Source organism: Lynx rufus, unplaced genomic scaffold (genome assembly GCF_022079265.1).
Source record: "Lynx rufus isolate CCGP_SWC_20201006 ecotype Redwood Valley unplaced genomic scaffold, mLynRuf1.p SCAF_5, whole genome shotgun sequence".
NCBI lineage: Eukaryota > Metazoa > Chordata > Mammalia > Carnivora > Felidae > Lynx > Lynx rufus.
Window position 1 is genome coordinate 86641815 of NW_025814867.1, and position 72089 is coordinate 86713903.

Here is a 72089-nt window from a genome sequence, read left to right on the forward strand (position 1 = left end):
TCATGTTTAGACTGAGGTTATGGGTTTTGGAAAGAATGCCACAGAGATGAAGTGCCGATTGCATCACATCATGTCAGAGGAGGCATAATATCCACACGACATGCCTGTTGATGTTAACTTTGATCCCTTCAAGTAAAATCTACCACATCTCAGGTTCAAGTAATATCTACCACATCTCTCCACTGTAAAGTTGTTATTTTTCTCTCTCCATCTTCTTTAGAAGCCAGTCACTAACGCTAGCCCGCACTCAAAAGCAAGGGGGATGAGAGGGGCTGAGTTTTGCCTTTTGGAGTGGTGTATATCTACGTGCATTATTTAGAATTCTTCTGTGGGGAATACTTATCTCCTCTTCTTCATTCACTTATTCAATCATTTCTTTATATTAGTGCAAATAGATCCAGAGCAAAACAGGGAAGGGTCAAGAATGGATATGAAACTACTATAAATAGGCAGTTGGCTGGCACCAGGGCTCAAGCCAATATTACTTGTTTCCTAGTTTCTTTGAGATTCTGAGTCTCAGAGCCTGGGCTAAAGTATCTTTTGGATGACTGGATCTGTGATGGGTTAATGTCTATGTCCCCCAGCTTTAGAATCAAGAGTAAAGAAGTGGCCACTGTGCAGATCTGTATTATGTGGCAAATAAATGGCTGGCACAGGAACAGAAACTCTTTCATCTTTCAGGAGCACATTAAATTAAGAAAACTGAAGACACAGAAAAGACTGTATACTACACTGTGATACTCTCTTTTTGTAACTGCCCAAATATAGCAAGGAGTACCTCAGCCCTGTACTCACCAGAATAGTCCAGGACTCAGCTCTCATGGATACTGATGAGAGTCAAGAACAGTGGAGGGCTGAAGAGAGGGAAGTGAAGAAAAGTATTTATTTATTTTTTTAACATTTATTTTTGAGAGACAGAGAGAGACAGAGCACGAGCGGGGAAGGGGCAGAGGGGGGCAGGCACAGAATCCGAAGCAGGTTCCAGGCTCTGAGTTGTCAACACAGAGCCCAACGTGGGGCTGGAACTCACGGACCGCGAGATCAGGACCTGAGCCCAAGCCGGCCGCCCAACCGACTGAGCCACCCAGGCACCCAAAGAAAATTATTTATAAATGACAACCAATGAGAAGAAAAATAGCTTTGTATATATCCCAAGAAGTAAGTAATGCCTGGCACATAGCAGAGGCTCCCTAAATATTTGCTGAATAAATGAATGGCGTGGGGATCTGTGCCCATTCTTTCACTGTGGAACACTGAGGGGCATGGAACAAGGAGTGAGGTATTTCTTCTGGGCATTTGAACTTGAAATAAGCCCCAAGCAAATGAATGACTATTCTTAAAAGTTAGCAAAACTAAAAGGTCCATGATGTTGAAATCATAGGGAAGACACTGAGCTATAATTCCCTGATTCGGAATTATTAGGAATTAGGAATTTAAGGATGTGGCAGTGGGGTGATGAAGCTGGGGTTTTTTTGTTTTTTGTTGTTTTTTTTTTAAACTCCAGTTGACTGATACCAAGAAACCTGTGGGCAGTTCTCTAGCAGAGCACCCCTTGTCATGCTTGGTAGCTTCTAACCTTCCTCTTGCCCTGTTCTCCTCAGTTGCTGTCAGTTGGTTTGTGTGCAGAGGGGAATTCCGGCCCATTTAAGGGGTATTAAGCAGGAAGTTTCTGGTCAGTATCCCTTAGGTGGATCCTGGAACCCTGAGGAGAAAGGTAGACCTGAGACACACCAGTCTCAAAGGGTTACTGGATCAAAATTGGCCAAAAGGCTCATAGACAACAAGAAAAAAAATCCATGTGTTCTCAAAATTCTGGAAGCTCACAGTTACATGCCATTAGATAAAAGTGTGTAGCAGAAGCTAAGGCTGCTTCATTATCATCTTTGGGCCATTAGCAAACCAGGCACCTTTGTATCACTCCATTTCTGACCTAAGCTGACCCCCACTGTTTCTAATTTTATTGTAAAAATTAATATTTTATTTACAAATATAATAGTTGCAGGCTTCGTTAACATAGTCCAACAGAAAGCTCCTTAAGAACCATGGAATGTTAGATTTGCAAGGCACTATAGAGACAATCTAGTTCAACCTCCTTATTTTCTAAGTGGTGAAGGTGAAGTCTGGGAGAGAAATATGTGATTTAAGGGGACACGTGGAGTTAGAAGCCACGCTGGGACTATAACCTCAGCTATAACTCCGAGTTTAAAACTCCTCTGTTATCCTAGTACTGCTCCTCTATCATGAATAACCTCAAAGTAGATTCAACAGCCAGACCTGAGACTGTCCTACCTTCCTACTATCAGAGCTCAGGAACTGACAGTGGAAAAATTTATCATCAAATGATTAGTTTAAAAATCATTTATGTAGAAGAGAATGGTTGGGATTGGGAAGAAGACCACGTCCCATGAAAGGTAGAAATTGTTAGCCATCGAGGACTCAAAGGAGCAGGATCATTCAAACAGCAACCCTCCCTCATTTGTTATAAGCCCCCAAAAGAGACTATACTCAGTCATCTCAAAGGAGGTGATGAGCAAGCACTGTCATCCGCCACCAGAAATTAAGCAGGACCTAGAATTTAATATTGAAACCCAGTAATATGAGAACTAGTAGTTTCATTTACCAACTCAAACTTCAATTGTCCTCTAAAAATGAACAAACTTTACGGACATGAAAGTTCAGACATCAGTTAAGTCTTAACAAACGAGCCATGGTAACCATGCAACAGAAATACATCTCCCTAAATGACTCAGTGATTAAAGCTACAAACAAAATACAAAAATAAACAGTAAGTCCAACATTTTGCCAGGGTTCAGATACTTACATTTATGGGACAAATAAATCAACACTGGGAAGTTAAGTCCCCCCAAAAGAAGCAAAATTTGGTCATGAACTCACAAAAATACACCCAAGAAGAGCACCTAACAATGGAAGAAGGGAAGTGAGGAGGTACAAACTTGGGGGGGGGGGAGATTAAATAAATCAGGAAGAGAAAAGATGATAAATTCAGTGATGACCAATGGAATTCAGTGCCAGCGACTAGAGGCTGAGCTTCTCAAGTAATTCAAGTATCAGCAATATTCTTCCTTTGAGGACTGAGAAATGAATTGTATCTATAATACAAGATCTTAAATGCTAAAAAGGGGGAGTACTCAAGTTAATAGCTATCAGAAGAAAATAAAATCCAGCTGTCAAAAGATTTCACCATTTGTCTGAATAAACTCAAGTACAAAGTTGTTCTACCTCCTACGGGAAGTGGGTAGGGCGTTGGGGCCCCCCAAACGTAGAGAAAGCTGAATAGTGGCAGGAATGCCTTTCTCCAGGATTCTATTCAGGGAGTGACTTCACAAATACCAGCTTCTTGTTTGTGAACACGGTCTTTTTTTTTTTTTTTTTAGGATTAAAAAAAATGTATTTATTTATTTAAATAATCTGCACCCTATGTGGGACTTGAACTCACAACCCCAAGATCAAGAGTCCCATGCTCCTTCAACTCAGCCAGTCAGGCACCCCTGTGAACACATTCTTTTTGAAAACCATCCTTCATTTCTGAACGAAAACTGTCTTTATGAAATCGAATATTTTTACTTTCTTCCCTCTTTTTCATCTTCTTTTGTTATTAATTTGTCCCATTGATAATATCTTCACTGAACTATTCATATTTTTTGTACACTTTGAATTTCTACTGTTCTGTTAAGCTTTTGTCCTTTAGTATTTATAAAATGGGGATCTCGCACTTTTTCTATTTGTGGACCTTCCTGTTTTTTGTTTTTTTTTTTGTTTTTGTTTTATGTTTGTTTTTTTTTTTGATTATTTTATCCTTTAACTTAAATTCTAGTTAGTTAACATACAGTATAATATTGGTTTCAGGAATAGAATTCAGTGATTCATCACTTACATACAATACCCAGTGCTCATCCCAACAAGTGCCTTCCTCAATGCCCATCTAGCCCATTTCCCACCTCTTTTATTTTTTCTTCACATGCAATTTCTTCATCTGTCTATCCTCATACACATATCCAAATGGCATTGAAATCCACTTGAAACCAGAACTTAGGTAAAGGCCTGTGTGACTTTGCCTTATCTTGGGCAACTACTCTCTCTAGATGCATTAAATAGACTGATTTTGCTCAAAATTTGTCATGCTCATGGGTTGCACTGTGTTTTCATTACTACCCAATCCACATAATGTGAAACTTTTTTTTTTTAATTTTTTTTCAACGTTTATTTATTTTTGGGACAGAGAGAGACAGAGCATGAACGGGGGAGGGGCAGAGAGAGAGGGAGACACAGAATCGGAAGCAGGCTCCAGGCTCTGAGCCATCAGCCCAGAGCCTGACGCGGGGCTCGAACTCACGGACCGCGAGATCGTGACCTGGCTGAAGTCGGACGCTTAACCGACTGCGCCACCCAGGCGCCCCGAAACTTTTTTTTTTTAATGTTTATTTATATATTTTGAGAGAGAGAGAGAGCGCACGTGCAAGCAGGAGAGGGGCAGAGAGAGGAAGAGAGAGAATTCCAATCAGGCTCCACACTCAGCGCAGAGCCCAAGGCGGGGTTCGATCTCACAACCATGAGACCACAGCCTGAGCCAATATCAACAGTCAGATGCACAACCCACTGAGCCACCCAGATGCTCCACCTTTTTTTTTTTTTTCCTACGTCATGATCATGGAAGCTTTCAATCCCTGTATCTGTACAGTCTTTCCTTTCTTAAGGAACCACTTGCATTGTATTTGTTTCAATTAATGCTTTAGCAGAATTTGTAGCCATTTTTGCAATTCGTGACAGTTTTTTGTGTCAACAGTGAAAAAGAAAGGAAAACTTAACTTAGTCTTTGTTGCAATGCTCTCCACTCCCAAGGAGAACCAGCTGAGAGAGCTGGGCACCTCCCTCTGCACTTCAGGTTGTCCCTTGACACGTATATCAGGTCTTTTCTCTGGGATGTGATTCATATTGCAGAATATCTGATAATCTTTCAGAACTGTCAGTCCAGAAGATCATTTAAATACCTTTGGAGCTTCTAGTCAAAGAGAGTAGAGAGAACTAGGAAAACTTTGTCTTTAGAAACAAAACTGGATGTAACAAAAAAAGAAAGTAACATGATGTTAGCAACGCAGATGTCTGTGCCCCTTTGCCTCTGTCACCACGTGTCACCTAACTTGCCTGCTAGGAAAACTGTAGGACTTGCAGTTGGGGATGCAAAACTTATTCCTATTTCAAGGGGAAAGTATGACATTTTTGAAAAGTTAGAAAGCTGGAGGGAGTTTCCTTTTCTAATCGACTGTTCTGATCAAAGTGGAATTTTTGTTGTTTTTAATCTCTTTAAGAGGAAGGATGTTCTGTGATGTGAAACACAGGCAATAGAGGAAGATAATATTGTTAAAGAAATCTAGTTCAGGAAAGTCAGGGTTGGCTTGAAAAGTTTAAGAGAAGTTTCTCGCATCATCCCAGTCTTAGAGGAGGTGGCATTAGCCAATCGCAGTTTGAAAACAGCCTTTCCCACAGATCTCCAAAAAACATTATCCAAGAGCAGGGCTTGGGGAAGGTACATGGCCAAAGATTTTCATGGGGATAAAACTGGCAAGGGTTGACTATTTTGCTAAGTGATATGTTATTTAATGATATAAATAAGTAAATAGATGATAGATAGATGGATAGATAGGTGTATGACAACCTGTTGTCCCACCTGTTTAATCCACCCTGGAGGCCTGGGTGTTATTTCAGCTAAATCTCACAAAGTATCTCCTAGATAGCTAAGGTTCTCGTTGCAGCAAAACAAAACGGAATCTGATATTAAAACTATTCTTTCCAACACTGTAAAACTTTGGAAGTAGAGTCTCACAAACAGAGGGATTTTAAGGGCATTAACGCAGGGGATGGGTATATTTTTCTGGCAGTATCTCCCTATACACATTTCTTTATTCTTCCCTTCAAGATCTTCAACTTTGTTGTCTGTTCTGTTGTTCCTCATAAAGTTCCTTTTTATATGGAGAGATTATTTGCTGGATCCCGACTGATGTGAGAAGCAGCTGACGTCTAGGATGTGCCTTTTCCTCTACCCTTCCAGGAAAAGAGGAGCTAGGTTTCCTCCTGGAAATTCCTGACCTAGCCAGAGGCTTCCCATTTCTTCCTCTTTTCCCCATTTTTCTTTATTTCTACATTGCATTTTGCAGCACTGGTAAGACAACAGGAAGCTCGGGGCTTCCTCTCCAGGGCATTCAGCTGAAGGGATGTGCTTACCGCATCGATAACAGTAGCCGGAAAAGAAAGAAACACACCCACCCTCCAGAATGCATGACCCTCCTGCTCCTCTGCACCCTCCCCACGTTGGCCCCCCTTCTCCCTTGGAGGCTTAGAGGCCCCTTTGGGGTTGCACTTCAGGCCAGTCCAGTGTTCAAGCCAATTTTATCCCCATTTCAATTTGGTCTGGCTGTATACCTTCCCCAAACCCTCCTCTTAGGTAATGTTTTTTGGACATCTGTGGGAAAGGTTGTTTTCAAACTGTGATCTGCTAATGCCACCTCCCCTAAAATGGTGAGATTATGCAAGAAACTTCTCTCAGTTTCAGCAACATGTGAGATACTGTTGCTTAAAGTAACTAGGGATTAATCATTGCGATACAGACCCAATTGGTATCAGTATTGCTGTGCATGTTCTTATACATAAAATGGTATGTGCTGCCCTTTATAAGCTAAACATTCTTGAAATAAGCAAAGGGAGGGACTGTTTTGTCAAGGGATAAGAGTTTTAAATAGGATAGAAGTTTGGAATCTAGTCCTCCATATATGGCATATTAAGGGATCTGAAGGTGGCAGGAGTGTAGGACTGAGCACCTGAGGAATGTCCACAGGACCAAGAACAGCCCAAAAGGCTGCTGAGGACGGTCATTGCACTGACATGACGATGGGACAGTTAAAAGTGTGAAATACACAAGCAGCTCTTGGGAATAGTCACTAAATGTTTTAAGAGCCCTTGATAAGTATCATGTGAGAGAGACTCCATGTGGAATGTCGAGGCCTGAGTGTGGCAATTCTCCTCTGTTTGTCTTTTCTGGGGTTCAGGGGCCCTTGTCTACCACACATGGGAACGCTGAGACCAAGAGGTGCCTGAGCACTCAGAGGTCTTCAAGCACTGTGGACTTCCTCATCTATGCCCCGTATGAACCTCCCACATCCGCCATTTAATCAGCCAACCTGTGCTGGTCAGTAGCCACCAGCCACCTGTGGGGTGCTGTCCTTAGTTCGGTGAACTTGATAAAGACAAAGTTGCCGAAGCTCTTTTCTCTTCTTCAACTTAATGCTAATAATGTCTTTCCACAGTTCAGTGCGACCTTGGGAAAACTTCAACTGCTCTCAGTCTGAGGTTTTCCCAAATGAAGTGAAATTATCCTTACAAAAGCTTAGCACAAAATAAGCACTTAGTAATCGTGGGTGACGATGGAATAGAAGATGACTAGTTAGCGAGGAGTATTTTCCTTTTTCTTTTCTTTATAACACTTATTTCCTAGTCCCATTGTCTGTTTTCTTTGGCTCCATGCCATCACAATACTCATACTTTTTATTTTATTTTATCTTATTTATTAAAATTTTTTTATTGTTTATTTTTTATTTTTGAGAGGGAGAGAGGGAGGGAGGGAGAGAGAGCGGGCAGGGGAGGAGCAGAGAGAGGGAGACACAGAATCTGAGGCAGGCTCCAGGCTCTGAGCCGTCAGCACAGAGCCCAACTCAGGGCTTGAACTCGTGAACCGTGAGATCATGACCTGAGCTGAAATTGGACACAACCAACTGAGCCACGCAGGCGCCCCTATTGATTTATTTTTTTAATGTTTGTTTATTTTTGAAAGAGAGAGAGAGAGTGCAAATAAGGGAGGGACAGAGAGAGAGGGAGACACAGAATCCAAAGCAGGCTCCAGGCTCCGAGCTGTCAGCACAGAGCCCAACTCAGGGCTTGAACTCATGAACCGTGAGATCATGACCTGAGCTGAAGTCGGACACTTAACCAACTGAACTACCCAAGCATTCCTACTCATACTTTTAAAAGAAGGTCTCCAAGGCTGGAAACTTCTTCATCTCCAATCTGGGCCACATCTGAATTTATTTGTAAAATGATGAGGTATGCCACCTTCCTCATGTCCAGCTTCTTCCTCATGTCCACTCACAACAGATCACAAGGACAGCTGTCTCCAAAGGATTGGCCTCTATACCCACAGGCTGCATCCTTAGCCTTCTGTGGGTTTCTGACACCAGTACTGAGACTTCTTTACTTCAGTATTACTAAATAAAATAACAAACTGCATTGCTCAGGGTTCCAACAGAAACCAGATGGGTAAATGTGGGAACCATATTCAAACAAGGGTAACTGAAGGAGGATTTATAAGGAGACTGCTTACAAAGGGACAGTGGATTTCCGTCAGAGGGGCTCCTGGTGGCTCAGTCGGTTAAGTGTCTGACTTCAGCTCGGGTCACGATCTTGTGGTTCATGAGTTTGAGCCCCACATCAGACTCAACTTGAGCCTGCTTAGCATTGTGTCTCCCTCTCTCCCTGCCCCTCCCCCACTCACATTTTGTCTCTCTCTCTCTCAAAAATAAACATTAAAAAAATTAAAAAACAAAACAAAGGGACAGGCAGGGAAAGGCAAACCTGAGACGTAATGCAATGACATGGGACTGGTAATGACAAACCTGTTACCCGTCCCTAGTGGCTCCTAGAACCTCAAGGCAGAGGTTTGTGTAGAAAGGACCACTTTCAGAGGAGTATGAACTTTGGTTCTGAGTGCAGCCAGTTCGAGACAAATCCATAGGGAACGGACAGGAGAGTGAACACCCTGACCTCACTATCTTCCTTCTCTCTGACCTGCCAAGGCTCCTTCTTAGCCAAGTACAATCGGAAACCAGAGAGCAAGGAAGCCCATTAGGTTCACCTCCTGGGGCAGGACAGAGAAGGGTGGAGAGTGGATCTGGGGCAAATGCAAGATAACTGGCACATTAAACAAACAAAAGCGGGCTCTGTATGGATCAACGATGACCAAAGATGACCAGTGATATGAAACAAGGTTATAGTTTACCCAATTTTTTGCAGTGAGGGTCCTCAAAAAAAAAAAAAAAAATCAGTTGACCTCTCCTAGTAACATTTTGTGCCTCTAGAAAAATCTTAAGCTTTTTTTTTATGACTGAGTTTTCAAAGTCCAAATTACTATTACTCGTGTTGATAGTCTGATCTCTGACATTATGTATCTTTGATTCTGTCTATTCTGGCATGTAGCAGCTGGAGGTGCCCCCCCACCCCCTTCCCATCCACTGAGGAAGAACCACTTGGTGCTCATTCTGGCTGTCTGGGAGGCCTTAGGCAGACACCATTCTGGTCCCGCCAGGGAACTCAGTACAGGCTCTGTGGGTCCTCGTGCCTATCACCCACCCAGAGTGGACAGTACTCTTCTCTGCAGGTGGAGGGAGGGGTGGGCAAAGGAGGATAAAGATACAGAATTTGCTGGTGAATCAGCTCAGGACTGGCTGCGGAAGTCCACCTGCTGTTGTCATTCCTCTCACCATACTGAAAGAAACCTAGGAAATCACCTTTGGACCCTAGCGATGGACCAATCAACTTAGGAAAGGCCACAGCCTTCTGAAGTTACTACCACAGGCAGGAGTAGAGCTCTGTCCTAACGTCCTTGCAATTTGCCATTCTCCAAGACTAGGCCCTAAGGACAGGTAGAGTGGGTGGTGAGCTACACGGTGTGACTTGAGTGGCTTCGAAAGGCCTGCCAGACCCCAGACTATCTCCCTTGCTGGCCTGAAGGCCTCCCTGAAGTTTCCATTACTTGAGTCATTCCTTTATGCTAAGAATTTGCTTCAAGAAGTCCTCTGCTAAAATGTGCATGCTGCTTGAGGGTGTGGTGCACATTTGTCTTTTTTTTTTTTTTTTCCGTCTTCTCAACATTGAACTTCCCTTCCTGTTTTGAGAACTCCACCCTGTATAGTACTTATAGGAAGCAGAACCCATTTTCTACCACCAGGGCAGGGGCATATGACCTAAGGTCAACCGACCAGGTCCACTTGCTCCAGACCGTGCATCAGGAGCTAGTGATACAAGAGAGCAGAATTTGGGAGGCCACGTATTTTGGCAGTGGGTGCCAGCTGTGGCAGTGGCCCTGTCCAGAGCGGTCAGTGGCGGCAGGGCAAACTGTGGTGCCCAGCAGTAAAGGGGTGGCCGCAGTCATGTCTTCACATTTATTGTCTGTGGCATGATTTGGGCTGCAGTCAGAACGGCTGTGTAGCATCCGGGTCTCTGCCCATTTCCCAGCTCTGTCCCTCAGCCTTCCCAGAGAGTCCGGAGCTTCCCAGTATCCCTTTACTGAACCCCCATGCTGCTTAAATCAGACAGAGTCATCTTCAGTTGCAAGAAACTAAGATCATGAACTGATAGGAGGGGTGACACGTTAACTCAAGAGAACCGTAAATGTACAAGCTGCAGATAGACTCATTTGTCTAATTAGCTGGTTGTCACCCTGGGAAACAGCAGAATCCCTGGGAAAAAGTGTTTGTGTTGATGTGGGAAGAAATTAGGGGCGGCTGGTCTTATGGACATGGGGTGACGGGGCTCGCCCAGGACAGCGCCGGAGGCTTCAAGGAGACCTGAGGGACATACGAGGCTCGAGGCTGGGACAGTGCCGGCTGGAGAGAGGCACACTGGCAGGAGAGATGGAGGGGCAGTACCGGCAACATCTAACGCAGGCTGACACAGTGCTTGGGTGCGGAGCCTGACTGGGATGGCCTTTTCTGCCCTTGTAGAGCGGCCAAGGGAAGTTTCTGCTTTGTCAAATTAAGACCACTGTTTTTCTCTCTCTGATTTGCCTAAACATTTCTGCTGACATGTAGTCTTCACGGTAATAGTAATCAACTCGTGGGATTTCCATCCTCTCCCCACCTCCTCCCCCCTCCCCCCACCCCTGCATATAGCCCCTTTATGATTTGATAAACAGGGCTAAAAAGTGCAAGGACAGCATAAATTCTAAACTACCGAAAGGGCGAGGCCTGTGTCTTCATTGTCTTTTCCTCACAGAGGAGCACAGAAATCGTTCCCTGTTCGCTGAGGGAAGGAGGCGAAGGAAACTAGGAATGTAGTGAGTGCACATATACTCAAAGTTGGCTGAGTAGTTGTCTGTGGTTTTTGTGAAGAGTGGGGGCTGCCTACAAGTTAGCAGAAGTCGCTCCTTTCTACATTTCTCTTCACTTTCCCTCAAACAAGAGCTGCGCCTGGTGTTCAGCTCACTACATGAATGAACTCAGGGCCCAGGTGTTGTTGTCTTTTTTCCATGAAAGGGTCGTGCCTGCCTGCAGAGACCACAGGTGTGAACCCAGGGCACTCAGACAGGACCGCTCTGGCTGCAGGGACAATGCAAGCCAAGACAAGAGGTGAGAATTCTCACCTGACTCCCAGCTCTGCTCTGAAATTCTTGTTCTTGGTGAACTGGTGAACCCCCAGGGCACTGTCTCTCGCCACCCACAGGACATGCTCTTGGGGTTGTTTTTGCCTGAACTGGCACCCTTTCTATCCAGCTCCATGGATGTCACCAAGGGAAGGACACTGCAAAGTAATCTAAGTGAAACTACCAAAAAACATTAAAGAAAGAAAAAACACAAGGCGAGTTTGATTTAAAAAATATTTATGAGACACGTGTTTTATTTTCACAGAACATCACTTAATAAATATTTTACCAGGATGATGAGGATGATTCACAACGATGGAAGAAGAACGTGGGGCAACTAAGGGCTGGAAACATTTTAAACTTTCACTTAAACCTCAATTCACTGGATTTGTTCTCTGCGTCAGATCCGGAAATCTGGCAGAGAAAGGGTTCTTCCACGCACAGACCCCATTTCTAACCTTGGCACGTGGCCAGGTCAGTATATGGAAGACCAGTGGCAGCGGCTCTTGATGACCTGAAGCAGGGGCTTCTTGAAAGTGAGGAAGATGACGGTGCAGGCCACCAGCAGGGTGAGGCAGCTGGGAAGAATGAGCACGAGGTACAGCAAGCCCATGTCCACCCGCTCCCATTTGCAGTCCTGAGGCATGCCTCCGGGCAGCTCAATCAGGCGAATGACCTTGGAGGAGAGGTTGCAAGTGACCATGGCCGAATCGGCAATGGCGTGCAGGCGCTGCAGGGACCCCCAGCCCTCCACCCCACAGCAGTCATACGGATTCTGACTGAGGTAGATGGTCCGCAGACTTCTCGTGAGCTGCTCAGACACGGCCCCCTGGGGAAGGGCTGTGAGCGAGTTTCGGCGGAGATCCAGGGTCTGCAGGGCCAGGCTGCCCCTGAACCGTGGGAAACTGGTCAAAGAATTCCCTGACAGATCCAAGTCTCTCAGATTCCCAAACCCAGAGAAGTCCAACTCCCTGAAGCTAGAACTGAGGCCCACATTCCTCAGAGACAGGACCTGTAACGTGGGGGCGATACCCCGGAGAGGGGCGACGGTCCCATTCAGAACCCCCCAGTTGCCAGACAGGTCTAAGTGGGTGAGGGCAGTCCCCTGGAACGAGCAGTCTTGTAATGCCCCCAGCCCGCAGCCCTTGAGAGAGAGGCTCCTCAAAGACGCCACGTTCCTAAAATCCACACAGCTTGGGGGGGCCGGGAGGTCCAAGCCAGCTGGCTGGGGACAAAGTGAGATCTGATTGTGGCTCATGTCAATTGTAGTGAGGTTACTGGCATCAGCAAAAAGGCCAGTGGGGATACCCATGAGCTGATTGGAGCTCAAGTTGAACGACCGGAGGCTCCTCAGGCAGCCGGGGAGCCCCGGGGCCAAGTGCAGCTCTGACAGCTGGTTCTGGCTCAGGTCCAGCTCAGTGAGTGCCCCTGGGGGCTCGTGCTCTCGGATGTGGAGCGTCATCAGGCAATTCTGGTTGAGGTTCAGGTGGGAGAGGGAAGGCATTTTCTTTAGGAAGCCATCAGGCAGGTATTGGAACTGGTTCTGGCTCATATCCAGGAAGTGTAGGTCCGCAAGGTCACTGGACGCAAACTCTTCCCAGAGGTTGACAGTGGTGATGTTGGTCACATTGCCATCCACAAGGAGGAACTGGGCCACCATCTCCCGCGGTGAAGAGGTGTTGTACAGGTCCCCGTAGAAGCCCATGTTGTTGTCCCGCAGCAGGAGCGTGTGCAACTTGCTGCACTGGGGCAAGAGTGGGAAAAAGAGCAGCTGATTGTGGGAGAGGTCCAGCGTCTCCAGCTCAAAGGCAGCCTCTCCCCCTGATGCCAGGAACCATTCCAGGACGTTGTAGCTGACGTTGAGGAACCGTAGCTGTGTGAGGCTGAAGTCCACGATGCAAGGGAGGTTGTTATAGGCCAGGTTGAGGTGTCTCAGCTCAGTCAAGCCATCGAAAGCGCCACCCTCAATCTCAAAGATGTAGTTTCTCTGCAAATCCAGCTCCCTGAGGTGCCCCAGGCCCTCAAAGACAGAGTCGTCGAGCCTCATGATGGTGTTCCTCGCCAGGGACACAGCCTCCAGCGAAGAGAGGTTCTGGAGCATGAGGGCCACCATGTCTTCTGTCAGGGAGTTCCCTGACAAGTCCAGCCTCTGCAGAGCCTGCAGGTGGTGGAAGGCAGCTGCTGTCTCCTTGTAGTTCTCTGAGAGGGAGTTGTCGGGCAGCTCCAGGCTGCGCAGACGTCCCTGCCCTTGGAAGGCGCCGCGGCCGATGCGCTCCAGGTGGCACCTGTGCAGACTGAGGCTCTCCAGGAGAGGGTAGTGCTGGAGGGAACGGTTCCACAGGATCTTAAGCGGGTTGGCATCCAGGATGAGCATCTGGGAGTAGGGAGGGAGATCGCTGGGCACTGATGCGAGGTTCTGCCCTCGGCAATTGGCTACTCCATCAACCTAGGATCAGACAGACACTGGTCAGCAGGGAGGAGGGCCTCTGACGCAGACAAGTTTATGTACAGAAATGTGACTCATCCACTTGACTTTTACCGCAGCTTCTGAGAGTGACTCTAGAGATCATAATTTAAAAAAAAAAAAAAAAAGGCTAGGAAAATGTGGAACAAAAGGGAACTTTTCTTCGTTCTCTACCTTCACACTGAAACAGTCAGCTAGGAGCTGAGTTCCAGGCCTCACTTAAAACACACCTCACGTCAGAGAAAATCTGAGCACCTGTGTCGTGGGTTCTGCGTGGTGACAACTGTGCTTGCAGTTTGGTTTCGACTGTGAGAAGGACTGAGGACCAGGGCTGTCTGCCGGTTTGAATCCGGGTTTGAATCCCACCTCTGCCATTTGTTTCCTACACCACCTTGGGCAAGTAACTTAACCTAAGTCTGTTATTTCCTCTGAAAAAACAGAGATGAAGATAGAGAGTAGCTAGCCCAGAGGATTGCAGTGAGATTAGGTGAGAGGCTGCACAGAGCCTGACACACAGCAAACACCATTAATGTAAACGGTCGCTATTGTATTGTTATCGCTATTACCCTAACACCTGTGTGTCCAACAGGGTTAGCACAAAACAACCAACATGCTGTGGCATCTTCATGTCACCCAGAGGAGTTTTGCCTGGGACGCTCCTCTACATTCTGGGTTGATAAATATTACAGCTTAAAAGGACTTTAGTCCTCAACATCTCCCTGAATTGTACAGAGAAGTGGGGTCTGGAGCAAAGCGAAGAGCCAGTGGCATTGCAGGGACAGGAGTCCAGAACTTCTAATGCCCAAGTCAGTGCTCTTCCTGGATGTGTTCTACCACAGCTGTGCAACATAAGGAGGCAGGATGGATGGGACGACCCTGTTCTCATGGCAGAGGTCACGCAGGCCTTAGGATGCTTTAACGCATCCCAATGTTCTACAAGACTGGCAAAAACAATCAGTCACAGGGTGTCAGGTGTCCAGGAAAAAAGTTTTAAGTGATCAGATAGAAGAATAATGACATTCCTTTCCCAGGATTGGTCAGTAGGACAAAGTCAATGATTGTTGAAAAAAAAGTTTTTTAATGAGACCATACTCCACAAACTGTCCAGTGATCTACTTTTACCACCTTTGTTTGTTTACCACTCAGTTTGTTGCATGAATAGCACGGTGGCTAAAGGCAAGAGTTCTAGGGTCAGTCCAGTTTGGTTCTGCTTTTTATCAAATGGGTGACTTTGGGCTGGTTACCTGACCAGTCAGGACTTTCATTACTCCACCTGTAACATGGAAATTATACTTGTAATTTTCTCATAGGGCCTTTTTTTTCCCTTGTGATTGTTTACGTAAAACACTTAATACACAACCCGGCACATAAGTGCTTCATAAATGTTAGCTATAATGAGGGGCGCCTGGGTGGCGCAGTCGGTTGAGCGTCCGACTTCAGCCAGGTCACGATCTCGCGGTCCGGGAGTTCGAGCCCCGCGTCAGGCTCTGGGCTGATGGCTCAGAGCCTGGAGCCTGTTTCCGATTCTGTGTCTTTCTCTCTCTCTGCCCCTCCCCCGTTCATGCTCTGTCTCTCTCTGTCCCAAAAAAATAAACGTTGAAAAAAAAAATAAAATTTAAATGTTAGCTATAATGATTAGCAAGATCTGATTAATTAATCTCTGTTGTTGCACGTTTGAGTTGTTTTTAATTTCCAGATGAACGTCAGAGTGAATTTGCCAAGTTCCTTTCACACTTCCCCTCCCCTCAAAAGTCTTTGGAATTTTGACAGGGATTACATTACAATTATGGGTTAATTGGGGGATAACTGACATCTTTACAAAATTGAATCCCTCCATGCAGAAACAAGGTGCATTTCTTTATTTGTGTAAGTGTTGGTCTCCCCCTGACAGGGACTCTCTGGAGAATGTTGTGGTGAGGGGCTTTCCTCAAGCCACGAGACCCTGTCTCGCCACAGCTGTTGTAAGCATGGGGTCAACCTCTGCAATTCCCTGTGGCCCCACCAAAGAGCTGCAAAAGGACGACGTGGCTGTCAGAGCCCAAGAAAATCTAGCCATGTCCACTTTATGATAATATGTGGCTTAGGCAAGGCGGGGCACCGGAGATACCTGGACCCTCAAACTCTCAGCCTTCCAAGAGCCATGGGTGATCCACTCTTTGAACCCCCTGGCAGCTGACCCCTGCTCTTGCCCACCAGGCTGGAGAGGGTCAGACAGGCAGTCTAGCCTGAACCCTGAAAGGCTATCAAAGAACTCATACTTTCTGATTCCCTCTTGATTTAGCTACTGTGAAGTTAACCTTTAAATGTTGTTTTTAAGTATTTATTTATTTATTTTGAGAGAGAGAGAGAGCTGTCAGCACGAAGCCCGATGTGGGGCTCAATCCCATGAACCATGAGATCATGACCTGAGCCAAAAATCAAGATTTAGATGCTTCACCAGCTGAGCCACTCAGGCGGCCCTGAAGTTAATTTTTAATAGCCTCTGTAAGGAATTAATGGAAGTCTGTAGTAACAGAGACTAACAACAATAATGACAGATAAAACACATAGCTCTTAGTACAAACAAGGCCCTGTTCTGAGTGCTTTATATACACTAGCTCATCTAATCATCATAGCAATGCAGTGTTATGGTATTATTGGTTGGTGCCACTATTCTATATTTTACAGATGAGGAAACTGAGACACAGAGTGCGCCCCCCCCCCCCATGTCACCAGCTAGCAAGCTGGGATTTAAATTTTTTTTTTTTTAATTTTTTTTTTCAACGTTTATTTATTTTTGGGACAGAGAGAGACAGAGCATGAACGGGGGAGGGGCAGAGAGAGAGGGAGACACAGAATTGGAAACAGGCTCCAGGCTCTGAGCCGTTAGCCCAGAGCCTGACGCGGGGCTCGAACTCACGGACCGCGAGATCGCGACCTGGCTGAAGTCGGACGCTTAACCGACTGCGCCACCCAGGCGCCCCTAAATTTTTTTTTAATGTTTATTTACTTTTGAGAGAGACACAGAGAGACAGAGCACGAGCAGGGGAGGGGCAGAGAGAGAGGGAGACACAGAATCTGAAGCAGGCTCCAGGCTCTGAGCTGTTAGCGCAGAGCCCATCGCGGGGCTCGAACCCACAAACTGTGAGATCACCACCTGAACTGAAGTCAGACGCTTCACCGACTTAGCCACCCAGGTGCCCCAAGCTGGGATTTAAACATGGTCTGGCTCATAACCCCCACTCTGTACTAGAGTATACTACAGCATAGTGGTCAGAGGTTACTAAAGGTGGTTAAGAACCATGACCAACTGGGTTTTTAAAATTTATCAGCTTTAAGAATACAATTCTGATTGTAGGTATTAACCCCGACATCCAATTTATCTTTCTAGTACCTAGTATATAATAAGACTCAAGGAATGTTTATGAAATATATGTTTCTCAAGCAGACTTTTGACTTATAGGCAAGGGGGAAAATTTCCAGAAATGTGCCCAGTTGTTATGAGCCAGGTCTGTTTCCAGATAGAGGCTGAAAGCCCTGGAGAGGGTAAACTGTAAAAGCTCAGATATCCACTCCCTTGATCGTCTTCAGCCTGAATGTGATCAAGAATGTTGCTCTGCAGTACAGCTGTTTGAGCATTTGCTATTGGCTCATATACAAGCTCTGAGTCAGGGCTTATCCAATTTTACTAAGCCCTACTCAGGGATTCTGATACCATTAGTAGAGCTCAATCATCCAGATTTTTAACAGGGTGCTCTTGTTTCAGGTGACTAACCTGTGCCTGTCTCTGGGGCCTCCTGGCTTCAGCAGGTATGAGGAAGATGGGCAGGGACTGCCTGGTCTTTCTCAGATGTCATCTGAACCTTTGGTTAAGGAGCAGCTTGCACATGGCCTCATGCTAGGCAGCTACAGAGTGATTCAGACTCTTTCATTCCCTGCCCTCTGTGACTGACAATACATCAGTCTTCCAATAGACCAGACCTTGTCAGGACAAAACCAACAGACAGAGTTTCCTGGAAAACTCACCAACTCGCAGCCCCCTTGGGAAGCTGCCGTGGCCATTCCACTTTGATTCCTCCATTCCACTGTCAAGAAGTGAAAACCCAGGCACAGCCAGAGGGGCAGTAACTCCATCTCAAGTGCAGCACTGTGGACAGAGGGCAAGGAAGAAGTGAGTAAGAGAAGGACATCCCAGAGGGCTGCTTTGCACTCTTGGTAGAAGGAGCCAGTTCCCAGCTATGTCTGGTCTTAGAGGCCCACAGCTATCAGGAGGTGGAAACCCACAGATCATTCAAATACCTCAAGTTAGCCAACACTTTCAACCTTTCACTACAACTGTTGACAAGAACTTATTTTTGTTTTGCCTCTACCACTTGATGGACAGGTGGCTGAATACTGAAACTTCTAAGAGCCCACCAACAGAAGACAGAGGCAAAGGACTTGAGGAACCGGATCTCAGGTCACCCAGAGTTTGCCACATTTTGTAGTTCTGTTGAAGTTTTCCTCCCAAAACTCAAATCTGCCTGATGCATTGCCTGAACTCAGTAAATATTTGCTGCATGAATGAATGAATGAATGAACAAAAGAATGGTGAACCAGGACTGAAATACTAATTGTAGCTTCTGGTCCTGTAGAGTTACTAATTGCTGTGTTGACATGAGGCTTTTAGGAGGGTAGGTCTCATTGGTTTTGACTCATTTGAATACAACCTTTTGCAAAAAAGGACTTTGATAGTTTGCCTGAATAAGAGAAAATACTAAGGGGCAAATGAAAAGTAATCTTCAGGTATAATAAGGATTATTGATGAGGTGTGGTTGCCAGCCCTCTTACCTGGCCAGTGAACACAGAACAGGAACCATGAGAAGGCTTAAAATTATACATATACCAATATAATTTTAGAACTAAGCAAAACCATAATGGAAATATATTATATTCTCTGCCATTGCATTTTTACAGGAGAACATTCAAAGGCCCAGAGACACTAAGGGCTTATTTAAGGTTCCAGATCAACTTAGTAGCAGGGCTGAGAGCAGCCCCCACCGAGGTCCCCTTCCCTGAGCTCCAGGATGAGTAACCAGCATAATTTCTCTCCCCGAGGGTGCTGTTGAACTGACTGCCCTCCTATTGGGAGGGCTTATAGCCCAGTGACATTCCTTTCTCAGCTCTGCTTCCTCACAAACAGATGCAAGTGCCTGGCCCCAGCATTTCTTCTGCTCCATCCTCTCCTTGACATCTCCCCAGAAGGGACCACAGGGCCTGCTCCCTAGGCTTCTCCTAGGCCAGCAGCACCAGCACTGAAATGAACCTCCTCACCCATTCCATGGGACCCACAGACCTTTCTGCCTCACACACCCAGGCCATCTTGGGCCCCTTCCTCTTCCTCTTTCTTTGAATAAGTTTACACATCTCTGAGGCTAACTTTAACTTCATGGTCAGATTTTAATACTCACCAGTGAAAACAGACTAACAGAAAAGCAAAGCGAAACCAGGTAAATCAACTTTAACCTTCACTTCAGGTCAGGTCAGCGCTCCTTACCACAAAGGGAACCTCCAATTGAGAATTCATCAGTATTTGCTGGACACTGGGAATCCCCTTCCCGGCCCTCCTTCCATTTCTGCACCTGTGCAGGAAGTACTACCTCATGGCATGTACAGGGCACAGATGGCAGAAGCAGAGCCATATGGGCTTTGTCCTTAGGATCTGCACAGGACACACACACACACACACACAACAACCTTGGGATCACTGCCCAACTGGAAATAAGGCTGCCAGACTTAGCAAATTACGAGATGCCATTTGAATGTAAGATAAACAATAAATAACTTTTTAGTGCAAATATGTCCCATGCAATATTTGGCACACACTTACACTAAAGAAATTCATTGTTTACCTGACATTCAAATTTCACTGGGTGTCCTATATTTTATTGAAAACAGACAGGGAAATGGAAACCAAGGACTTTCCCCACTGCCTTCCTCCCTCACCCCCTCTGTCAGGCTTGGGATGGTACATGCTGCTGTGACAATGACCCTTCTAGAACAGCCATTTCAATTTATACTGAAATGCCAAATCTAGATATGTACAGGGAAAGATTGTGATTTCTTCAGGGAGAATATAATTCTTTAGACTGGAATGTTAGATAGGCCCGAAGTCATGCCCTGAGCATAATTTTAATTTCTGGGTCAATGAGAAAATGTTTGCAAATTTAAAATATATTTTCTCCTTCCTCCTAAAATCAGCCAACCAGCCCAGAAAAACTACTGTTGTTCCCTCTGGGCAACTCCTTCTTTCATGAGGCAGCATGGAAAAATTATCAGATTTAGAGCCAGACAGACCAGGGTTTGAATTCTGGCTCCAGGATTTGTTTTTCAATTCATATAAAGTCTCCAAGCAGACTTCATATAAAGCCTCCAAGCAATTCATATAAAGTCTCCAAGACTCCGATATCCATAAAATGGGGATAATAATAACTATTCAGAGTTTTTATGAGATCAACCAGTATATGTGAAAGTGCTTCATTAACTGTGAAAGTAGTTAATGACATAATTATTATTTATGAGTTTCAAGCACCATTGAGCTGGTTGAGTGGCTGTTACGTGTCATCTCCAAGGTAATTCAAGTTACACAAAGAAGGGAAAAGAATGAAAAATCTGGATGTAAGAATGAATATATCATTATACCAACTGGTGTGTGAAAGGTATGCAGGAAGATTGCATTAAAAATTCTATGTTAATAAATTCCAGAACAAGGTTAATTCCTGTAACAGAAGACTATGCTGGTTGAGAGCTGTTTGTCCTCAGATAGATGCCTTACCCTGCTCTGTATCATAGGGAACTGACTTCTGAAGCCTATTTCCCAAGCTCTGGGTGTCAGCTGGCCTCCAGCTGGTTTGGTCAATGGGAGGAACTATGGGAAGTTAGACAGCAGAAGAAGGACTGAATCTTTCCATCTCTCCCTGCCTTGGACTGAGAAGTCCTTGAGCTTCTATTGGTGACTCCTAGACTCTAGTAACACCATCCTTTCCCTACTTTATCCTTCCCCTACTAGGGAAGATCATAGCTTCCTGAAATTGCTAACCTCTGGGTTGATTGTCTATTTGCTGGTTAGCTTCTTAGCCTCTTCATGTGTAGCCAATTTCCTGCACTAAATTTTCTCTTTAACAAATAATCTGGGTGTTTCTGTTTCCTGGTTGGACCCTGGCAGATACAATGATGTTAGTGAGAATGGCTTTGGATCAGTCCTAAACAAAAAAGGTATATAGTGACCCTGAAAAGAATAAAATGCTTTTTATTCTCTCTAAACCAGTCAGGTTGAGAAACACTATTCCAAGAGTATGCAGAAGGATTCCTCAGAGCCATGGAGCTGCAAAGAGTACAAGATGAGTTTGGATGGCAAATCTCACTGGAAATCATATGAAGCCTCTGCTGTGTGCACAGGACTGCTTCCCCTCCTCACAATTAACCTTAGTTGGGTGAGCTATAAGAGAGCAACTAAGCTTGTGGCAAATAAGTAACTGTCCCACTTCACTCCAATCTTTCTGGCATCTTCTAGAAAATACATCCATTCTTTAAGCCAAATCACCTCAACTACACTTTGGGTAGAGAAAGGGAAGTGAAAGGAAAATAATTATAATGGAGGACACACGAGTGTGGCATTAATACTTTAAAAAATTGTTTAATGTTTATTTTTGAGAGAGAGAGAGAGACAGAGCGCTAGTGAGGGAGGGCAGAGAGAGAGGGAGACACAGAATCCGAAGTAGGCTCCAGGCTCTGAGCTGTCAGCATAGAGGCCGACACGGGGCTCCAACTCTCAAACTGTGAGATGATAACCTGAGCCAAAGTCAGAAGCTTAACCAACTGAGCTACCCAGGCGCCGTTTGAAATTAATAATTTAAATGAGGTAACCTGGAACCTCCCCTCACTATAATTAAAAGGTCCTGGATTCATGGTTTCCATTTCATGGACTATGACCACTGAGGAACTGGAGCCATAAGAAACTGCAAATCATTCCCTAAGTAGGGTCTGAATAAGTATGACGTCTCCTGGTCTGGGTGACCACTGGAAACTCCCCTATATGAAAGCTGAGATCCTGACATGAGAGGCAGATGGCATTAACAGACTCAGCTCGTATCTTCTTAAGCCAGGTAACAAAATTGAAGAGTTCCTTCTCAGTGTAGAGACAAAAAATGGTAAGTCCTGTTCTCTTCTATATAGAATCTACAATCCTACATTCTTTTATTCAGTTAATAATTTCTATAAGGTCTCTCTATGTCTTATCCAGTCACAGTTTCCCTGATCATGGCTAATGCCAGAGGTTGTCAGCTTCTAATCAGTGAAAAGCTTTCAAAGACAAGGCACTATTGACTCAGGTGCTAGCAGGACGTAAGTACTGTACTGTGTCTGTAACACATTTGAGTTGGAGATATTGAGATTATAAATCCTACCCTTCTGTTAGAGTGAAGTCCTCGTAGTATTGAATTTACATTTCTTCTTTATCTTCTAACTATTCTGTTTGTGTCCAGTCATCACAAACTTCTCTTAGAAGTCCTTGAAATATCAGGACCTCCGATACTTAACGGCATCCCCTATGCAACCAATGGTCTTGAGACTATGCATTCTAATTGGTTATCATGGAAAACTGTGACTCAATCCACATCAATCCCATGTGCATACAGTGTTCCTTTTTTAAAAAAAAAAAATTATTTATTTATTTTAAGTAATCTCTGTGCCAAATGTGGGGCTCAAACTTACGACCCTGAGATCAAGAGTCTCGTGCTCTTCTGACTGAGCCAGCCAGGCTACCCTACACAGTGTTCCTTTTCAGGCAGAAATACAATATGGCTTTTTGTCTATTTTTTCTCTGTTCGTACCTAGTATGAACATAAATAAGTGGTGAAAACCGATCCACTTCACAAAAACAACATGAATCGAGACTGTATTCTACAGCAAGAGAACACGAACAGTGAGGAAGAAGAATGCACATCAGCTGTAAAAGTTCCTCCTTGTTTTAGAAAGTGTGCTTGTTTGCTTTTTCTATTTCCACAAGGTAGGAGGGAAAAGGTCCTGCTTCACTGAGCCAAGTAAGGTCAAAGAAGACTGAGTAGGTGGCCCTGTGGGCTGAAAGGGGTGGGAACATTTACTCCTTTTGGACAGGGTGTCCCGATCCTGCCAGCAGCAGCTTGACTGTATGCTGGGTGAGCGCTTTCCATATCCATCCCCGTGACCACATCAGTTCTGGGCTCAGGACGGCTTTAGTGGAAGAAGGTGGCGGCATGCAGGGCAACGAATGGCTTCAGCAAGGGGACGTGTGGGAGATTGCTTGCTTTTAGGAAGGACAGAAGGAGAGGGTGAGTGAAATCTTTTGACTGGTCTCTGCTTCTGCAAGTCCTGAAACTTCCATGTCCCTGTCCTCACAAAAATCAAAACCATCCAGGGGTGCAGCAGCACACTTAGTATTATTAGACCCCCCTGACACTTAAACATATATGTACACTGCTTGTTTTCCAAATGCATGTCGATTTTCCTGTATTAATCAAAAAAAAATAAAACTTTTGTTTTTTTAAGTGTTATTAATTTCAAGTAGCTTTCTGTCATGATGTAACGTCTTAACCAGCTGGGAGTGAAACACAACCACAGGTAAAGGCTAATCTACAGGTATTTTTGTCCATAAAAAGATCTCCTCGTACGAAAAGTTTGGGAATGCTAAGGAGTAACCCTGACATGAATGTGGGAGAGCTCCGCTTCATTTTCAGGCAAGGATGCTGGATTTCTAACATTCAGGGGCACCCCGAATATCACCTCACTCCCACACTCTCACCTCCCCACCTCCCGTCACCGCTGCTACTCTAGCCGCTGCCCCCAGAGCTGCGACTGCACACTGCGCGCGCTCTTTGCTAAAGGCCCGATCAGTCAGTGTTAAGAATGTGATACATACATTAGCATGTCATTGAGAATTTCCTCCTCAAAGTAATCAAATAGCTGAAAATGCTTTAAAGAAAGAGGACTTCGGAGAAAGATGGTAACTCTCAGAGGTACCAGTCTCAGAAACAAATATTTATAGACTGGCCTGAGGGGAGGAAATCTCTAGAGGCAGAGCGTGGGGTGTGAATGTGTGACGTTGACACCCTTGAAGAAAGGTACAGTTGCTAGCTAGAGGGTTCCACAGGAAGGGAGTCTGCCTTTGTTTAAAAAGAAAAGAGCAAATCCCACCTGGGATCCTGGGAGAGAGGGAAGGGCAGCTGGTCACACACCACAGAGAATGGATAATAAAAAACAGAAACACCAGTCTGTGAACACTTCAAATCATTCCTACTACCAAGAAGTATTTGAAAGCCCCAGGCAAACAGCTTTGGTCTCTTTGATCGTAGCAAAAAATTGAAGTGACTTGAGCCCTCACCAAATGTTCAAACTTAGCATCTCCCGTAGTGAGAATACCTGACACTCTGAGCCTCCAGATGTGGCACCCTGGGAAACACAGAGCCCCATCTTGGCAGTACGCTTGCCAAAAACGTTTGCCCTGGACCCAGTCATGAGGGGACAATCAGACAGATCCAGGCTATACATCATCCTATAAGACAACTGGCTTGGGCCCTTCGAAGAAGTCAAAGTCTTGAAACAGAAAGAAAGGCAGTGGAGGTGTGGCGCCTGGGTGGCATCCGACTTCAGCTCAGATCATGATCTCACAGTGGGTGAGTTCAAGCCCCGCTCTGGGCTCTGTGCTGACAGCTCAGAGCCTGGAGCCTGCTTCAGATTCTGTGTCTCTGTCTCTCTCTACCCCTCCCCCTGCTTGTGATCTGTCTGTCTGTCTGTCTCTCTCTCTCAAAAATAAATAAACATTAAAAAAACTCTTTTAATTAAAAAAAAAAGGCAGTGGAGGAGAAAAGGGGGAGGTTTGATTACAAGTGAGTAAGAAGCTTAATGGGCTTCTGGGTGGCTCAGTCGGTTAAGCATCCATTCGTGATTTCGGCTCAGGTCGTGATCTTGCAGTTCGTGAGGCTGAGCCCCACGTCGGGGTCTGCGCTGGCAGTGTGGAACCTGCTTGGGATTCTCTTTCCCTTTCTCTCTGCCTTCCCCCTCTCACGCTCTCTCAGTGTCTCAAAATAAATAAATAAACATAAAAAAAAAGAAGCATAATAACCAAGTGTAATGCATGTACCTTGAGTGGATTTTGGATTTTTAAAAATCTCTAAAAGAAAAATTTGAGACAACTGAGGTACTGAATAATGTGCTTTCAGATGGTATTATGTACAAATGATACTATCGAATTATTGCTGATTTTCTTAGGTGCGGTGATGATTTTTTGGTTATGTAGGAAAGTGCTCTTACTCTTGGGAAATGCACGCTGAAGTATTTAGGGGTGAAGTTTCATGATGTCTACAACTTATATAACCTACTTTCAAATGGCCTGAGAGAGAAAGGGAGGGAGAGAGGAAGGAAGAAAATTAAAGAAAATATTACCAACTGATAAATTTAGCATGATACATTCTTTTAACCTTCCAGTGAGTTTGAAATTTTTCAAAATAAAAATTAATAGGGAAAATGAAATAAATGTTGGGGTTTCTAAAGGGAGAGGGGGAATTATGGTAATTTTCTGTCTCAGCGTTTTCTGGAACATATATTTTTCAAATATTTTTCTCAGAAAGGTGTTCAGTAAACATTTGTTAAGTTAAAAATGCACATACACATCAACCTTAAAGATATCCTGAAAATTGGAACATTTGACATTCAAATGAGAGCTTCTAGGCTGCTTCTCTCTTATCTGAAAAGAGCCCTAGAGTGGTAGATCACGTGTTCTGACCTGAAGTACTAATATAACTTCCACTGTCCAGGTCGATAGCTCTGTCCACCACACCTACAGTCCCTCTGGCGAGGCAGCCCTCAAGGGAGACACATGACCTCACCACCATCTCTACCTATCCCTCCACCTCCACCTCCAACAAGCTAATAGAATCTTGGGGAAGCATCTGACCAGAGGAGGTCAATCCTTACATGCAGCCAGCACGCTATGAGTGATCCCAACGCAGAGACAAGGGAGACAATTAGGTCATTGGCAGTGGAAATTGGAACCAAAAGCCACAGAGAGAAGGTAGAATTGAATTTTTGAGGGATCTTGCTGTGAGGAAGCAGAAGCTATGAGTCAGATGACAAGGTGTGTGAACAGAAAAGAATGAAAACAGTCAACATTCATCTCAACAGAGATCAGAGAAGGGAGGATAGGAAGAATGACAGGAGGATGGGCCCTCCAGGCTGGGTGGTGAGAATGGGCTCTGAGGCTGCCTCTAGGGTTCCTGATGGTTCTCTGCAGGGTCAGATCCATTTCCAACCTCCATGTTTTCTCATGATAGTACCCCGCAACACCCCTCAAACGCTGGCCCTACTGTTGCATCTTGCCAACAAAAAGGAGCCAACTAAAATAGGACTTGCTCTTTAATAAGTTTTAAACCCAAAGGACAAAACTAGATAATAGATGCATGCAAGGTTCATGATGCTACCTGAAAATTAGAGACAGTGGCTGAAATCTGAAAGCTAGCAATGTATTTTTCCAAGTGCAATCTATAGGCAAGACTTATCAAGGAAAAGGAAAACTGAAGAGCAAAAATTTGTTGGGAAACAAGACAGTAGTCTTAAACTATCTCTCTACAGATTCCTTACTAATTTTGCAAAGGTGAAAATAACAGTTTTATGGTGGAGATCCAGTTAAATGTGTGGATTTTGATTACATTTATGTAAGAGGCTATCCTTATACTTAGAAAATATACACTATATTATTTAGAAGTAAAGGGGCATCCAGTTAAATGTGTGGATTTTGATTACATTTATGTAAGAGACTATCCTTATACTTAGAAAAAAAACACTATATTATTTAGAAGTAAAGGGGCATAATGTCTGCAACATTATTCTCATATCATTCAGAAATATATATATATATATTTTTTTTAATAAATAGAGAGAGGGAAAGAAAACAAATATGACAAAATGTTTAACAATTGGTAAACAGAGGTGAAGAATTTATGGGCATTCTTTTAGTTGTGTTGCAATTTTTCTGTAAGTTAGAAACGGTTTCAAAGATAAAAGTTATGGGGGCACCTGGGTGGCTTGGTCGGTTAAGCGTCTGACTACTGATTTCGGCTGACAGTGTGGAGCCTGCTTGGGAGTCTCTCTCTGCCCCTCCCCAACTTGCATGCTCCTGCATGCACGTGTGCTCTCTTTGTCTCTCTCAAAATAAATAAATAAACTTAAAGCTAAAAATTATGAAAAATTAACACATAAAAACACAAATGGTTTTTAAAAGTGCACTCTAGGGACACCTGGGTGGCTCAGTCAGTTGAGTGACCAACTCTTGATTTCTGCTCAGGTCATGATCTCACAGTTAATGGGATCCAGCCTCCAGTTGGGTTCTGCACTGACAGCATGGTGTTGACTTGGGATTCTCTCTCTCTCTCTCTCTGTCCCTCCCCCACTCTCTTTCAAAATAAATTTTTTAAAAAGTGCACTCCAAAACTAATTAGATTCTTGTTACAGGAAAACTGACTTATTTTGAGTACTGACAAATCATCATGTTAGATGACTGTAGACATTATTTCTCCTTTATAAGAATCTGCACATAAAACTAACTTGATTTGCAAGACTTTTGCTTGGAGAAATTGTACTGACACTAAGCAAATGGTTTAGCAAGATATATTTATTGCTTAAAATGTAGTCTGGAAAAGGAAAGAAGAAAGGGAAGGAAGGAAGGAAAAAAGAAAGAAAAGCAAGAATGACATTTTGGCTCAAACTTTATGTTGGTTTTTTGTTGTTGTTGTTTTGATTTGTTTGAGATTTTATTTTCAAGTAATCTCTACATCCAATGTGGGGCTCAAACTCACAACCTCAAGATTAAGAGTCGCATGCTCTAACTGACTAAGCCAGCCAGGTGCCCCATTAATTCAAACTTCAAATTCAAGATGAGAAGGCGGGGGGGTGGGGTGGGGAGTCATTCTGATTGAGGCAATAAGTAAGTAAGTTAATGAATAAATAAATCAATAAATAAGCAAACAAACACATAAATTCAAGATAAAAACTATTCAACTTTTGAATAGTTTGGATTACTTTGATAACTAGCTATCAAACTAAACATATCTAAAAAAGGTTTAAAGATACTCTGTGCTCTCTTTTCCTGCAAATAAGCCACAGATATACTTTAAAAATTGAGACATAATTCACATACTATGTAATTCACCAATGGTTTTTAGTATATTCGCAGCGTTGTGCAACCATCACCATTGTCTAATTCCAGAACATTTGCAACACCCCAAAATGAGACCCTGTACTCATTAGCAGTCACTTCCCCCCTCCCTTGGCAAACACTAGTCTACTTTCCATTTCTGTGCATTTGTACATTCTGGATGTTTGATGTATATTGAATCGTACAATGTGTGTCTGTCTTCTCTCACTTATAATAATGCTTTTGAAGTTCATCCATGTTGCAGCACATATTAATCGGTATTTCCTTCCTTTTTATGGCTGAATAATATTCGTTGTCCGGACAAACTTGCCACATTCGTTTATGAATTCATTAGCTGGTGAACATTTGAATTGTTACCACCGTTTGGCTATTATGAATAATGCATCTGTGAACATTCATGTACAAGTCTTTGTGTGGCCATGTTTTCAATTCTCTTGCCTATACATACTGGGAATGAAATTGCTGGGTCAGACTGTAATTCTGTTTGACATTGAAGAACTGCCAGAATGTTTTCCAGTTTCTGCACACTTTATATTCCCACCAGCAGGGCAGGAGTGTTCCATTTCCTTCTCGTGCTCATCAACACTGGTTATTTTCTGTCGTTTGTATTCCGGCCATCCTAGTAGGTGTGAGGTGGCCTCTTTGTGATTTTGACTTGCATTTCCCCAATGGCTAATGATGTTGAACAGTCACATGCCTTTATTGACTTATTTCTATATCTTTGGATAAATGTCCAAACAGTGGACTTTTAAATCCAAAGATTTTTTAGAATTTGGTTTTGGTATTATATGTGAAAGAAAATAAAGAAGAGTCATAAAAGTGAAGAACCAGCTGTAATCTTTGGTTGAATTAGTACATTCCTATATTTTGCATAGAATCAATGTTCAGATGGTGAACACATCTAAAAAAGAACTTGCATACTGAGGATTGGGGCAACATGGCATTTAGAACTGTGATGTGTGAATTCAGACCTCACAATTTGCTTCTCTGGCTTTCTCTCTTAGTAATGAACTTGTTAAAACATAGGCAACACAATAGCTTTTGAGTCCCCATCACCCCCAGCATCGTCTTAGACCCTGAAGGTGGGAGGGAAAATTGGCACACTTTTTCTGAAGGACAATTTTACAAAATTTATCAAAGATGTTGAAACGTAGATTATTTTTGATTCAATCATCCCCCTCTTGGGGGTTTATCCTAAGGAATTATAATGTACGCAAAGATATTTTTACTGAGATATTCAGTGAGATATTAGTGATAATATTTTAAAAAGCGGAAACCATCTATAAGTCCAACAATGAAAGGATTGGCTAAATACATTATGATACAACTATATGATAGGAATAATGTGCTACAATTAAAAATGTTTCAGTGGCAATATATTTAGCGACATGGAAAGATGGTCATAATAAAATATTAAGAAAAAAAGGAAGACGCAAAACAGAATGTATGGTATAATCCCAAGTGTGCTAAAGGAATCTGCACTCATGTGCATGTGCATGGAAAATACTTGAAAGGGTACACAGCTGAATCTCAACAGTGGAGAGAACTGCACCTAATATTTACTTTTTCCACACCTGTATTTTTGTTTCTTAGTGTTTTCTAATTTTCCAACAATCAACTTCAATTACTATATCCAGACAAGTTTTTTTAAGTTTATTTATTTATTTTGAGAGAGAGAGAGACAGCAGGGAGGGGCAGAGAGAGAGAATCCCCAAGCAGCGTGGAGCCCAAAGCAGGGCTCGAACTCACAAGCCACAAGATCATGACGTAAGCCAAAGTCGGACACTTAACCAACTGAGCCACCCAGGTGCCCCAAGACAAGTTTTAAAAGAATAGAATCGATATACTATTAATTGAAATTAAAATATATGTTATAATCAGAGCCTAACAAATATCACAAAAATAGAGAATTTCTTATAGGTGCTTAAAATTGAAATTATTGTAAGTGTGCTTAAAGGGATATTTGGAGTTAATGGAGGAAAAATATCATTGACTAATAACTAAAATAACTAAGTTGTTTTATAGAAATTCTTTTTCTTTTTTAGGGCCTCAGCGATTTAGATTTTGGGCTGCGTGTTCTTAGTCCAGCTTCTAGAAAGGTGACTGTAAGGGTGAAGAAAGAGTCCAGGCTAAGGGGACAAATGGAACAGGTTCAAAGCCTGGCCTTCAGTACATCACTCAATTTCTTGGCCTCGATTTCCTCCCCAGTAAAATGGGAATCATAATGCCTGTGTGGTAGGGTTGCTACTATATTAAGGTAAGTTTTAAAAGAAGGTTCAGGGGCGCCTGGGTGGCGCAGTCGGTTAAGCGTCCGACTTCAGCCAGGTCACGATCTCGCGGTCCGGGAGTTCGAGCCCCGCGTCGGGCTCTGGGCTGATGGCTCGGAGCCTGGAGCCTGTTTCCGATTCTGTGTCTCCCTCTCTCTCTGCCCCTCGCCCGTTCATGCTCTGTCTCTGTCCCAAAAATAAATAAACGTTGAAAAAAAAAATTTTAAAAGAAGGTTCAAAAATAGTCTTTGTCATCTTTAATGTGTCATCCTTGGCAGGTAATCAACCTGCCTGTGGCATTAAACACACCCAAGGTGGGAGCCCACTGCTTTGTAAGCAGCTGGTCGTGCAAATACCGCTTGCATTTGCTTCCAGAACTCGGATCCCACTTCTAGAACTCGTGATCCCCTGCACAAATAAGCGAGGAGTATCATTTGAATTTGTTAGAATGCTCCTTGGATGTGTGGCCCCAAGAATTTATGTGAGAAAGGACAGTTCTGTTGCACATGACTCTTCTGCCACGTGCATGTTCGTTCAAATCTAGTAACTGACTTTTTTTTTTTTTCTTCAGGAGAATTGTAGCATTTCTGAAGGAACTACCCTCCAGTATTTTAGAGATGAGAACACTCAGGCCAGAGAGATGGGATGATATGGACAAGGTGCCACAGGGAACACCGTGCAGTGGTTTCCAAGCACTGGTTTAAAATACAGATAGATCTCTTGTTTGCACCACAGCCTAGCACACGTGATCAGCCAAGCTTTACCCACTCTTGGGGGAAGGGTCTTCATCTGGGAATGGCTTAGGTTCTGTCTCTGCCTGGAGGGAGGCTGGAGGCCACAGCAGCTTTTCTTCTCTTGGGCTCTACCTATAACCAATTCCTGGCAGCCGGTGTGGAGGGAATGCTGCTTAAACACTATCCTGCCCGACTTTGTGGCCTCAGGGCTACAAATGAGTCAGCCGGCTTCCCTATGTGGTCAGGGTCAGCCCTTTAGAACCAATGGAGGTCAGTTCGCTCTGTCCTGTTCCATGACCACAGGTTTTAAAAAATGCAAATATGCTCCCACTGGGGCCATAACACCTTGCTCTTACATGGCTAGTGGTAGTGGGCATGTGTTGTCACCTTCGTTTAGGAGAGACCCACGTAATCTCTGTGGACAGGAACCCTACCAACAATGCATTAGTTTCAAACTTGTCATTTCCTTTCAACATCGCAGGTTTCTCTCTCACACTCCAATGTGGTCATAGGTGACAATAATACCTGCCTTGCTGACCTCACAGGGTTGTTTCAGGACCGAATGAGAGAATGTGTGTGAAGAACTTTGTCAATATAAGGAAATGTTGCAGACTTCATTAGTAAGACAAGGTCATGTCAGAATTAAACGCAGAATTCCTCTGTGCAAACAGGGAGCTCATACTGATATAAATAAAACAGAAGAGTGGCAGTACCTTCTCCCATCTGTCTGAGCTGTGGAGTGTGGATCTGGAGATGTCCAGAAGAGGAGAGACCACCCAAAGTCTGTGGGAGACTATAGGCAGGGAAGGGGTTATAGGTGAGAACCAAGGCTTATGGCCCAGGGTGGAACTATATTGCCTCCGCCCCTCCAACCTTGGTTCCCTTGAAAAAGAGCCCAACTGAGGAAAGAAATGATGTAGATTCCAGACAACTGACCAGCTCAATGGGGTGGTATTCAAGCTGTCAAATTGCTTCCCAGGCTCTCAATTGCGATAGCTAATGTTTATTGAGGGTTCACCTTGGGATAAGTGCTATGCCAGGGCTTTACATATAATAATCCTCACAAAATCCTAGCAGATAAATGCTATCATCTTCATTTTACACATGGTAAACTGAGGCTCACAAAGGTTCAGGCCATATAGTTAGAGAATGTCAGAGCTGCGATTCAAACCTAGTCTGTGAATCCAGCAAAATTCAACCCAATGCCACAAGCCCCAGCCACCTGGGATACTTGCTATCCATGACTGAATTGTATATTTTCACACACTGTTTCCTTTGTGGGAAAGGTCCTTTTTCTGGTCTTCTCCAGCTGCCAAACTCCTATTCATCCTTCAAGGCCCAGTGCATATGTCACCTCCTCATCTCATTCTAATAGTTCAGTTGAGCAATGATCCAATGATCCATATAACATAATAATATATCATAGAGTTACAGCTCTTATTGAAGTTTTTTGATATTTTCGTTATTTGATTTTTATGTTTATTAAAAGCAAAATGAGCAGTTACCAGGTATTGTGAGTAATTTGACATTTCCCCAATATTTTATTATGAAAATTTTTAACACACAGCAAAGTTGAAAGAATTTGACAGTGATTGCTGGTATACTCATCACACAGATTGTGCTATTAACATTTTACTATATTTGTTTTTATCACATAGCTATTGATCTACCTATCCTTCTATCCAGCCTTCAATCCATCTTATTTTTTTAAGATCTTTTGTTTTTTTTACTTTTGAGAGAGAGAGACAGAGAGAGAGAGAGACAGAGAGAGCACAAGCGAGAGAGAGGCAAAGAGAAAGGGAGACAGAGAATCCCAGACAGGCTCCCCACTGCCAGCACAGAACCCGACATGGCCCTGGCACTCACGAGTTGTGAGATCATGACCCGAGCTGAAACCAAGAATCATATGCTTAACTGACTGAGCCACCTAGGAGCTCAAGTCGTCTCATTTTTTGATGCATTTATAAATGGACTGCAGTCAGGGCGCCTAGGTGGCTCAGTGGGTTAAGCGTCCGACTCTTGATTGTGGCTCAGGTCATGATGTCATGGTTTGTGAGTTCGAGCCCCGCATTGGGCTCTGTGCTGACAGTGCAGAGCCTGCTTGGGATCCTCTCTCTTCCTCTCTCTGTCCCTCCCCTGTGCTCTCTCAATAAGTAAATAAATAAATAAATAAATAAACAAACCTTTAAAAAAGATATAGATTGCAGTCATCAGTATACTTCCCCCTAAAAACTTTAGAATGCATATCAAGTGATTTAACAAAAAATGAAGCTACTACTTGTTCAACTTCTAGATCAATCTAATTAATTTAATCGAGATTGCAAAGTCAGCTATTTGGAGAAAAGTTTGTCGTGTTAAAAAAAAAAAAGATTTGACAAGCACTGCTTTAGAGTCCTCAGAATTAGGAGGAAAGCTGTCTACACTGCAGTGTAAATGACTGATATCCCTTTAATACACTGCTCTTTAATGGATATCTTACACTTCACAGCTCTTTACACGGATATGCTCTTTAATACAAGGCTCTTTTATATCGGTAATGATGAAATATAATAAAGTTTTCATGGTGTAGGTTCAGGACGGTAGGGGAGATGATTTTGTCTTTCTCAAAAATCCCTCAAATTGCACTGACAAGGTGGCTGCCTGTTCTAAGGCTGATTTTTTTTTTCACTACAACTTATTTGAATTCACAGAGGAATGGGAGTAATGTGATTTTAAGAGAAGAAATCCCCTCCTCCAAAAATAACAATGATTTTTAAAATAATACTCTTCTCAAGTTTATCTATTTTGAGAGAGAAAGAGCGCATCCGCAAGTGGGGGAGGAGCAAAAAGAGAGGGAGAGGGAATCCCAAGCAGGCTCCATAATGTCAGTGTGGAGCCCCATGCAGGGCTCAAACTCACGGACCGTGAGATCATGACCTGAGCCGAAACCAAGAACCGGACGCTTCACCGAATAAACAACCCAGGTGCCCGATACCAATGATTCTTAGGGGATTCTTGGATAAAGCCAAAACAATTGGATTATAACTTAACACTATTGAATAATAATAGCAATAACAGCATGAAGTTGCAAAGTCTTCTTACCGACCTTGGATCTCGGTTAGTACTTCACAACAGTTCTATAAAATAGGCGTTGCTGTCTCCATTTTCACTGTGGTAAAATACCCATATAAGCTACCATTTTAAACCTTTTTGAGCGTACAATTCAGTAGCATTAAATACATTCACTTTGCCATGAGATCTCACCATAATCCTTCTCCAGACCTATCCAGCATCCCAAATGGAAACTCGGTACCCACTTACCAGGAACTCTCTATTCCCCCTCCCCTCAGTTCCCGGTAACCACAGTTCTTTCTTTTTTTTTTTCTTTTTTTAAAATTTTTTAAAGTGTATTTATTTATGAGAGACAGAGACAGCATGAGTGGAGGAGGGGCAGAGAGAGAGGGAGATACAGAACCTGAAGGAGGCTCTAGGCTCTGAGCTGTCAACACAGAAGCAGACACGGGGCTTGAACTCACAAACTGTGAGATTATGACCTGAGCCGAAGTCGGATGCTTAACCGACTGAGCCACCCAGGTACTCCCACAGTCCTTTCTTTATCTATACATTTGCCTATCCTAGGTACCTTGTGTAAGTGGAATCATGTAACATCTGCCCTTTTGTGCCTGGCTTATTTCATTTAGCATCAGGTTTCTAGTCCCTCCATGTCATAGCATGTATGAGAATGTCATTCTTTTTTATAGCTGAATGATATTCCATTGTATGTATAGATCACATTTTGTTTATCCATTCACCCATCAATGGACATTTGGGTTATTTCCACCTTTTGGCCACTGTGAATAAGACTTCTATGAATACTGGAATGAAACTCTATGTTCAAGTCCCTGCTTATTATCTCCATTTTATAGATAAGAAGTCCAAGGCTCAGAAAGACCCAAATCAATTGTTCAACAAGCCAAAACCCAAGTTCTGGCCCAGGTAGGAGGTGCTGGATGTGCACCTGCCTGGGACGAATATATGTTGAGTGAATGTTCAGCTGGGTTGCACAGGTTTGTATTTGTTGGCAAATAGGTATCCCATGATCCTGGCCCCTCTCTTGGAACTGCCAGGCCCCACCATGATCGAGCAGCCAGGGAGGTTAACACCTGACCCAACATGGGCCCCAGGATTCTGCTTCTAATAACAATGTCCATTCCGATTGGTCAGTGCCTCTGCCATGCAGTGTTTGATATTCTGAATAGTAAGTACCCCTGAGTGTTCATGGGGCCATGGTCTTCTGTGGGTAACCTGTCAATGCCATGAAGTGTAACTATGACAAAGGTGAAGGCCTTTACAGGTTTGCAAAAGGAGCTACAAAGCCTGGGAAAAACCTGGGAATTTAGAAGGAAACAAGAAGCCAGTATTACTAAATATAATGGAAGCTTCAGTTCAGGGATTGGGGAAAGTCTAGAGAACCTAGAACAAGAGAAAGGCCATCAGGAGAGTCCCATGAGGAGGTCTACAGCTGTCAGCCTAGACAGTGATAAGGAGACCATTAGCGTGTCTGAAAGCTGAAGGAGGTGACCCAGGGCCAACCCAGGAAAGACCTGAGGGAGAGAGCTCAGCCTTGGCATCTGGTAGGACCCCCAAGGAGACATTGGAAAGGCAGGAGAGACCCAAAGGACCATAGCTGGTCTAGACGAGGAGTAACAACAGGAAGGACCAGAAGGAACCAGTGTCCAGCCTGACGTCTAGAAAGGAGTGACATGAAGTTACTGGAGAACATGATGTGCACATCAAGATGAGCCCCTGCCGGCACTGTGGGTGCTGGGCTGCCTCAGACATTTAGGTCCTGCTTGAGAAGACAGAGCCCCAAGGTAAAAAGGTAAAAGGACAGAGTCAAGGTAAAAAGACAGAGCCCCAAGTGCTATCTTCTGTGGAGAAATCCCCTCCTGATTCTTTTTTTTTCTTGGAGGTGGCAGCAGAAAGTTTCTTGGGGCACACAGCTAGCACCTGACTACAGCGACCTTCTGGGTTGGGGCTGGATGTGGGGCATCCCTGTGTCCTCACAGGGCTTTGTGGCCACATTCAGCCCATCATAGGCACTAGCTCTGCTCCTTATGCCTACCTCGCTGGTGAGAACACGACAGGGTTCTACTTCCTCCTTTATTCCCTTTGTTGGTCTGAAATCACTCATGCATTAGAGCAAAAAGATACATGCGCTTTGGTGTCAGCACCTGACTCCATTTGCTCTGGAAATCAGTTGGTTTTTCCTACCCACACTCATTTCTCCTTCTGGTAACATCTCCTCAATTCCCCTTTGAGGAAACCACCTCTTCCTTTTTCTTCCTTTTTTATTTTGTTGCTTTTTAATTGTAAAATACTCATAGCCTAAAATTTACCATCTTAACCATTTTTATTTTTATTTATTATTTTTTTTAATGTTTATTCATCAGGTGGGGAGGGACAGAGAGAGGGAGGCACAGACTCTGAAGCAGGCTCCAGGCTTTGAGCTATCAGCACAGAGCCCAATGCGGGGCTCGAACCCATGAACTGGGAGATTATGACCTGAGCTGAAGTTGGACACTCAACTGACTGAGCCACCCAGGCGCCCCATTAACCATTTTTAAACGTAAAACTCAATCGTGTTAAGTACATTTCCATTGCCATGCAACAAACCCCCTTCCTTTCTTAAGAAGCCCACATTTGTTTGGGTTTGACCTCAATCCCTGGCTCCAAGGAGGGGCCTATGCACGAGGCCTCAGACCAGGCCCATCAGAGCCCCCTATTTCCCTAACCACAGTGATGGGTTTACATTGGGTACATCACAGATGACAAGCCCATGACAATCAAGAGAAGGACTGTTGTTAGAACTATTGGGAAAGAGGCTTTCTGTTCCTGCCTTCAGATGCCAAACTTGTGGGAACTAAACTTGGAGCTGCAGTTCTTTGAATTCATGGAGGAATGGGATCATCTTTGCCACCAACTTTAGGACCTGCCTAATAACAGGAAAAGGCAAAGCTGGCAGTGTTTGAGCACCTGGACCCACCCATGCCTGAAGCTATTTCACACAGGCTTTTTGGTTATTTGAAACAATATTTTTTTTTCCCCTGAAGCCAGGCTGAGTTAGGTTTTTGTCATTTCTAACTAAAAGACCCCTGAACTCAGGTTTACAGTTGCTTGTGAAGCTTGACAAGATCCAAGTGCCAGTGTCCTTTTTCCCCCTCCTCTCCTCTCCGAGCTTTCAGAGATCATCCCCTCACCTAGCCCAGAAGCCCCTACACATTGAGCACATGACATTTTATCAGTGATGTTGCGAAGAATAGTTTGAGGGGTGGGAAATGAGTATAATAAAGGAGTTCTATCAAAGGCAAAAAAGATTCGTCACTAATACCCAGGCATGTCAGTAAGCATCGCTGAGCATATAGCATGCCCTGAGCAAGATAAGGTTTTTCAGTCATGGTTGAAAGCCCACTGTCCCCTAACTTCTGTGGTTATAATGTGGGTCTGAGGATAGCGTGAGGTACATCTAATTGTCCATCCAAGAGTCTAGTTTACACTTTGTGGTGTGGATGCACACTGCAGTCAGAATGAAAATTATAACGGGTACTGGCATCACTCTTCTGTGAGGAAGAAACAAGCCAGCGACAGAGGTCAGTGCATTCCTAAAAAGGCCTCAGGCCAAAGACCCCAGGCCCTGCCTTCTGTTTGGGAAGTCCCTGCTCTTGAATGAATGGTTTAAGCACTATGTGGGATCAGGTTTATATGGGTTTTCATGAAGTTCCTATAGAACTAGATGAAGCCCCACTAGATGAAGCACCTTCTTTGTGAAACAGACTTTTGTTTTGTTTTCTTTTAACCTAAAGGCAATAACCAAGGTTTTGTTTTGTTCTATTTTTTTTTTTCTTGGCCCACGATTTTCTAATCACCCCTAGGAACTCTCAGACATACATGTACAAACCTATGGGGTGTGTAAGAAAAATAAATAAGTCTCAGGGGTATAAAACCCAGCAAACCATCAGCGTCTACTGCAGCACAGCCAGTAGGTGAAGGGGGCACAACATGGGGGCTCGCAGGGCCGGCTCTATGTACCGAATGTTTCTCCCATCAGACTCCAATAGGCTGCACCCATCAGGGAAGAAACTTCCAGTGGGGTCCCCTGGAAGTGCACCACTCAGGACCAGCCCTCTCCAGGGGCTCCATTCTTAAGATCCTGCTCAGCCTCCTATAGTTCCAGCCATAGCTGGGCACGTGGCCACCTTCTCTCTGGGGTAAAGCCTGGTCAGTGGCTCCTTACTTATGACAGCTCCTAAGTGCACAGGGATACAAGCTGAACCTCTATAATCTGGCCCACATGGATAGGCCACCAGGGCTACTACAGAAGAGCACTGGACAAGGGGCCAGAAAAGCCTGGGGTCTAGGTTCCCTCTGATACTTACTGGCTGTGGGTCCGAGTAACAACACCCTATAGAATTTCCCAAGGGCAAAAACTCTGGGGAACGGGCTTTGCCTGTCTTATTCAAGTTCTATCCCCAATACCTTGAAGGCACCGACACATGTAAGACATCCATAAATATGTGTCGCTGTAAATGAGTCTCAGTGCCTTCATCTATGAAATGGTGATTCTCAATCCACGTCGTGGGACAGGAAAGGAGATCGGTCCAAGCACTCAGCATGCTGAGTGTTCACAGTAGAGTCTTATCACCTCCTCCAGTCACTCAGCCCAGGAAGGGAGCATTAGTGTTCCCATTTCACAGATGAAGAAACTGAGGCTCAAGTGTTCTCCCCAGAGAGCCAGGACTCAAACCCCCAAAGGAGGAATCCGAAGCCTTCATTGCTTTCACTGCACCACACCACCTTTTTGGGCTGTAAGTGCTCCCTGAGGGAGGTTTCTCCACCTACCCGGAGCTGTGGCCCCCAAACCGAGCACAAAAGCGGTGGCGTTTGGATGCAGCAAGCCACAACTTCCCCGTCAGTCCCGAGCTGCGAGCCACGGACGCTGACCTCCTACCACCCAGCCGCGCGCCAGCTCGCCCACCCCAGCAGGGCCGTCCCGCAGGAAATACTCACGGCTCCCGCAGGCCCAGGCGGCTCCGCGGGGCGCATCCTCTCCCGGGGCTTCGGACTCCTCGAGAGCAGCCGAACGCGGGGCTGGGCTGCCTCCTCTCCCTGGGGCATCAGATTATTTTAGCACTTGCGGAAGGAACGGACGGAAACTGAAGTCACATGGAGAGCAAGCTGCTCAGCGACTCAGCACTCGCAAGAGCAGGCATCTTAGAGGGAACTGCCCTGCGGTGCTGACAGGGGGATGGGAGAGGGCGGCTGCGCAGGGCCCCCCACCCCGCGCAGGGCCGCTTGCACGTTAGCCACGAGTCAGGTTATTTTGGGGGGTCTCCCAGGACTGCTAACCAAGGTTACCCAGGCTTTCTTGCCTTAAAGCCTTTTTTTTTTTAAGTTTTATTTTAATCACCCTTGTGATCACAAGTGCACTCCTTAATCCGCATTGCCTATTTTCACCCATTCCCCCACCCACCTCCCCTCTGGTAACCATCAGTTTGTTCTCTATAGTTAGTGTTTTTCTTGGTTTGCCTCTCCCTCTTTTTTTTTCCCCTTGGCTCATTTGTTTTGTTTCTTAAATTAACATATGAGCGAAGTCATATGGTATTTGTCTTTCTCTGACTTATTTTGCTTAGCATTATACTTTGTAGCTTAATCCATAAGGTTGCAAATGGCAAGATTTCATTCTTTTTTATGGCTGAGTAATAGTCCATTGGGTATATATACCACATCTTTATCCATTCATCAATTGATGGACACTTGGGCTGCATCCATAGTTTGGCTATTGTAAATAATGCTTCTAGAAACATAAGGAAGCATATATCCCTTTGAATTAGTATTTTTGGATTCTTTGCGTAAATACCCAGTATTTTGCTGGCTCATAGGGTAGTTCTATTTTTAACTTCTTGAGGAACCTCCATACTATTTTCCACAGTGGCTGCACCAGTTTGCATTCCCACTAACAGTGCACAAAGGTTCCTTTTTCTCCACATCCTCGCCAGCACTTGTTGTTTCTTATGTTTTTCATTTTAGCCATTCAGACAGATATGAGTGATATCTCATTGTAGTTTTGATTTGCATTTCCCTGGTAAGTAATGATGAACATGTCTGTTCATGTCTTCTGCCCATTTTTAATTGGATTATTTGGGTGGTTGAGGTGTGTAAGTTCTTCATATATTTTGGATATTAACCTTTTTTCAGATGTCATTTGCAAATATCTTCTCCATTCAGTAGGTTGTCTTTTAGTTTTGTTTTGTTGCTTGTTTCCTTTGCTGTGCAGAAGCTTTTTATTTTGACATAGTCCTAACAGTTTATTTTTGCTTTTGTTTCCCTTGCGTCAAAGGACCTATCTAGAAAAACGTTGCAATGGCCAGTGTCAGAGAAGCTACTGCCTGTGCTCTCTTCTATGATTTTTATGGTTTCAGGTCTCACATTTAGGTCTTTAATCCATTTTGACTCTCTTGCCTTACAGATTTTGAGGGGTGGTGAACCAATTCCTATGAGCTCTGCTGACCCAGAAACTCTTCCCCATGGTTATAGCCCAGAGTCAAGCAGGAGCAGACTTGGGATATTGGTAGGATATGCATTTTTTTCCGATCAGGAGAGAGTCCACCTTTGGAAGAGTCATCCACTCAGATAGTTTATTAATAATCTCCTTTTATGTGTCCCACATATCAAAAAAAGAAAAAGACACAGAAATTGTTTTGTGGTGAACTTTTTGAGTACCATGAACTTAAAAAAAAATTTTTTTTAATGTTTATTTACTTTGTGAGAGATAGAGACAGAATGTGAGAGGGGGAGGGGCAGAGAGAAAGAGAAGGAGACACAGAATTCTAAGCAGGCTCTCAGCACAGAGCCCAGCATGAGACTCAAACTCGTGAACCACGAGATCATGACCTGAGCCAAAGACTCGAACTCATAAACTGTGAGATCATGACCTGAGCCATAGACTGAGCCACCAGGTTCCCCATCAAGTGCCATGAACTTCTTGATCATAGGTTGCATGGATTAAGTTTTTTTCCTTATATGTACAAATTTCCCTGCTAGCTCTTGCCAAGAGGTCAAAAGAATAATTGAGCTAATAATAGCCACCATCAGCTGTCAGGCACTACTATGCTAAGAGCTTTCTGTGCATTACCTCATTGCTCCTGTTCTCGAGGAACTTGAATCTAGTGGAGAAGGCAAAATATTTATAGTGTCTGCTGCATCCCAAGTGAGAAATGCAGGCAACCACAGTAGGAGTCAGGGAAGGGATCTTCAGTTCTGTTCTTTCCCATCAGAGCTAGAGGGTTAAAGTGTCCTGGAGGGCTGGCTCACATCTCTTGTAGCCTGTTGATTTGTGATTCTGTATGGCATTATTATTCTTGGAATGTCCATCCTAAGAGAACAAGAGTAAGTCGTTCCTGCTCCAAATACCCAGAAAATTGTCTTTGCACCGTAAAATATTCATTCATAATGGTAATAATGATGACATTAATGAAAAACTCAATAAAAGTCAAATGGAAGAGAACGAAGTTTCTCTTCCAGGCCTTTTTCTTCTTGTGGGATGCATTTTCTACTCACGTGTCTTTTGTGTCAACCTGTATGTTGATAACTCCTGAATTACAATCTCCAGCTCCAACGTTCTCTCCCAAGATCTTCCCAATAGGATCCAGACTTTTGTTTTTAACTGTCTGCTGGTCAGTCAACTCCTCCCAGAGTGGCTGCAACACAATATATCCTAAACTGAGTTTTTATCCTTTGTCCCAGCCAGTTTCTCTCCCTGTTCGGCTGTCACTGTTCATGGGAAGACTTTACCCCTCGCATCCAATTGGCCACCCATTCGTACTGATTCTAACTCGGAATCCAAACTTACTCTTCATCCTTTCTGCCACTGTCCTGGGTCTAGATTCATCAATTCCTGTCTGGATCATTTCGGTAGCTTCCTGTCTCTCTGTCAGGGCTCTCTGTCTCCGATGTAGATTCCACCCAGTTGCCGCAGGCGTCTTTCTAAAATGTGTATCCGATCGTCTCACTCCCTGCTTAAAGCACTTTCACGGCTTGCCATTGCCTTTCTTACCTTAAAACCAGGTTCAACGAGTTTAAGGGTTCCTCAGAGGCGCCTAAGGACTGCTTGGTGGGACTCCGGGCATTTCATTACCTCCTCATCCCAAACAATTCCACTTTTAAATGTTTTATGCTTTGAGATTCTTCACAGAATTTCTCTTAAGAAAGGCAGTGGCCACCCCCTCAAAAAACAAAAACAAAAACGGTTACAAAACCAGTGGTCTTCATGGATGTGTGGAGACAGGCCAGTCTGTTGGCAAATTGCACCAACAGCTCTAGAGCGAGCTGGAAGGACCTAAGACTTCCAGTTGAAACCAATGTTGCTTTGCAGCTGAAGACAGATCACTTTTCATGCCAGCAAGGCTGTAGCCCTGGCTGCAGAGCCCGAGATTGGACCCCTTCCCAAGCAGGCTGGTTGAGGCAGAGGGGATCAGGGTACTTCCTCTGGAGTTCAACCGTGCATCCAGCCCTGCCCTAGCCAAGCACATCCCTCCTTGGGATGGTGACAGTCTGGGGGACTCTGTGCCTTTTTCTTTGAGCCTGCTCCATATGTGAGTTTGTACCCATCTCCTGCTCAACTGTAACAAAGCCAAATTTAGTGTCAAGCAGGACACCAGGGTTTCTGAGGAGATGTGAGGTGAAAGCAAGAAGCTGGACACTTGTCAACTGGGGGAGAAAGTCCAGGTGCCTCCTGTAGCCTGATCTTGCCTCCAGCCTCTCGTCATTGTTACCTCCCACACTTCAACATGTGTCTACAAGTGGGTTTCAACCAGTCTTTTTTTTTTGTTTTTGAAAGAGAACTCTTTATGACTTTGATGTACAGAACGTTCAACAGCACACACTCAGCCCGGTTTGGTGGCCAGTTCTTTAGCCTTTGGTTTTTCCAATTTGGCGATGTGAGCCATCGACTTTGGACCCAGGACGTTACCTCCTCAGTGACAGTGAATGTCATCATTTCTGTCATTGTAATTGGTCCTAATGGTTTCCATCAGCTTAGCCAGAGCACCTTTGTCTTCCGAGTTATCCTGTGTGAAGGCAACATTGGTGCAGGTCTTCCTGTAGACAAGATGCCCTAGTCTGGCCTTCACCTTGATAATGCAGTGGGGGACCCTCATCTTATGACATAGGGCAGGCAGGAAGACAACCAACTCAATGGGATCCACATCATGTGCAATCACTACCAGCAGAGACTTCTTATTTTCCATTAAGGTGGTGACAGTTTTAACCCCAGCTTGAAGGACAGGTGGCCACCGAGGGGCGGCATGCCCTTTGCTGGCAGCTTTCTTCTCATCCCAGGCCAACAATATCTGCTTCTTCTCTTGCTTTGTCTCTGGTATGTATTTGTGGGCCAGCTTAAGCAGTTGAAGAGCTGTTTGGCAGTCCAAGGCCTGGGTGACCTGGTTAATCATGAGAGGCACTTTAAAAAAATTTTTTTGTTACATTTTATTTATTTTTGATAGACAGACAGACAGAGCACAAGTGGGGGAGGGGCAGAGAGAGAGGGAGACACAGAATCCAAAGCAGGCTCCAGGCTCCGAGCTGTCAGCACAGAGCCTGACACGGGGTTTGAACTCACAAACCGAGACATCATGACCTGAGCCAAAGTCAGACACTCCACCGACTGAACCACCCAGGCACCCCCATGAGAGTCACTTTTAGACGTTTCTAGAGAAAAGGCCTTTGCCTCTGCAGCCAGATGTAGTGGGGCCATTTGAAGAAGCAGGTGAGGTCGCTTTTGGGCTGGATGTCCTATCTGATGCCAAAATTTGTGGGCCTTTTCTCAAACAGGAGATTGACCACCTTCTTGTCCTCCTGAGTTTTGACGACAGCGGGGGCTGGGACTACCTTCTTCCTCTTAGCCTTCTTTCCTTTCAGTGAAGAGAGTGGGTTCATCCAATCTGGTCTGCTCACAATTTCCCTAAACACAGAATAAATGTTCCCCACTCTGTATTCCCTCTGTCAGAGGCTTCCCTTATTTGCAATGGCCTCTCCTCCACCTACCCCAATCCTCCCCATCCCCAAGGCATTGCTTGGGTTCCCCTCCTCTGCAAAGCCTCCCCACCGAGATCTCCCTGTGGTGTTTTCTAGTCCACCTTGGGTTCTCTGCCCCAACCACAGACAGGGCAGCCCTTCCATCTGGCCCTATACCTTGGTAGCTGGGCCTGGCCAAGCAATGAGCTGGTGCCTCCCCCACTTTCCTGGCCTCGGCACATGACAGGGAGGGGATTTCCTTTGGGGCCTTAACTGGGAATTGTTCTCTTGCCCCACATCAGCCGGCTGCTGGGGGAGAGTCTTCAGTAGTTTCATTTCCCTCGTTTGGAATGTAGTTTTTAAGAACCAAAAGTCAAAAACGGAAAGAGGAGAGGCCACCGCCCACAGTGGAACCACTCAACCCCTCATGATGCCAGTCCTGGAAAAGCTTAGGGTTCAATGCAACGACTGAGGGTGAGGGAGGGTGGCTTGGCTGAAGGTCCTTCTTGGCTTGTTTACTCCTCTGCTGTAACCGTTTGGGGAGGGGGTGGGTCTCAAATCCTCAGGTCAGCTCCTCCTGCTCCTTGTTGCCCACGAGGTGGGGACTTACACAATTCACAAAGCTCTCCTAGGATAATGAGCCCATGGCCTCACTCAGCCACTAATTCCAGTAACTGACCTCCGTGTGGACCCTGCCCCTGCCTCTTCCTTTTCTAGAAATACTGACAGTATCAACATATGATCAAAGATTTCGTGTGGTGCAAAGATGACAAGATTCCTGCAGAAGTATCCTGTCAGTGCCAAGGTGCAGCTAGCACTGTGACATTGATGGGGAGGGACACACACGATAGGCATGGTTCGGTTCAGGGCAGAGTTGGGAGGGAATGAATCATGCAAAGACAGGTGCTGGGAGAGTCATGGGAGAAAGGTGCATGACTATTGGGTGACTCCAAAGGAAGCTTTGTGGAAAAGGCAGCGTCTGAACTGCATGCTTACAAGATGGGACTGGGTGTGGGGTCAAAGACCGAAGGAGAGATCAGGAAGGTGATGCGTGAGATAAAGTCATGCCAAGGAGAGACTGTAGGAGAGGTGATGGCATCTCTCTGCACGTCTGCAGGAATCTGATCAAGGTGTTTCTGTCCGGTGCTGCACACGGGCAGTTCTTGTTCCACTTCTGCCTTTCCGGGGGCAGGGGGTCCTGGCAGGCAGGGACTATGGTTTGTTCACATTGGTATGCATCCCTAGCAATACCTGGTCTAGCACCTAGTGGGTGCCCAGCAAAGGTTTTTCTCTCTTTCTTTCTTTCTTTTTATTGAAGTGTTGTTGGCGAACAATACATACAATATTGTATTAGTTTCAGGGGTACAATATAGTGATTCAATATCTACATACATTAAGAAGTGATCACTGTGAGAAGACTAGCTACCACCTGTCACCATACAAAGTTGTTACAATATTGTTAACTATATTCCCTAATGCTGTGCACTACATCTCCTTGATGTATCTTATACCTTTTAAATCCCCGTCTCCTATTTTTCCCATCGCCCCACCCCTTCCCTCTCACAACCACCAGATTGTTTTCTGCATGAGTCTGTTTCCGTTTGTTTGTTTGAATGCTTATTTATTTTGAGAGGGACAGAGAGAGCAGGGGAGGGGCATAGAGAGAGGTGGGGGGAGAGAGGGAGAGAGAGAGAGAGAGAGAGAGAGAGAAAGAGAGAGAATTCCAAGCAGGCTCTGCGCTGCCATCATGGAGCCCAATGCAGGGCTCGATCCCATGAACTGTGAGATCATGACCCCAGCCCAATTGAGTCTGATGCCCAATGGGCTGAACCATCCAGGGAACCTTTGTTTCTTTGTTTTGTTTTTTAGCAACAGAATTTTTTTTTAATGTTTATTATTGTTATTTTTGGAAAGAGCACAAGTGGGGGAGGGGCAGAGAGAAGGGGACAGAGGATCCAATGTGGGCTCTGTGCTGACAGTGTGACAGCGGCAAGCCCATTATGGGGCTTGAACTCAAGAACTGTGAGATCACCAGCTGAGCCAAGTCAGAAGCTCAACCTACTGAGCCACCCAGGTGCCTCTAGCAACAGAAAATTTCTTGAATGAAGGTTGAAGTGTCATTTGCTCTAGAGCAGTTGGAGAGGTTGAAGATTTAAGAAAAGTCACTTATTGGTGATTGAGAAATCCTTTTTCACAATTGATGAATATAAATCTGAGTTCTTACTGGGGGAACTGGGTGGTTCAGTTGGTTAAGCATCTCTTGATTTTGGCTTGGGTCGTGATCGAGTTCCACGTTGGGCTCTGTGATGACAGGGTGGAGCCTGCTTGGGATTCTCTCTCTCCCTCTCTCTCTCAAAATAAATAATAAAATAAAATAAAATAAAATAAAATAAAATAAATCTCAGTCTTTATCATGGGCTCAATGCCTTGCGTGATCTGGTTCTGTTGGGGAATGTGATCAAAAAAGACATGATCACTGACAGACCCATGAGCTGGACCTAGGCACTCACAGGCTCCTCTTTCCCTCCCCTGTCCTTTGGAATATGGGTTCCACTTTCCTTTCCCACTCCCAGAGTCTCCTCCAAGGACAGAGCCTTGAGATGGTGATGTGATGTTGAAAACACCTGCATGGTATCTATGTGCCCAGTCGGGGCCTCCTTATAAACTTTTCAGATTGGAGGGCAGGTGCAGGGATCCATTCATCTTGCTGCTGCTGCTCAGGACAGGACTTTTATGTAAGTTCCCGTACCTATTATTAACATTGCCACCTACCAACCCTGAGCAGCCTGCCCTTTCTTAGGTCTCTCCCTGCCCTTTGAGTACAGGGGCCAGTTTCAGATTACACGAGGGAGGGCTTTCAGATTACCCTCCTGGGAGGGCTGTGAACCTACAGGTCCCCTCTCTGTCCTTCTGATTTCATACCCTAACACTTTCCTCCTCATTTGCTCCACCACAGAGCATATTGTCCTCCTGATAGCTCCTCACTTGAGCCAAGCAGGCTTCTGTCTCAGGGCTTTTGCCATTTGCTCTTTCCTAGGCCTGGAATGCCCTCTCCCTCCACCAGATAGCCAAACACCACACTCCTTAATTTCCTTTAGGCCTCTGCTCAAATGTCACCTCCTCAAGGAGGCTTTCCTTGAACATAACATCTAAAAGGGCACCCCTGCATCACTTTCTTTTCCCTTACTTTAATTTTTCTTCATAACATTTTTAAATTCATGTCACTGGCTAACATCTTATAAATGTACTCACTAATTGTCTGCCTCTCCAACTAGATTGGGTGCCCCTGAAGGAAAGAACTTTTATTCACTGCTGACACACATCAGGTGCTTGTATGTGTACGTGGACTAGCGAATGAATGATCTTCAAAGCAGCAGTTTTTAAGTAGAGGGGTGGGGTCAGGAGCCAGGGTGCTGGTTAATTAGTGCCTAGGCATATGAAAATAAACACAGGGAGGGACAACTGCTCTTTCAAGAAATAAGGTAATGAAAGAAAGGAAGGGTCAGTGCTGAATATCTCTCGCAAAGCATGCGGTGCCATATAAACATATCTATTTTCCCTGGCAGAGGGATCAGGTAGAGATGAGCAGAGATGGGATCGAGTCCACAACTGGCATAAGACTTGGCAGAGTGGAAAACCCTCTGCATGTGGCAGAAGTCAAGGCAACGTGGGGCACCTGGGTGGCTCTGTCGGTAAGCAGCCAAGTTCAGCTCAGGTCATGATCTCATGGTTTGTGAGTTCAAGCCCCATATTGGGCTCTGTGCTGACAGCATGGGGCCTGCTTGGGATTCCATCTCCCTCTCTCTCGGCCCCTCTCTGTCCCTCTCCTGCTCTCTTTTTTTCACTCAAAATAAATAAATAAACTTGAAGAAGAAGAAGAAGAAGAAGAAGAAAAAGAAGAAGAAGACGACAAGGACGGCAAGGCAACTGACAGACCTGAATGGACTGTTGATTGATCATCCCTGCTTACAAGGAGTCATAGCAGGCAAGGTGTGGGGAACTTGCCCTGTGCTATTGTAAGAAAACAATGGGCAGCCCACGTCTGGTGGAGGATAAAGCAGACCTTGACATGAGGTCCAAAAATCATGGCCACCTGCCTAGGTACATACATTGTCCCTCAACAACTCTGTGAAGTAGGTACTAATAGTCTTAAATTAAGAAGAGAAAATTGGGGTCATGTGGTTGGTCGCATGTCTTGCCCAAGGCCACAAAGTAAAAAGTGTTAGTACCAACTTGTTTTTAGTAAGTTAGTGGTTTTTTAAAAAAAATTGCTGACTATAACAGCATTACATAGACACTGGAAAGGCTTAAAAGAAGAAAATCAACCATGGAGGCACAATACAGAGACAACTCTTTATTAACATTAAGGTATGTTGCATTCCAAGCTTCTTCTATGCATAAGTAATATGTTTTTTAAATATAAAGTTTAGGGGCACCTGGTGGCTCATTCAGTTAAGCAACTGACTTCAGCTCAGGTCATGATCTCCCAATTCATGGGTTTGAGCTCTGCATGGGACTCTGTACTGATAGCCTGGAGCCTGCTTTGGATTCCTTGTCTCCCTCTCTCTCTGCCCCTCCCCCGCTTGTGCATGCTCTCTTCTCTCTCTCTCTCTCAGAAATAAATATAAAGTTCAGATTCCATGTGTTCTTTTAAAAATTTACATAAATAATTTATAACAATGCATTGCAATTATTTTCCTATACCCTTAAGTTTTCATGGCTGTGATTTTGATCAGCTCTGTGGTGTTCTCTCACTTGGATGTCTACAATTATCCAGTCCTCTTCTGTGTGGCATTATAGTACAGGTCCAAAATAACCCATCCTAAAATTCTGGGGCCAAAAGTGTCTCAAAAAATCATGATCTTTCATGATTTACAAGGGTAACACAGTGCATATGCTAGCTAATTCTTTCAACAGGGTCTAGAACCACACCCCGAAATCAACAAATTAATATTTTTTCAACAAACATGAATATTTATACTAAGTGGGCAAACGATAAAGTGAGCAAAATAGGGTTTTGTCAGTTCAGGTCAGGTTTTGCAACCCAGTAAGTTTGTGCCAAACTCACCAAAACAAGACAAAACAAAACAAAAGACACCAAAAACAAACAAACAAAGCAAAACAAACAAAAACACCTTTGATTTTCAGAGATTTCAGAATGGTGGACTCATGTCAGGATTTGAAGCCTGGCTTGCTCCACAGTCTGCCCGTGTTTCCCAACAGCTAGGGCATTCTAGCATGCCAGGAGAAGGAAAGTCCTAAGCATGAGACAAGGTCCTGGCTGCTCAGGGAAGCAAAAGAATCTAAAAAAAAAAAAAATGGTGGTGGGATTCCTCAAACAGGGAGGGTTCAGGTCTGGAGGTCAGCTGTAGGACAAGAAGTGGGTTCCTTAGAAGGGAGGGAGGACCAGAGAGAGAAGAAAGTGCTGGTTCTGGAGACCCAAGAGGCCTTGGCGTGGGGCAAAGCGCATACAAACTGCTACAGAGCACCAGTCGAAAGCTCTCCAATTCATTTTACACGCACCCACACCCAGAAGCTCTACACGTCAAAAAGAAGACTACCACCGGGGGCCCTGCCAGGCCTCCTGAGACCCTGGGAGAGAGGAAGGAAGGGCGGAAGGCTCAGAAGCAGCCTGTTGTGGGAGGAGAAGAAGCACAACTTTGTTGATTTTGTAGAGGCGTAGAGCATTGGGCCCCATTCTCCTCCCTGTTCCTGTGTCAAGTGTGGTTTGCTATCAAGTGGTAGCAGGTTCAGCCACAGTCAGGGGAGGTAGTGAGGAGAGGCCCCCAGAGAGCGAAAGGCCCTGTGGTAGGCGCCCTGAATCTGGAAGCTGATTTGCTACGGCTGCTTTCAGCTGATGAACAGAATGAATGGTGGGGATGGGGGCTTCTGGGTTGTGCAAGGCATGCTGGGAAGTGTGGGTTTTAATTGGCAGTTGGGCAGTTTAGCCACAAGCTGGGGGCAGGGTGGGGTCCGCAGAGGAGGGGAAGCTGGTGAGCGGAAACAGGGAGGAGTGATCTTTTTTTTTTTTTTCTCACACTAGCACAACAGAGGATGATTGACCTGTCAGAACCAATTATTACTACTGAGTGCAAAGGCTGAATTCAGGCAAACTTCACCACTCTGAAGGATATTCTTCCTCTTCATTGCTTCTCACCATAGTTACCAAGATCTGTTGCACCCACGATGCATTTCCCATACACATCTTGCAAAGTCCCTCCTGCAGGGATCTCCTCTTCTCCACCAGGTTATTGTCACTACCTTAGTGATTTCACTGAAGACTCACCTCCCCCAAACCCTACCCTCATTAATCCCATCGTATTCAATTTCTTACTTCTACTTATGTAAAATGCCACCTAATTCTTCCAGAAATCAAATTTCTGGCAACTATCATTAACCAAAACACAGCAGAATGCTGTCTCAAAGACGGGCACCTCATACATGGGATAAACTGAGTCATCCTCAGCCTCTACCTAGAGTAATAATAAATATTTCTTTATTTATCCCCTTTGAGAATAAGGGGTGATGGCAGAGAGTAAGAAAAAAAGATAAACGTAAATATACGAGGACATGCTCTTGTAACTGCTTTTAGTTCCTCCTGACCATGCCATGTTGCCCTTTAAAATAGGGAAGACAGCCCTGCAGGGGTCCATAACCCATGCGCAGTGACCCTCAGTCATTGATGCTCGTAACAGGGCTCTAGGTCATCAAGAACAGACTAACTTACATAAAGAATTCTTACAGCTCAATAACAAAAACACAAATAAACCAATTAAAAAATGGGCAAAGAATGTGAACATACATTTCTCCAGAAGATATGCAAATGACCAATAAGCACATGAAGAGACGCTCAACATCATTTGTCATCAGGAAAATGCAACTCGAAACCACAATGAGATATCACTTCACACCCACCAGGATGGCTAAAATAAAAAGACGGATAACAAGTACTGGCGAAGATGGGGAGAGACTGGGACCCTCACACACATCTCTGTCAGGCATGTGAAGCGGTGCAGAAACTTTGGAAAATTGTCTGGCAGTTTCTCAAAGGGTTAAACATGGAGTTATCACATGACCCAGCCATTCCATTTGTAGGTACCCAAAAGAAATGAAAATATAGGGCCATATAAAAATATATGCACGAATGCTCATAACAGCAGTATTTGCGATAGCCAAAAAGTGGAAACAGCCAAAACAACCATTGAAGGATACGTAGAAAGACAAAATGTGGTATATCTGTACAATGGAATATTATCCGACCATAAAAAGAATAAAGTTCTGATACATGCTACAACACAGATGAACCTTGAAAACATACTAAGTGAAAGAAGTCAGTCACAAAAGGCCACATACATGATTCGATTTATATGACATGTCCAGAATAGGCAAATCTATAGAAATGGAAAGATTAGCAGTTATGTAGGTCTGGGGCTTGAAGAGTGTTGGGGAGAGAGCGTTAATGGGTAGGGAGTTTCTTTCTGAAGTGACGAATATGTTCTAAAATTGATTGTGGTGATGGGTGTACAATTCTATGAACTCTCTGAGTGGCCCAGTGGGTTAAGCGACCAACTCTTAATTTCAGCTCAGGTCATGATCTCGTAGTTGTGAGGTTGAGTCTTGTGTGGGCTTGGCTCTGAGTGTGGAGCCTGCTTGGGATTCTCTCTTTCCCTCTCCCTGTGCCGCTCCCTTGCTTGTGTGTGTGAGCATGCCTGCACACACTTTCTCTCTCAAAACAAATAAATAAACATAAAAAAAGAATTTTAAACAATCAGAGTGAAAAAAATCAGTGCTGAGGTTGATACCCAGTTACCTGGAAAATACATTTATGGAAAACATCTTGTTTCCTAACTATTACACTCTAAAGCAGATGAGATATTAGAGCAACTGTCAACATCTTAATGCTCAAAAACCTTATGCTAAGTGACAGACTGACATAGTATTTGACCACACTATCCTTGAAAGTGTGCAGAGTTTCTCTTTGTAGCTGTGGAGTATTTCAAGTACATACATTTAGCCTTCCAAAGCAAAAATATTTCCCTACTATTGAACACTCCCTTTAACATCTGTTTAAATGTGGCTTAAAACATTTTTTTAAATGCGTATTTATTTTTGAGAGATTGACAGACCACTAGTGGGGGAGGGGCAGAGAGAATCTGAAGCAGGCTCCAGGCTCTGAGCTGTTAGCACAGAGCCTGAAGCAGGGCTTGAACTCACGGACGGAGAGATCATGCCCTGAGCCAAAGTCAGACACTTAACCAACTGAGCCACCAAGGCACCCCTGTTTAAATGTTTTTAAATGTTACGTTTTAGAGATTTTGAAGTTATAGATTTCTTATTTATCATTCCAATCTTAGCATACGGGCTGCTGGAGCGAGTGCCGTACATTTCTTATTTAAAATACAATTATCCTTGGGGCGCCTGGGTGGCTTGGTCCGTTAAGCATCTGACTTCGGCTCAGGTCATGATCTCACAGTCCGTGAGTTCGAGCCCCACGTCGGGCTCTGTGCTGACGGCTCAGAGCCTGGAGCCTGTTTCAGATTCTGTGTCTCCCTCTCTCTCTGCCCCTCCCCTGTTCATGCTCTCTCTCTGTCTCAAAAATAAACGTTAAAAAAAATTTTTTTAAATACAATTATCCTAATCCTATGTTGGAGATGGTTGCTAAGGAGACCATTAACATAGATTAATTATACTATATTAATATAATATATTATCTAGTTATTTTAAGTGTAATATAAAGATAATAAACATATAAATATTTACAAATTCATATCGTTTAACTATAAAAATTAATTATATGTCAGTATATATCAGAAAACTCCAGGCAGCTGGTATTCCTTGTGAAAGAGAAAGGGACACTCATCCCTTTGAGAGCAGAAATGACTCCCTTCTTCTGTTTGGGGAAAAGAACACCATTTACCTAAGACTTGGATCTATAATAGTATTTGCCGGGTTGTTTTTGAGAAGTGGTCAGCATCCAAACCCCCTTACTATGTAGTCTTTCTTTGCACGGCCGGCCGTGGTAGGAAACAGAGCCCCATGCCTTGGAAATTAGTGTATGATTGCATGATCCAGGCTCAACCATCTGAGTCTGTGCTTAGAACCATGGGTCTGGAGGAAGCGATGCAAAGAAGCTGACTGCTCCAGAGGTGACAGCGGCAGCCTCTGATGTCTGAGGCAATGATGGCAGCAGTGCCAGGGGCAGTGCTCAGCAGCCACAGTGACACAGCCTTCCAAGCAGGCTGTCCCCATGGCATGACCACGGCTGTCCTTACAGCTGCCCACCTCCCCTTGGTGCTCTTCATTTGCTCACCAAGATCTTCAGCCTCACATTGACACCTACCTACTATCCTTCCAAGAATTCCTTTCCTGCCCAAAGGATGCACAGTTTCTGTTGGTTGCAGTCAGGAACACTTGCATTCAAGAACACCTCCAAATGGTGGGGGGGAGGGAGAAATCAAATAAAACCTCTGTAAGTTGGAAAAGTTGATGGGGGAAAGAGGAGAGGCAGTGGCAAGAAGGAGGTATTGGGATTTGGAAAGGTAAAAATAAGGATTTTCCTGGAACTAGCAGAAAGCAATGACGGCAACAACTCCTGTTAGAATAGGACCACACGAGGGGCACCTGCGTGGCTCAGTCGGTTAAGCCTCCAACTTCAGCTCAGGTCATGATCTCACGGTCCGTGAGTTCGAGCCCTGCGTTGGGCTCTGGGCTGGTGGCTCAGAGCCTGGAGCCTGCTTCTGATTCTGTGTCTCCCTCTCTCTCTGCCCCTCCACCGTTCATGCTCTGTCTCTCTCTGTCTCAAAAATAAATAAATGTTAAAAAAAATAAAAATAAAAAAGAATAGGACCACATGATGTGCAGCTGTGAGCAAAGCTGCTGGACCCCAAGGAAATAAGAACTGCAATCCAACTGGCACCAGTCAAAAATTAGAGTCCCCCACCCTAGAAGGAAATGAGTTACATGAGTGATAGAGCTCTCTTCAGAGAGAGTTGTGTCTGATATCCTGAAATAGTGTTTTGGGGTATACTTCTGGGTGAGTTAGGCCTGGAAACACATACAAGAACAAGAGTTAAATGTTAGCCAAAACTTGATAATAATACAGGAAACCTGAAATATTTAAAACATGCCAGTGCTCGTTTTGGTAGCACATACGCTAAAATTGGAATGATATGGAGAAAAATAAATAAATGCATAAATAAAACATGCCGAAGATATTAGTGGAAACATTAATAAACAATATTTTTAAAAAATTTTTAATGTTTATTTATTTTTGAGAGAGAGACAGAGAGAGATAGAGTGTGAGCAGGGGAGGGGCAAAGAGAGAGGGAGACAAGGGGGGCTCAAACCGTGAGATCATGACCTGAGCTGAAGTTGGACACTTAACTCACTGAGCCACCCAGGCACCCCTAACCAATAAATTTTTACAGGTGAAATAATATCAGCTCAAATTAAGAATTGAGAAGATTGGCTTATGATTATGTGATAGAAATTCTTGTGATTTGGGTTATTATTATTATATATTAATATATATAACATATAATATATACTATTATATAATTACTATTTAAACTATTCTGAAATTATAATTCTATGTAATTGTAATCACAGCTATTACAATTGGAATTATCAACAAGAAAATAATTCTAAGTTTATAGTGGTTTATAGGTTAAATTTGGCAATACTGAATTAAGATCATTTCTTTTTTTTTCTTTTTCTTTTTTTTTTTTTTTGAGAGAGAAACAGAGTGTGAGCAGGGGAGCGGCAGACACACACACACACACACACACAGAATCCAAAGCAGGCTCCAGGCTCTGAGGTGTCAGCACAGAGCCAGATGTGGGGCTTGAACTCATGAACCATGAGATCATGACCTGAGCCGAAGTGCAACACCCAACTGACTGAGCCACCCAGGCGCCCCTGAGATCATTTCAATGAAATGTTCCTTTCAATCTTATCTCTTCAATCATACAGATTGTGATTATTAGGCTTTTTATTACTTGGGGTAAAGTCAGATGTACTCCTGATGACTGGAAATGGAAACAGGCTTGGGCAGCAGTTTAACTGAAACAGGGTTACTTAAGAAACCGAAAAAGTGTAACACTCTCTAACCTACCTAACTTTAGAAACAAAAACAAAAGAGCAGAAGGAGGAGTCACAGGAATAGCCATATTACTTGGAATCACAACCTCAAGTGGCCCCCAGAGGTGTGCCCTGTTATCTTTCCCCTACCACGCCTATGAGGAGTGCAAGATGATCTGTCAGCAGGAGGAAGCAAAGGCATTTAAAAAAGCTTCTCTCTAGGGGCGCCTGGGTGGCGCAGTCGGTTAAGCGGCCGACTTCAGCCGGGTCACGATCTCGCGGTCCGTGAGTTCGAGCCCCGCGTCAGGCTCTGGGCTGATGGCTCAGAGCCTGGAGCCTGTTTCCGATTCTGTGTCTCTCTCTCTCTCTGCCCCTCCCCCGTTCAGGCTCTGTCTCTCTCTGTCCCAATAAATAAACGTTGAAAAAAAAATTTAAAAAAGCTTCTCTCTATGGGGGCTTGGGTGGCTCAGTGGGTTAAGCGCCTGACTTTGGCTCAGGTCATGATCTCAGGGTTCATGGGTTTGAGCCCCGTGTCCAGCTCTGTGCTGACAGTTGAGAGCCTGCAGCCAGCTGCAGATTCTGTGTCTCCCTCTCTCTCTTCCCCTCCCCTGCTCATTCTCTCTCTCTCTCTCTCTCTCTCTCTCAAAAAATGAATAAACAAACATTTAAAGAATAAATAAAATTAAAGAAACCTCTCTGCCTGACTTGTTGGATAAAATTAAAGAAACCTCTCTGCCTGACTTGTTGGGGGAAGAGATGAAGGCATACCTGGGAAGTAACCAAGGAACCCATGTCAGGAGTGGAAAGGCTATCAGGTTATAGGTCACAAGGATCGAAGACTGAGGGTAGGAAGAAAGGAGAGATCCAGAAAGCTGACCGCTAGCCTTTCCACATCATAAAAATGGCTCAGAAGTAGGGAGATGCTGATGAAGAGATCTTTACATCGTCAGTCTGGCTAAAAGTCTGTCCAACTAAGACCAAGTGCGAGTGTGATAAGCTTTTTAACCAGAGACAGAACTTGGGTTCTAGAGTCAGACTCTGGCTCTAATGTCCAGGCTCTAGCACCTGCCAAAGAGGATGAACTTGAGCAGACACCTATCTTCTTTGGGCCTCAGCTTCCCCATAGGAATGGTGCCCCTTAACCAGCAAGCACTCAATAGACCTTAGCTATTATTATTGCTTGCTGACAATTTCATCTTCCAGAGCGCAGAGGAAGTGATAAGGGGAACTGCCACTCTGAGCCTAAATTTGGCCAAAAGGAGGAATTTGTTGGCAGAGTGGAAGTGACAGGAACCTTTGGAAGAAAGAAACTGTGTCTTCTTGAAGTCCGTGGTGGTGAGAACAATGACAGCACACACTGAGATATGTTCCCTCGATTTTATTTTTTTTAAGTTTGTTTATTCATTTTTGAGAGAGAAAGAGAGCACACACATGCTCAGGGGAGAGGCAGAGAGAGAGGGAGAGAGAGAGAGACTCCCAAGAAGGCCCCTTGCTGTCAGCACAGAACCCGACTCAGGGCTCAGTCCCATCACTGTGAGATCATGACCTGAGTCGATACCAAGAGTCAGACGGTTAAACGACTGAGCCACCCAGGTACCCTGAATTCAGTACTTCTTAGGAACATTCACTTTACCTGTAAAATCCCACGTCAGTGAAAAAGGGAAAGGAGCTTAAAGAAACCAAACTGTTGCATGTATGTTTGTTGATTTGATTGTACGAGAAAGTAAGCCCAAGATGAACAGAGAGGTGCATATCCACTGATAAACACAAAAACATGGAACGGATGCCCAATGGACTTTTGAGAAAGTGAAAGCCTCACATGAATAGAGACCCATAAAGGGCTTCATAAAGTCATATTCAAAGCAAAAAGGGGATACACTGTTTGTGGTCAATGTTGTCATGTTAGTGGGTGACAAAGAGAAAGCAGAACTCTTCAATTTGTGTTTTGCTTCTGTTTTCTCTGTCAAAGGGAATGTTCTTAGAATAGAAACACCCAGAGGAAAAGTTAACCCAAGGTGGGAGAAAAAGTTGCAAGAGACAAACCCAGTGACTTTATATGAATTCCAGGAATCTGACCAGAACAAATTATCTTTCAGAGTCTGGGAAGACTTGCAAATGAATTACCCTTGTAGCATTGTCTAAGGGACAGACCTGTGGAGGCAGACACATTACAATTTTCAAAACAGTGAGGAAATTCAATTCTACACACCACAAACCATTGTGTTTATTTCCATCCCTAGAACCAAAATGGATTATTAATGAGACGGTTCGTGGGCACCTCAAAGGGGCAGTGGTCACTAGGAGCTGGTGTAGGAAGCTAGAGAACATTTTGATCCTTTCCATCTTGTCCCCAAGGAGCTTTTCAATGCAAACACTTCAAATGAATTTTACCAACATTGATTAATTTTCATCAGGAATGTGTTTTCTGGAACAAACACTAAGCCACTTTAATTCTTTGTTCATCTTTCTATGATACTGACACATTTCCATTTTATCTGTTTTTATTTTTAGTCAGCTGAGACATTTTCACCAGGATCAATTCTTCTCCATTTAAAATTTTAAATTAAGTTTTGTCTCATTGCTCAGTTTCTTTATCTGTATCAGATCTACATCAAATTTTACCACAGTTTCTGTCATATTAGGTGACATTGTGACTGTACTCCCTGCCCCCCCCCACCCCTACATCTATTTCCTTATTCCTAGTGACAACCCTAGCTTTTGTCCAGGAACCATATCTTCACCAGGCAATCCAGGAACTTTGAGGAAAGCTAACTTCACTCCTGGCTGATGCACTGGAATGTTATTATGGCAGGACATAGGACATGACTTAATTCAGACCAATGAGGTTGGAAAAAGACTTTTGGTGGGGGCTTCTAGAAAAGCAGTTCCTTTCTCTTCCTCTGCCCAGGGTTGTGTGAAGATGTGAAGCCTAGAATCACTGCAGCCATTTTGTTGCCATGAGGAAATACCGGCTGAGGACTAAACCAGCACACAGAGAGGGGCAGGACGTAGGGGCCTCCATGGAAACAAAAGTGATCAAACTACATCTAAAAGAGCTATTTTATGGGTTTTATAGTTGTTGTACAGTCATTAAATCCCCTCTCTGCTCTCCCCTTTTAAGACCGTTCAGTTGAACTTTTTATTCCTTGCAACTGAAATTGCCTTAATGACCACTGTGAGTTGTTTACATGGCCATTATGTATACAACGTCCAAATTTTCTTTTTTTTTAAAGTTTATTTATTTATTCATTTATTATTTTTTTAATAATCCCTGCACCCATCATGGAGCTTGAACTCACCACCCCAAGATCAAGAGTTGGACGCTCTTCTGACTGAGCCAGCCAGGCGCCCCATGAAGCCCAAATTTTCTGATTCAAATTTTGCAGGCCCAAATTTTGTTAAAATTTTTATTTCCAGTATTTAGTTACAACTTTTTAAATGTCTCATTATAAGCAATTGTCAGTTTCATGTTCTGTTGATTGTGTCTGTCAGTGATAGTCATTATGAACCGGATAAAAGATTGAAGGTAGTTTATATTTTGTTGAGAATTCATGAGGCTATTGCAAGCAATGAGTCAGAAGGAGAGAGAGAGAGACAGAGAGAAAGAGATGGGGGGGAATTGCTGCAGGCATAATGTAAGAATCTAAGTGCTTGAAGGGAGGGGGAGGTTGGGGAATTCAAAATACCATGCCTCATTCAGAAGGGACACCTTATTGGTGTTGGGGATAGACTAAGTGCTCAGAACTTCAGAACCCCTCAGCCCTGAGACTATGATTCTATGAAGGTTAAATTGCACAATGAAGTACTGGCGAAAGGATTAACTACTAGGTTGCCAGTACCACCAGCATCTCCAGGGGCAGGGCTTCTGCCATACAGTGTCTCTGTGTGAGTTACAGGAATGCCCTCCAGCCAGATACAGCCCACGGGTAAAAGAGTGGGCAGATTTGAGCCTTCACTCCTCCCCTCTGCTTGGTGCTCTTTGCAGTGACCCAGCACAACTGTATGGCGTGGTGCTCAGCTTGGCAGGAGCTTTGGTTCCTGGGGCCACGTGACTGGAAGCAACCAGCTGAGGGACCCAAAGTCTCAGGGACACCAGTCTGGGTCACGAAGGGATAGCATGCAGAGGAAAAAAGCAATGACTGGCCAAGTTTGCTGGCTGAGGGCTGTGTAGCCTCTCAAGAGCAAGGCAAAGATGAAGACATCCAAGCATTGGTCTGATTTTAAATATAGATTGGAGCACCTGGGTTGCTCTGTCGATTAAGCCTCCGACTCTTGATTTTGGCTCAGGTCACGATCTCACGGTTTGTGAAGATCGAGACCCATGTTGGGCTCTGCACCGACAGCGGGGAGACTTCTTGGTATTCTCTCTCTCCCTCTTTCTCTGCCTCCCCCCAAAATATAGAAATAAACATTTAAAAATAAATAAATGAATATAGATTAAGTATTAGATCATTGTAATTAATTTTGCTAGGTATTATATTTTGGTTTCAGCTCTGCCGAGAAAATATTCTTATGTTTTTCTAAAAAAAAATTTTTTTTTAATGTTTATTTATTTTTGACAGAGACAGAGACAGAATGCGAGTGGGTTAGGGGCAGAGAGAGAGGGAGACGCAGAAGCAGAAGCAGGCTCCAGGCTCTGAGCTGTCAGCACAGAGCCCAACGCTGGGCTCGAACTCACGAGCTGTGAGATCATGACCTGAGCCGAAGTCGGACGCTCAACCGACTGAGCCACCCAGGTGCCCCTCTTATGTTTTAAAGATATATACTGCAGTACTTAGGAGCAAAATGCCATGATGTCTTTAAAAATACTTTTAAATATTTTAGCAAACATTAATAAAGTGAGCTGAATGGGGGGAAAATATCTTCCCAGAAGACACTGGGCTCACAGGAAGAGGAAAAGGCAGTATGTCAAAGTTGTAGTAAACATCAGCGTAAACCCCAGGTCTCCTTAGCAAGGAAAGAGCTCACTAAGGGCATTGTTCTCAGCATTTCCTTCCCACTTAGGTTCCTGTTCTGACTCCCTTTGGGTTTTTAAGTTTCTGAGAAACTCAAGCTTTTATCAGGATCTCCCTGAGGTGGGGGATGGTCAGCCTGGAGACTAAGGCATCTGAAGAGCTGTCCCATGAGAAGAGAGGGCAGTAAGGACTACAAAGGCAGCTGTCAGCTGGATAAAAGGCAAAATGAAGCTGATTTCTGGGGAAACAGCACAACTCCCATCTCTGGAAGAGTCCAGCACATGTTGGAAGACTTGAGAGCGCGGGCCTTGACTTATACAGTCCTTTTCAGCCTCCCACGCCAGGCCCCAGGGAAAGGGTGTGTGAGGCCAGAGGTGGTGAAGAACAAGACAGAACTGCAAGAAAGGAGGAGTGGGGACGGGGCCAGGCAATGACGGGGCTGGACCGTATGCTAAATCTCTGGCTTCCCTCTTGGACCCTGCTTCTTAGCGTTGCTTCCTGTCTCTCACAATCTGGAGAAGCCAATTTCCTGCAATGACTGATTTCATGCGATAAGGAAAGGGAGGAGAGTCCAAGCCAAGCCATAATGGGGCCTGTCCTTGATCAGAAATGGGAGTTCAGTCCTGCCAGTTCCTACTCGTATCTCACTTGGTCCCCAAAGGAGGGAGAGTTAGGAGAGAAGTAGCAAGCCAAATTATTGCAAAGGTTGTTTTGAACTTTGCAAATACTATATTTCAAGAATGGAGACCAGTATATTTTCTAGCTCTGGTGAGGTCAGAACAATACAGATCAGGTCAACATCAGGGCCATTTTGTGCTGGGATTAGATGGGACCTGAAAATCAATGGAGGCTTTCCTTCCCTCAGAGTGTTCCAAACCTTCAACTGCAGCCAAAGGGCAAAAATAAAATATACAGACTCACTGTAAAATATACTTTGTTCTGAGTTACCAGGAGAGGTTATGGAATTTCCCTGGAAACACCTAACAAACAGACTACCTGCCATATTCTTTCTTATCCATCTGGTATAGTTGTGTGGTTTTTTGTTTAAGTTTATTTTATTTATTATTTGGGTTTTTTTAAGTTTTATTTACTTATTTTGAGAGAGAGAGAGAAAGAGAGAGAGAGAGAGAGAGAATCCCAAGCAGGCCCTGGTGCTGTCAGAATGGAGCCCGATGAAGGGCTTGAACTCACAAACTGTGAGATCATGGCCTGAGCTGAAATCAAGAGTCAGAGGCTTAACTGACTGAACCACCCAGGTGCCCCATATCTGGTGTAATTTAGACGCAGGCTTAAGTGAGGGACAGGGAAATGGTCTAACACTGATGACTCTCTGGTGGTCTTGTCCACACCAGAAGTCTAGAGGTAGATCTCCCTATTAGATCTCCTTCGCCACAGGAAAAAAAAAAAAAAAAAAAAGAAAAAGAAAAAGAAGAAAAGAAATCCCCTCCTCTCACAGAAGGCTAGGAGCCAAGTCCCTGGAAATACTCCCACTCTGTTCTGTCCTGTCTTGCCTCTCAATAGCCCTGGAACCTTCAAGAATCCAATTTGTCCCAATACCTGACTCTGTGCCCATGAAACAGGAGCCAAAGAATACTTGAAAAACAAATAGTCATAATATATGTTGTTTTGGAAGCATCCTATTGTTTATAAAACCTTTTCATATCATTATCTTACATGCTTGTCTCAATTCTGTGAGGTAGTTATGGAGGGCATTGTTAACTTCCATTTGCAGATGAGAAAACTGAGGCTTGCAGGTAAGTGATTTACCCAAAACCAACAGCAGTAAAATCAGTGTATGGCTTGTGGCCGAGTCCTACCACACCCCCCAGGTGACAAACTCCCATGTGTTTACTTCTATCCCCCACACTGCCTCTATTTCAATATGACAGGACAGAGATAATGTAGAAGGGCAATGTGGATTTGGGGGGAAGTGAGAAGGTCCTAGGGTCACATTCTTTTGGGATCCCTGCAAAACCACCCCTCACTACTGTGCTTTGATCCCCAGGATTCCCACATGCGCTGCTCCCCAGGATTCCTTCCCCACATGGCATGTAGGAGTACACCAAGCTACAGGCCACATTGCAAGTGGGTCCCCACATTCTCATCCCGTCTAGGTGGAGGATCCAGCAAGTGAGTGAAGACGTGTTAGAGATTGTCCAAGGCCTTTGATAGAGGTGATTAGAGTCTTGAAGAGAAATGTGATACTTCTGGGGGCGGTAAAGAGCTAGGGGAGCAGCCGGCTTTGCCCCTCCCTCTCACTGCATCTCCACTCCCAGAATGACTGGGTGTCAGTAAGGTGATTATGTAGATTGGTTAATGATCATGGCAGTGGGAAAATAGAGGAAATGAAAGAATGGGAGAGAGAAAACTGGAGGAACTAGAACTTTCATGAGCAAAAGCAGAAGATAAAGTGTTAGGAAAAAGCAAAGAACGAAAAGTCAGGTTCTCAAACCTATCTTTTTTCTTTCTTCTTTTATATATTATTTTAACATAATTTATTGTCAAGTTGGCTAACACACAGTGTATACAGTGTGTTCTTGGCTTTGGGGGTAGATTCCCGTGATTCATTGCTTACATACCCAAAACCTTTGAGAGCATTCTCCTCCCTCCAGAGGAAGACTGTCAGCTTTACAGAAAACATGGTGTTTGTGGCGTCACCCACCACAGGGTGTGGGTTTGGCTCTGAGGTGGGACTGAGTAACTAGTTAACTTTTTCCACTCTATGGGTTTCCTCCTACAAGTTCCTCCCCACAGGGCACCTCACAACACCCCACCCTTCCCATAGCACCTGAAGTGTGCCACTGCCGCCCCCTGCTGGGAGAACCCAGCGGGACCCGGGGAAGAAGAATGCTTTCGGAGGAAATGCCTTTCCACATCAGGGGCATTTAAAATACTCCAAGGAGTAGACAATAAAACATGGTATTTTAAATACAGAAACACTCGAATGGGTAAAGTGTCTGAAACATCTGGCTTATGATAAGTACATAGGCCTATTAAAAGAGATCAAGACATAGCAAGGAGGAGAGATCCCCCAAGACAAAGGCTTTTAATGAGGCCAAAATACCCATTTTCTCCCTTTGGCATATCTGAAACATATTACTTTTCCTAAAGCATAGTGTTCATTGTGTGGGGAAGAAATCTTCATAGACTACATACATGGCTAGGAGAATAGTGTTGAAAATCTTCACCTATGCTTTTCTCACTTTTTATTCCAAAGTCCACAGACTGACCCTGACACCTACCTTTTCAGCCCCTGCCTCCCACTGGTCTTCTTTCCACAGGCTGTGCTCCTATCTAACTGAACCCTTTGTGGTTCTCAAACTCTCCCTGCCCCTCCTTTCCTTCCCACCGTCATTTCAGTGTCAATGCATCTCTCCTCCTTCTTCCCAACAGCCCAATGACTTATGTGCATTATATGGATACAAAATTATGAAACAAAAATTGACAAAAATGAAACAAGAACAGGTAGATAGATATCTTAAAAACCCAATAACCTCTTAATTATATTTTGTATCTTTTGAATTTTGTATAAGCTTATATTGCATAATAATAAATTAATTAAATGTTTGATTTCTTTTTTTTTTATTTTTTTTAACATTTATTTATTTTTGAGAGACAGAGAGAGGCAGAGCATGAGCAAGGGACGGGGAGAGGGACAGGGAGACACAGAATCCAAAGCAGGCTCCAGACTCTGAGCTGTTTGTTAACACAGAGCCCGAAGCGGGGCTGGAACCCATGAACTGCGAGACCATGACCTGAGCCGAAGTTGGACGCTCAACCAACTGAGCCACCCAGGCACCCCTAAATGTTTTATTTCTTAATCAGAAAAAATTGGATTAGAAATCTTGGAAACATAATATTTATTCGATGTTTTAAAAAATACAGCAGACATGGGGCGCCTGGGTGGCGCAGTCGGTTAAGCGTCCGACTTCAGCCAGGTCACGATCTCGCGGTCCGTGAGTTCGAGCCCCGCGTCAGGCTCTGGGCTGATGGCTCAGAGCCTGGAGCCTGTTTCCGATTCTGTGTCTCCCTCTCTCTCTGCCCCTTCCCCGTTCACGCTCTGTCTCTCTCTGTCCCAAAAATAAATAAACGTTGAAAAAAAAATTAAAAAAAAAATACAGCAGACAGAAGCACAAAAAGAAAATATACGAATTAAAACATAACAAAGGAGGGCACGTGAGTAGCTCAGTGGGTTAAGCATCTGACTAGATTTTGGCTCAGGTCATGATCTCATGGTTCCTGAGTTTGAGCCCCACGTTGGGCTCTGCCCTGACAGTGTGGAGCCTGCTTAGGATTCTCTGTCTGTCCCGCTCTCTCTGCCCCTCTCCCGCTTGTGTACTCTCTCTCTCAAAATAAATAAATAAATGTAAAAAAAAAAAAACCCAAAACTTAAATAGGAGCTCCTGGGTGGCTCAGTCAGTTAAGGGTCTGACTTCAGCTCAGGTCATAATCTCACAGTTTGTGAGTTCAAGCCCCGTGTTGGGCTCTGTGCTGGTAGCTCAGAGCCTGGAGCCTGCTTTGGATTCTACGTCTCCTTCTTGCTCTCTGCCCCTCCCCTGCTCACGCTCTGTCTCTGTCTAAGTTAAATAAACATTAAAAAAACAAAACTTAAACAAAAATAGCATAGGAGTAATAATGATTTGTTTAAGTAAAAACGTATAACAGCAAAGTAACATGAAGAATAGATTGTCTAATGTAATCTCTTTTAGAAGTCTCAGAAGAAAAGAATGGAAAGAACGGTGAAGAATTTTTTATTATTTATTTTTAAATATATCCTTTTTAAAAATATTTTTTAATATTAATTTATTTTTGAGAGAGAGGGGGTGGGGGACAGAGAATCTGAAGCAGGCTCTGCACTGACAGCGAAGAGCCCCAATGCGGGGCTCAAACTCATGAATGCTGAGACCACGACCTGAGATAAAGTTCAACATTTAATCGATGGAGCCACCCAGGCACCCCAAGAAGAATTTTTTAAATTAATAGTTCACATGTACATCTGAATGTAAAAGAATGAAGTTGGACCCCCACTTCATACCATAAACAAAAAATTAACTCCAAATTCCCATAGACCTAAACGTAATAGCTAAAACTATAAAGCCCTTAAAAAAAAAAAAAGGAGTAAATCTTTGTGATCTTGGATTAGGCAAATGTTTCTTAGATATGACACCAAATGTCCAACTGATAAAAGAAGAAACAGATAAATTGGACTTCACCAAATTAAAATTTTTTGTACTTCAAAAGGACACCATCATTCTAGGGTATGTAATGAACTCCTACAATTCAACAATAAAAAGACAGATTTTACAATTTAAAAATGGACAAAGGAGTTCAATAAACATTTCTCAAAAAAGAACATATACAAATGCCAATAAGTGCATACAAAGATGTTCAACATCATGTAAAACCACAAGATACCACTCCATACCCACCAGAATGACTAGAATTTAAAAATTAAAAAAGCAAATGTTGACAAGGATGTGGAGCAATTGGAATCCTCATGATACACTGCTCTTGGGAATGTAAAATGGTGTAGCCACTATGGAAAATAGTGTGGCCATTCCTTAAAATTTAAACATAGAGTTACCAGACGGCCCAGCAATTCTACTTCTAGAGAATTCCAACCAAGGGAATTGAAAGCATAGATTTGTGCATATATTCACATAAAAACAAGTACCCAAGGGGCACCTGGGTGGCTAAGTCGGTTAGGCGTCTGACTTCGGCTCAGGTCATGATCTCATGGCTCATGAGTTTGAGCCCTGCATCAGGCTCTGTGCTGACAACTTGAAGCCTGAAGCCTGACTTGGATTCTGTGTCTCCTTCTTTCTCTGCCCTTCTCCTGCTCATGCTCTGACTTTCTCCCTAAAAAATGAAAAAAACGTTTAAAAAAATGTACACAAATGTTCATAACCAAAACAAAAAGTGGAAACCCAAATGTCTATCAACTGATGAATGGATAAACAAATGCGGTATGTACATACAACGAAATATTATACAACATAAAAAGGAATCAAGTATCAATTGTGTATTTTACAATGGTGAATTTTACGGTATATGAATTATATGTCAAAAAAGTTAAAAAAATAGTTGAAAATTGTCTAGAATTGAAGAAAAACATAAGGTCTCGTATAAAAAGTCCATGCTGAGGAATCAGACCTATAAATACACAGAACAAACTGATGGCGGCCAGAAGGTGTGGGGAGGGAGGTTGGGCAAAATGGGTGGACTGGAGTGGGAGATACAGGCTTCTAATTATGGAATAAATAAGTCATGGGAATAAAATGCACAGCATAAGGAATATTGTCAGTGGTATTGGTTTTTTTATAAGTATTTTTTAATTCTTTTTTTAAAATGTGTATTTATTTATTTTGAGCAGGATGCGGGGCTCAAACTCACAAAGTGTGAGATCACAACCTGAGCCAAAGTCAGATGCTGAACAGACTGAGCCATCCAGGCACCCCATAGCCAGTGACATTGTAATATGGGGACAGATGGTAACTACACTTATAGTGAAATAAACTTCAAATCACTATGTTGTATACCTGAACTAATGTAATATTGTGTGTGAACTATATTCAATTTTTTTACAAAGCACATGCTGAGTACCAAGTAAGACAAATGAAAACAAATTTGTATCAGGGCACACTGAAGTGGAATTGTGGAATAATTAGGATAAAGAAAATATCTTAATAGCTATCAGAGAAAAAAAGATTAACTACAGAGAAATAATAATTAGACTGACAGCAGACTTCTTATTACCAGCTATTCATGCCAGAAAATAATAAGGTAATATTTTCAAAGTGCTAAGGAAAAGGAACTGTTAACTCAGAATTTGTTTCACTAGTCAAACTTATTCAAGAATGAGGGCAAAATGAAGACGTTTTCTACACAAAGAATTAAGAGAGTCTCATTAAAAGATATATGTCAAATGCCTAGATTTTGTTTTCTAAATACCATTCCCTACTAAAAGATACCAGCGTTCCTTTCTAAAGCAATTGACTCCAGGGGCGCCTGGGTGGCACAGTCGGTTAAGCGTCCGACTTCAGCCAGGTCACGATCTCACGGTCCGTGAGTTCGAGCCCCGCGTCAGGCTCTGGGCTGATGGCTCGGAGCCTGGAGCCTGTTTCCGATTCTGTGTCTTCCTCTCTCTCTGCCCCTCCCCCGTTCAGGCTCTGTCTCTCTCTGTCCCAAAAAATAAATAAAGTTGAAAAAAAAATTTTTTTTAAATAAATAAATAAATAAAGCAATTGACTCCAGGTCTCAGGCAAGAAAGGTGCAAGATGAACCTAGGACATCTTGTTATGCCAAAAATCTATCCCACATGTGTTTAAAATGACACATGTACAAGGTTATTTATTGCAGTGTATCTGTAATAAGGAAAAACAGAATGAGCTAAATGCCCACCAGCAGGGACTGGGTAAATAAGCATTGGGTCATCCAATGGATCTTTGGGGATTTAGTGTGATGAGTCTGAAATCAGACTGCCTACACCAGAGCCAGTCTCTACCACTTTCTAGGCTTGTGACCTTGATCAAGTTACCTAAACTCTTCATTGCCTCAGCTTCCTCATATAGAAGAGGAATGATAAAGGTGTATTATCTCATAAAATTGTTCTAAGGTTGCTGAAAATGAGGTCATCATAGATAAACCAGTAGAATTTCTATGTGCTGATAGTAACCAATGAGAAAATGTAATGGGAAACAAATTCCATTCTTAATTTAATGAAACCAAGCACCCTAGGTGCCTATCAGGAAGAATACTTCTTCCCTACTTGTAAGATTTTCATACATTTGAAAGGAATTCTACTGGTGTTGCACTCTGTCTCTCTGCCCCTTTACTTATTCTGCTCCTTGGAGGACAGGGTGACATTAAATATTACATTTAGGAAGAATAATCTGGGCATGCCAGGCTCAGTTCTGTTTTTCTTCTTCTTGGGGAGCAACTGCTGACAGTGTCCTATATATAGCTATGTCTATTATATTGTTTGCATAAATCTTTTGAACGCTTACTAATATTTGTTGGCTTGATCTACCAATCACTTGGTTATCTAACCTAAAGCCACATCCTCCAACATGGTCTCTATCAGCAGTAAAGGTAAAATTCTGGCCTCCCAGGTACTATTCCTTTTTTTTCTCAATTTGTTCCAAACCTAAGTGGGGAATCCTATCTAATTATTGTACACTCAAAGGTAATACTGAAAGAGATAAAAGATGGTGGGATGTACCATGATAATGGATGAGAATACTCTTTATCATAAAGATATCAGTTCTTCCCAAGGTTATTAATTTAATATGTATATTGATTTATATTTTCTACTTTCAATACAAATCGTAACAGAATTTTCGGATAACTTGGCAAGCTACATCTAACGATCAAATGGGAAGAGCAAAAGGGCCAAGAATAATCAAAACCGGGGTGCCTGGGTGGCTCAGCTGGTTAAGCAATCAACTCTTGATTTCAGCTCAGGTCATGATCTCACCATTTGTGGGATGGGGTCCTGCGTTGGCTGTGTGCTAACAGCACAGAGCCTGCTTGGGATTCTCTCTGCCCCTCCCCCACACGTGCACGCAGGCTTTCTCTCTCTAAATAAATAAATAAACATTTAAAAAAAGAATAATCAGGGGTGCCTGGGTGGCTCGGTCGGTTAAGCGTCCGACTTCGGCTCAGGTCATGATCTCACGGTCCGTGAGTTCGAGCCCCGCGGTCGGGCTCTGTGCTGACAGCTCAGAGCCTGGAGCCTGTTTCAGATTCTGTGTCTCCCTCTCTTTGACCCTCCCTTGTTCATGCTCTGTCTCTCTCTGTCTCAAAAATAAATAAACGTTAAAAAAATAAAAAAATAATAAAAAAATAAAAAAAGAATAATCAAAACATTTTTTTAAAGATTTTATTTTTAAGTAATCTCCACAACCAATATGGAGCTTGAACTCACAACAAGCTCTACTGACTAAGCCAGCCAGGTACCCCTAATCAAAACAGTTTTTTTTTTAATTACAAGTTTGAGGGAGTTGCTATTTCAAAAATGATTGTAGGACTGATTATAAAGTAAGAATAACTAAGAATGGATGGTGTTAGCCTATGTGTAGATAAATAGACCAGAAGAATAGAACGAGGCGGCCAGAAACTGACCCATGCATATATGGAAAATTGGTAAGCGACAGAGAAGGCATTGCAAGTCGATAAAGCAAAGCATAAATCATTCAATAAACAGTATAAAAAGTTAATCTCACTGTTTTAAATAATGAAACTTCTACTTTCTTCCTAATACAAGTAAGTTCTATATAGGTTGAAGACCTATGTTAAAAATGTTTAAACACTCTCCCTTTGAAATTTTTTTTTTTTTCAACGTTTATTTACTTTTGGGACAGAGAGAGACAGAGCATGAACGGGGGAGGGGCAGAGAGAGAGGGAGACACAGAATCCGAAGCAGGCTCCAGGCTCTGAGCCATCAGCCGAGCCTGATGCGGGGCTCGAACTCACGGACCGCGAGATCATGACCTGGTTGAAGTCATGAACCAACTGCGCCACCCAGGCACCCCAACACTCTCCCTTTGTATTACAGAAAGGACAAACCTTCAAAATACTTTTTTATAAAAATACCTCTCACAGCCCATGATGCAAACTCATCACAATGTTATCAACTAGTAAACACCTTGGGTTGGAAGGCCTCTATTTAACAAGTTCACAGGGCTGAGGCATAATGCAGAGAGATAAACCAGGTTTTCAACTGGATAACCATTGTGAGCCTCTCTCAGACAGCCTAGCAATAAGCTGGCTCTTTGCGGTGGGCTGCAAAGCCTCTGGCCTATAAATTCTCTGAATTATTTGGGCTGTTTCTAATACATTTCTTTTCTTTTTAAAAAAAAGATTTTTTTAAGTTTATTCATTATTGAGAGACAGAGGGAGACAGAGCATGAGCATGGGAGGGGCAGAGAGAGAGGGAGACACAGGATCCGAAGCAGGCTCCAGGCTCTGAGCTGTCAGCACAGAGCCCGATGCAGGGCTCGAACTCACAAACCACGAGATCATGACCTGAGCCAAAGTCGGACACTTAACTGACTGAGCCACCCAGGCACCCCTGTTTCTAACACATTTCTCATGCCAGGAAGGCTGACCCCTTAATCACACAGCCAGCTTGGTCAGATGATCCTGATTTCCTCCATACTCCTTTATAAACATGTGAGGCAATAGTACATGGTGTATCCAGCTGTGCCTGGCCTGAGCGCACTTGCCCATGAAATGGTCAGAATTTGCGGCATTATATATATCCCCTCATACCTGCAAGTTGGCACATGCTTTTATTGGGTATTATCTGTGGGAGTTGCCCTTGCCCCTGGCTTGATAAACAGAAATATTGCTCATGAGAGTAACTGCTTCAAATATTTGATAAACAGTTAGGCAATATCTAACAAAGGTGAAGCTGAACATAACCTATAACCCTAGAAATATATTCTGCTTGTGGGTTCGAGCCCTGCATTGGGCTATGTGCTGACAGCTCAGAGCCTGGAGCCTGCTTTGGATTCTGTGTCTCCCTCTCTCTCTGCCTGCCCCTGCTTGTGCTCTCTCTCTCTCTCTCTCTCTCAAAAATAAGTAAACATTAATAAAAAAAATTTTTTTAATAATACAAAGTGAGAAATAACCTAAATGGTCATCAACAGAAGAATAAATATATTGTAGTATATTTGTAAAATGGAATACTATTCAGTAACTTACAATAAACTAACAGTTCTATGTTGAAGAATGGATAGGGGCGCCTGGGTGGCTCAGTCGGTTGAGTGTCCGACTTCACCTCAGGTCACGATCTCACGGTCCGTGAGTTCGAGCCCCGCGTCAGGCTCTGGGCTGATGGCTCAGAGCCTGGAGCCTGCTTCCGATTCTGTGTCTCCCTCTTTCTCTGCCCCTCCCCCATTCATGCTCTGTCTCTCTCTGTCTCAAAAATAAATAAACATTAAAAAAAAAAAAGAATGGATAAGTCACAAGAATATAATGTTATAGAAGGATATAAACAGTATTATATACGTATAGTTTGTAAAGATGCAAAACAATAAACGTTCTTTATGGAATCACGCATATGTAGAAAAGAATAAGGACAAACATGGGAATGAGAACTGTCAGATTCTGGAGAGGAAGGGAAAGGAAAGGAATCAAATCACAGGCAAGGGCCCAATAGGGGCTTCAATTGTATCTGTAGTTTTTGTTTCTGGGGAAAAAATGACCTGGAGCAAATATGGGACAATGTTAAGATTTGTTACCGCTGAACAGCGGGCACAAGTTTATCGTTATTCTCTTTACTTGTGTTTATTTCAAAGATATCACAATTACAAAGGAATAGTCACAGGATAGAGAAAGTTTCCAGCATGTGTCAGTAATGGGGGCTACCAATGGGAATGAAGTCAGTGCAGTCACACAAACCCAGGGAGGTAGCAGGATGGAGTTTAAATTGGATGGAAGAGAGAAATCAACTGTATAATATTTTTGATGTGAACATGGCCTGAGATTAAAAAAAAAAAAAAAAAAGACTAAATTCATTATTTGGAAGCCTTGGTGAAAAAAACCAAGCTGCTATAGATTCTACAAATACTTAAAAGAAACGAGGTTTTAGTGAGCTTATCATTTGACAAATTGATAAGTTACTATTAATGAGCCAGTGTTCAACAATTTGATATTTAGCAAATTCAGAGATGTTTAAACACTATTTATCCTTTGGTAAATGTCCTTTGCAGGGCGTCTGAGTGGCTCAGTGGGTTAAGTGGCCAACTCTTTATCTCAGCTCAGGTCTTGACCTCAGGGTTGTGAGTTTAAGCACCATGTTGGTTTCCATGCTGGGTGTGGAGCCTACTTTAAAACAAAAGAAAAAAGAAAACAAAAGATAAATATCCTTTGCTCAAATGACACTTCCTCCTTGAGGCTGCCTGGAT

The 72089-nt window shown here is 43.7% G+C and overlaps 1 protein-coding gene and 1 pseudogene across 1 annotated transcript; both read right to left on the minus strand.

The window, feature by feature from the left end:
• Positions 1-11645: 11645 nt before the first annotated feature.
• NRROS (negative regulator of reactive oxygen species) lies at positions 11646-39395 on the minus strand. The gene is made up of 3 exons (XM_047098669.1): positions 39140-39395; positions 17895-18015; positions 11646-13871 (listed from the first exon to the last, which is right to left on the minus strand). Exons 2-3 carry the CDS (start codon positions 18000-18002, stop codon positions 11901-11903), a joined length of 2079 nt encoding a protein of 692 aa, XP_046954625.1. The 5' UTR covers positions 18003-18015; positions 39140-39395; the 3' UTR covers positions 11646-11900.
• Positions 39396-43014: 3619 nt separating this feature from the next.
• On the minus strand, positions 43015-44079 carry LOC124527211 (60S ribosomal protein L7a-like; annotated as a pseudogene).
• Between the last annotated feature and the right edge of the window lie 28010 nt (positions 44080-72089).

Coding starts and splice junctions, on each gene's coding strand:
- NRROS (XM_047098669.1), bottom strand. CDS start 18,002: ATGGAGTTACTGCCCCTCTGGCTGTGCCTGGGTTTTCACTTCTTGACA. Junction 13,872..17,894: donor CCCAAGGGGGCTGCGAGTTG/GTGAGTTTTCCA, acceptor GTCTGATCCTAG/GTTGATGGAGTAGCCAATTG.